This window comes from Cupressus sempervirens, chromosome 8 (genome assembly GCF_028749045.1).
Source record: "Cupressus sempervirens isolate cs-2001-9-10 chromosome 8, ASM2874904v1, whole genome shotgun sequence".
NCBI classification, from domain to species: domain Eukaryota; kingdom Viridiplantae; phylum Streptophyta; class Pinopsida; order Cupressales; family Cupressaceae; genus Cupressus; species Cupressus sempervirens.
This window is the reverse complement of record NC_143125.1, coordinates 442,676,677-442,748,765: the sequence shown is the minus strand read 5'-3', so window position 1 is coordinate 442,748,765 and position 72,089 is coordinate 442,676,677. Positions and strand designations below refer to the sequence as shown.

General features: G+C 34.5%; 1 protein-coding gene across 1 annotated transcript; it reads right to left on the bottom strand.

Moving 5' to 3' along the window:
- Positions 1 to 14,296: 14,296 nt before the first annotated feature.
- Positions 14,297 to 45,310, bottom strand: LOC149543116 (NADH dehydrogenase ubiquinone 1 beta subcomplex subunit). Its single transcript, XM_089798022.1, has 5 exons — positions 45,226 to 45,310; positions 44,929 to 45,137; positions 43,366 to 43,411; positions 43,180 to 43,257; positions 14,297 to 14,667 (listed from the first exon to the last, which is right to left on the bottom strand). The coding sequence occupies exons 2-5, from the start codon at positions 45,030 to 45,032 to the stop codon at positions 14,656 to 14,658; spliced, it is 240 nt and encodes a 79-aa protein (XP_089654148.1). The 5' UTR covers positions 45,033 to 45,137; positions 45,226 to 45,310; the 3' UTR covers positions 14,297 to 14,655.
- Between the last annotated feature and the right edge of the window lie 26,779 nt (positions 45,311 to 72,089).

The following is a 72,089-nucleotide window of genomic DNA, read 5'->3' as shown; positions in this document are numbered from 1 at the left end:
AAGAGGATCAAATCACATAGTTATTTCTTTGCTACATAAGAACTCTTATTAATTATAATATCTTGAATTTTTATTTGGAATAATAGATGTGGACAAGACTTGTTTTCAAAGCATCTTCATAGATGCATGGGTTTTTATTGTTAATCAGCTGATTTTATAACATATTCTTCCTATATTCTCCTCTAGAAAGGATAAAATTACTAGCTTGTAATGTTCTCTTCCTCCCCTTTCTTACATATAAAAACGAATTAGCTTAAAGATCATATAATTTATAAATAGATCGTTACATGATGATTGGAAATGAAACCTACTTTTGGTACGATTTTTATCCTTCTCAAAATGCCTTCAATTATGATTTTAAAACGTAACGAATGGACTAGACATTTTAAGGAAAATAAAAGCAAGTCTAAGATGAGTTAGAAAAAATAAATTTTCAAATAAAATTGGGTATGACTAAGCACCATTAATCCCTCACATTATGGAGTTTAATGGACAAATCTAGGGGGTTGGGGTGGCGGTGGTAGATTTTGGAAACAAAAATTGGGGATCAATTAATTGTCAAGAAAGAAAAGGAATACCTCTTACTTTTCATTATTGTCAAAGAAAAGAAAAATGAATGCCTTTCTTTTCTCCCATTTATATTCAAGGAATCTCTTTCCTCCCCATCAAAATATTGTTGAGATTTGATCCATGAGCATAAACTCAATATCATTTTTCTTCAACAAATGAAACTCGTTCTAGAAGATATGACAACCTTACCTTATAAGATCTGGAAATGTTACCAATGCAATACAGTAACTATTGGTTATGTGACATGATTATCGAATTCACTTAGACTTTACTCCATCCCTTTTAATTGGCTTGCAATAAACAATATATTTATTTTCTTGGCTCTTGTTATGAAACTAGTAGGTTCATCCTCCTTACTAAGGTAAATATATCCTTTAGTCTCACTTAAGATTTGTCTACTTTATTCTTGACCCATATGAAGAGTCAAGAGGATCTGATCACATAATTCTTTATCTTTGCTACATAAGAAATATTATTCATCCCAATATCTAGACTTTTTATTTGGAATAATAGATGTGGACAAGAGTTGTTTTCAAAGCATCTTCATAGATGCATGGGTTTTTATTGTTAATTTGCTGATTTTAATGTGTGTTCTTCCTATATTCTCCTCTAGCAAGGATAAAATTATTAGCCTATCATGTTCTATTCCTCCACTTTCTTCCATGTAAAAATGAATTAGCTCAAAGATCAAATAATTTATAAATAGATTGTTACATGTTGATTGGAAATGAAACCTACTTAAGTAATAAAGTGGCCCAACATTTCCCTTTTTTCCTTGAGTGACCCTTTCATTGTTGAAGAAGATAAGGCTATTACGAGTTCATTCCTCTAATTTTTGTAGATATTAGTGACAATCTTATGCAAACCATTATTCTTGTTAAAAAATAATATTTCCTTGGATGTATTAAATAAAGAGATATTCCAAGGATCCCTAAACTAGTTTGTCCTCTTGTGAGGACATGTCATAATTTTGTCCACTTGTACATGTGTGAGGACATATTTTTCTGGTAATTCCTTTAATAGGGAAATTAGTTTATCCTTCTTAAGAGGATGTTGAATAGTGGCATTCATAGAATTGGGAGTTACACATGTAACTCCTCTCATCATCTCTATTTAAGATGTGCATCTCTCTCATTCTTTCTCAATGCAAAATCTTGTTATTACAAAAGAGCGCTCTCTCTCTCTCTCTCTCTCTCTCTCTCTCATTTATTGTCCTTTGCTTAATTCAACTCTTAAGTAACTTAAATGTGATGTGCCAAAAAGAAGAAAGATGAAGCTCCCAACCCAAATAGCTTCCCAATCAAAATAAAAATGGGATATTGTTAAAATGGATTGGGCATTAATTCTTTTACTCAATATTGCCCTATTTTTCATTGCAATTTTATCTACAAGATTATTCTATGCTTGCTATTGATCGCTTTAAGGAGAATGAATTTGAAAGGACACTATATAATAGATGGTATAGTTATAGCCTCAAAGGTTCTCCATTCTATATCTATCAAGTTGAAATACTTATTGTCTTTAGCATTTGTCAAGGATGGATTAGAGAAGTGATGAATTATGTGTAATCTTCCTCCTCTACCATGATAATAGTATTCCTTCCCCCAATCTTACTTCCAAATGGCTACAACATGATGATTTCATTAGTCCTTACCTCTAAAAGTCTAGGAATAGTTTTTTAAAAACAAAAATATTGCATCCATCCATAGATGACTACTTGTTCAAAGTATGAATTCTCAAACTCAAGTTTAATTTCATTGTTTAGACACTTATATGGTTGTCTTTGGGCAATATATTGATGAGAACAAGTCTATCTTATTTTTGATACCCTAAAATCATAAATTACAGAAAAAATGTGCTAATTGAGTTAGAATGAAGGCTAGTCATCAGAACTCTTGTTGGCTACTTGACTTTGCTTAAGTTTGTGTTGCATGCTTTGGTCAGGCATACATGTATCTTCTTGGATCTTGATTCTTATAGGGAGGTAAATTGGACTCCTACAACTAATCTTATCAGCTTGAATTGTGTGTTGGCTACACAAATTGTGTCTTACAGCCTTCAATGTTCTTCTTTTACCACCCAAGCTTTAATTGACAAGCTTTTACTAAAGCTGATTTAAATTTTTGGAATGTCTACAATCTAGAACATTACACTTCATATACTTGGTGAATTACTTATAGGATTCCTAAAATGACCTTGATTGCTTAAGGCTCAATAATATGGAATACAATATAGGTTGTTGTTTCACATATTAAGAATGGTGTGTTTGGATCTGCAAAATGGATAATAGAGCTCTCCTTTCAAAGAATGCCTAATATTTCCATCCTTATATCTTAGCTTCTATTCCTTATTGTCCAACCTTGTAACGCCCCACCAAGGGATTCAAAAGAAATAACCTAAAGTTTTACTAAGTTTGCCAACTTTTTTTTTAACAAAAAAGAATAACATACACATCAAACACATAGTAGCAGAAGCAATAACATACAATCAAATATAAGCATACATAACAAGTTACATTCCTTAAGGATCCCAAGACGTTGAGTCACATTTAATTTAATTAATACTAAATCTAATAAATACCACATATGAAAGAATAATTAAAAAGTCCAATGTCCTTTCAAATAATATACATTTGTTTTGAATGCCTCTTAGCAAATGAAATTCAGAATGCTCAATCATCCACTGTATATGTCACAGGGTATGAAAGGCTAAAAGAATATACATATATAGAAATAGCAATACATCATCATCCTCGGATCCATGATACAAGGTACAATAAATAAATGAAACCATCCACTATACATGATATATCCATCCATCATAAAATATAACCATCCATCGTAATGATACATAGATAGAATGAAAGGAAATGCAGACAAAGAATGCTCCAGCCATGGTGACTACAGACGAATCTCAATGGTAAGAGTAAAAAAGCACTGCCACCTAACTGTGTCAAACCTAAATGGCCCACTCCCACCGCGCTAAGGAGATAGTCTCAAGTCCCAAATAGGATATCAAACCAAATATCGAAAACACTCTCTAAGTCTAGGAAATCCTAAAAGTATTCTAACTCAAAATGTTCCAAGATAGGTCGACATCTATACCTAGAGGCACACATGCCATGTAGGAAGCCTACTATGTAAGCGGGCAAGTGTCATCACACAAATCACTCTAGAGTTACCCTAGGAATCTCTCAGGACCCCGACCCCCTAGTGATTCCTATGCGGACACTAGTATCCTCTCGTACTGACAAGGCATACTATGGATGCAAGGTTGCAACCAAGCGTTCTCTCTACTCCCATCCTAGTCTATATTAACACTCAAGGCATGGGCGAGAACATACCAAGACTCTTATTAGGTTCATTTTACTCTCATTTAGTGTAATGTTTTTCCTTATTAAACAACTTACAATAGTTTACCTTGGGAACCACTTAGGGCCTCGGCCCCCATCGCAAGCCACTTCCCGACATTACATATAGATAACCTACCCTAAGCTCATGAAATCACAAATCAAAGAATCATAATAAAACACCGCAATCCTATACAAGTGACTGGAAAGCATCAAAGATAGATCACAATACCCATCAGTTCTCAACGAGCAACCAGAAAGTATCCCAATAATATTGATCAACGACTCAAAAATGGTTAAGTCAGATATCTCATAGCATAAATCTCGCCATCCCACAAAGGCACTAAAAACAATAATCAACAATATAAACACACTCAACATAGAGCATAGCAACACATTACTATGGTTCAGTAAACATAATCAAGATTGAGTCAGCATATTTTCACACTCACAAAACTCCCAAGCCTCTGGTAGATGTCCTAGAACTGGTCAACAATCTACTCAACCCCAAACCCCATACATAGACATCACACAGAAAAAAAGGTGTAAGTTTTATGTCTTGGTTTGTTTTTAAAACACATAGTTGAGTTAAATGTAGGGTTTCAGTTTTCATTTCAATATATGTTTAAAGTAAAAAGATTCTTTGTTTACCCTATAGTTTAACTCGTTCATTTGTTTGAATAAAATTAAGGTTTTACCCCCATAATACTTGAAATCAATTTTCTAAAATTTACTAAGGGTAAATATTATATTTGTTTGAGTTTGCTAAGGTAAGATTCTCATAGATTTTCGATAAAATAATAGTAATTCTACTAGAGTCAAAATTTAAATAATATTCTTCAACAAATTTAAAAGATCTCCTATCTTACTAACTAATGCCCATAATAAATTTTATTTTATTTTATTTTAAATAAACTAAATCTATTAAATAACCTTTAATTAATTATCTTAAGTTTTGTGGATCTCTGATAGATAAAAACAATTACAAATAAATATTTGGAGAGAGTATCTTACTTGACAATGCAGAATATATTTTCTTTTTCTATGGCAGTGATCTTAGTAATATGTATTTGTTTACCTTCCTCCTTTAACAGCAGCTGCAATACTGAAATGATATATAACAAATGAATTACTGATGATAACAAAAAGTAGTGTTTATAATCTTGTCGTTGACTGCAAGTACTTGAATGCCATTAGATTGATCGTTTCCCTGTGGCAGCAAACTCCCATATATATAATGGTAACAGACATGACTCTTCAGAGTCATGTCTCTACGTGGCCCAAAGGCCACATAGAGACATGCCTCTTCAGAGGCATGTTTAATTAATCAATAAATAATCAAACTTTATATGAGTGCTGATAACAACAAGGAGGCACGATAAAGGATTTGTTACTCGATAACAAGGCATGATAAACGTAAGTGCCCAATCATAATGCAGTCTGCCGATAAACATGATCTCAGTGATGCTGATAAGACATTTGGTGTTTCATGGACGTATGCATATATATTTGTACGTGTGTATATATGGTATTAGCAATATTTTTAGTATATCAAGTAATTCATGTTTTGCTTCTCCTGACGCTAAACATGAACACTCCCTCTTTAGCTAAGGAGATAGGGAGAAGAAAAACATCAATAAGTTAGAATCATCATATAATCAACACAATATGAATAGTACATGGTATATCCAATGATCTCTACTTGTACTTAAGCAATGTCTAGAGATGTCCATGATACACATAATCTGAAGAGTATTAATCTCCAGAATATCAACATATGATATTCATTAATTACTCAAACTAGGGTAAGATATCATATTTGATATCAAGAGTCTTGATCTCCCAAAATATCAACATTCGATATTTATCAAGTAGCCAAAAAACAAGGTTTGATATCACATTTGATATCAAGAGTATTGGCCTCCCAAAATATCGACATCCAATATTCACCAAGTACTCCAAAATCATTTAGATATCACATTTGATATCAAGAGTATTGGCCTCCCAGAATATTAATGATATTCACCACTTACTCAAAATGTTTTAGATATCAAATTTGACATCAAGAGTATTGGCCTCACAAAATATCAATGATATTCACCACTTACTCAAAACGTTTTAGACATTTGACATCAAGAGTATTGGCCTCTCAAAATATCAATGATATTCACCAAGTACTCTAAGAGTAATGGCCTCCCAGAATGCTAAGATACGAGACATTCACCACTTACTCAATTTATTAGATCTCATAATACAAGTTGATTGTAAGATCGTCACCTTACAACAACTTCTCCCAAATACAAGTGATAATCATTTGGAAGTCGTCACCTCCTCATGATACACAGAGGGGATAGGCCCAAACATAGTCACATGGTTAGAGTCCTCTTGACTGTGACAACTTATTAATCATTAGAGAAGCCATCTCAACATGGTCTACTCCCTCTTAATCAATAAGATCAGGTTTACTAAGGTTAACAAAATATCATCCTCATTCTCCCTTTGAATGATAAATAGGACTCCTCGTTTAATTCCCTCTTCTTGTAGTACATTTCAAAACAAAAAGATTAAAGCACATAGCTTATATGAGAAGCAAATATTACATATAAAATTATGGTAATTTATTTCATATTCTAAGACTCTATCTTAGAATTATAACAACTAAATTTACTTTTGAGAAGTATTTAACACTTATTTGCATTACATGAAAATAATAAAGAACTCCCTCTTAATATTTTACTCATGTTAAGGATACTTAGAAATTCCTTTTAGAATGGTTGTTTCTTTGACTTTATATCATAATCACTGACTTTGGCGAAAGTTGCTTGGTGTTTCAATCTATCAGGACATTTAAAGGCAAAGTGTCCATATTTGTCACATCTAAAACATTGCATCTTAGAGTAATCCACATGCCTTCTTTTCCTTTTGAAATTCAGTTTCTTCTTTTTATCAACATGAGTTGAAAGAGCATGAAGATCACTTCCAATCGAAGTATCATCTTGTAATAACATGCTTTCCTCTTGAATACAATCATCCTTTAGTCGACCAAGTTTGGGAAGTTTGGATCGAGCACATACTCCTTGACAGAAGGTTTTCCATGATGGTGGCAATCCTCTTAGAGCTATCATGGTTAATTCTTTTTCATCATAAACGTGAACATTTTTAGAGAGCTGGTTCCTTAGTTCATTTATCCTCATGAAATAGGATGTAACAATTTCTCCTTTGTTCATCTTAATGTTGGAGAGACTGTCTTTCAAATTTAAGATTCTTGTTGTATTGTTTATCTTAAACATTTCTTCAAGTGTTTGGAGCATTTCATGTGCAATGTCTAGTTCAAAAATAATTGGGAGTAGATGATCCTTAACTCTATCAACAATCAATTTCATAGCTCTAGCATTGTCTTTTTCCCACTTATTCAATTCATCATTTCCTTTTGGTGGTTGGTCAAATTTTTCAATGAATTGTTTGAGATTGTTATCTTTTAAGGTTACCTTCATTCATAATTTCCATGCTATATAATTGGAGTCACCTTCGAGTCTATCTTCAACTTTGATACCATTGACCATTTTGATTGGTAAAGATTTTAGTCCACAAAATAAATGAATATAAATCTAATCACGATCTACCTTCAAGTTGTTTAGACTTTATAGAAGGGACTTGACGCTGATACCATGTTAAGTTTTGTGGGTCTCTAATAGATAAAAACAATTACAAATAAATATTTGTAGAGAGTATCTTACTTGACAATGCAGAATATCTTTTCTTTTTCTATGGCAGTGATCTCAGTAATATGTATTTGTTTATCTTCCTCATTTAACAACAACTGCAATACTGAAATGATATATAACAAATGAAATACTGATGATAATAGAAAGTAGTGTTTATAATCTTGTCACTGACTATAGGTACTTGAATGTCATTAGATTGATCCTTTCCCTGCAGCAGCAAACTCCCATATATATAATGGTAACAGACATGACTCTGAAGAATCATGTCTCTACATGGCCCAAAGGCCACATAGAGACATGCCTCTTCAGAGGCATGTTTAATTAATCAATAAACAATCAAACTTTATATGAGTGTTGATAACAACAACAAGGCACGATAAACATAAGTGCTCGATCATAATGAAATCTACCAATAAACATGATCTCAGTGATGTTGATAATACATTTGGTGTCTCATGGGCGCGCACGCGCACGTGTGTGTGTGTGTGTGTGTGTGTGTGTGTGTGTGTGTGTGTGTGTGTGTGTGTGTGTGTGTGTGTGTGTGTTTAATACACACACACATATGCATATATCTCTGTGATATATGGTATCAACAGTATTTTTAGTATATCAAGTAATTCATGTTTTGCTTCTCCTGATGCTAAACATTAACAAATTATTATAAATTTATTTTAAATAAATTGATAACTATTTAAATAACATTAATTAATTATTATAAATTAAACTTTTGATAAATTTTATTAATAAAATAATATTAAACAATTTATAATAAATAATATTTAAAATCTTTAAATAAATTAATTTTAATAAAATTTAAAACTTTAAAAAATATATATATTAAATTACGTTTTAAGCCCGTCAGCTTACATAAAGGTCGCGGCCTACACGCAATACTCTGTTGTCGCAAGGCTTATGGCCATAGCGATACAGAGTACCACAATCGTAGTAGTACCTATGACGGCAGGTACTCTGCGGCAGGTAATTGTAGGGGGGTACGAGGTAATTCCCTCCCCTCTTTTTTTATAACAATTTTTTTTTATAAAACGTATTTGATTTAAACATTTTCTCCTTTTAATAAGTGTTAATTTATTTTATTATAATTTTGTAAATAACAAAATTTAATAAAAACAAATTTATTTAAACGTATTTTTTTTAATCAAAACCCAAAATTAATCTGATGGAGAAATACAATACCCACCATTTTTTTAAGAAGATTTTCCATTTAAATTCAAACCCTTCCCGATTTAATTTCCATTCTAAAATCTATTGAAAGTATATCGATCAATTAAAAACGTTCCATATACTGAAGAATTAACAAATGTCCAAAAACTCATAATATGATACATTATTCACAAGAATTATCTAGACAACCATTTAACAGACATGATGAAAACAGGAAAGAAAAGTGTGTATTTAAAATATGCGAAAAATCACAAGCGTCTACTTGGACACTAATGCTAATTCGCTATGCCATAAAAACTGTAGAGAAAAATTTCTCCTCTCAGAATCTTCTCCTTTCCGAAATTTCCTTCTCCAAATTTGTGGTGATTCGAAAATGAACCCCCAAGTTGTAAAATGGAGTTCTCTCCCAAAAATCGAGGCACTAATTGTGCATTCACCCGAGAGAACTCCTTGCTCACCAGGCTTCAACTCTAAATTAACTTTTCTTTATCTTTTCCTTTTCTTTTCCCATGCACGTTTATTGAATTATTAAATAGCTTTATTTAATTTTCAGTTGACTTCTTTTTAAATCAATTCATTAAATTTAATCTCATGCACGCAACATATAATCATGAAACTTTTAATAAATTAATTTCTTTTCCACTTTTTAATTTATTCTCGAATGTTTAATCAATAAGATATATTTATTAATTTAAATAATAATATTATTTAACATTTATTTAAAAATGAACTCTAAATATATTATTATTAAATCAAATAAATATTATCACGTTCTATGTTTATTCTTATAACTTTTACTTTCAAATTTAGTTCCTTTTATTTAATCAATTTTCAAATTAAATATAATTAAATATTAAAATATCATAATAATTTTCCATTAAATTAAATCATTGATTTAATCTTTTAATTAGACTTAATTAATAGAAAATTCACCAAAGACTCATAAAACAAAATACGAAAACCCATCATAGAAAAACACATACAAGATCAAACTAAAGGGTTATAATCATGAATTAATATCATCCAACGCATTTGGAAGGTAGACAGTTCAGATACTTGTTCTAATTTTCTAAGACAAATGGCTTAAAGGTTTAGAATTTGGACTTTAAAATTTTATCTCCCCTCTCTTACCATTGAGATAATGCGATAGGGTACGCTCATCCTGGCAATTCAGGGAAGTCAATACCCAGTACTTACAACCTGCATAAAATCCACACATGTACAAACACAATATTCTAAGCTAAATAGGCAATGGCAAGAATGGTGCATCGTGTAGATCTCAACTAGCAGGGGACTACGACTCCCTTAACCACATTAGAAACACCATACATAAAGAAAACATACACGCACACCATACACATGCAGTATGCAGTAAGTATCCATAAGAAGGCACATAATAATCCATCTGACTAATCATTGTCAATAACTGAAATCATTGAATAATCATCATGCATACATGAAGCATAGAGTACCAAGTAATCTCATCATATAATCAACCGAATGTGAAACAATATCTGATAATCTCAAAACAATACTACTAATGATCAAGTATAAAACTAGCCTAAAAGAGTTCATCAATGATAACAGAAATATAAACTAAGGGTGAGTACTACATCTAGCCCCCCTTGACTCAAGCTTACTCCTGAAAACCTACAAGAATGGTAACACTAAAGAACTCACTGTGTGGGTCCCACTGGACCCTTTCCTCTTGTAGGAGGATATGAATCCACTGAGAACACTATCTGGAATCTACCCATGTCTCCAACCATTGGTTCTAATGTTGAAGGTCTCTGGTCTAAGAATTGTGATTTCCATTGAGGGCAATGGGACGACTTGTGTCCGCATTGTCCGCATGAGAAACACTTTCCATCGAAACTCCACTACACTCCACGTGCACTAGACTACTGAACACTACCCCCACTAGCATAAGAAGGAATATTCTAAGATGGCTGGTCAAACTGGTTGCGCTTATTACATTGTGCATTGTGATACTTGCGATAGCTCCCAAACCTAGGTCTATGCTCAAGTCCTATCCAATGTGCTCTACCCTAATCATGAACCGGAGGTAGGCAATCAATGATGGTTTTCATCATTTGCCTCAAGTTAACTTCCTCAGAGTCGACCTACTACTCTCTAAGGTTTTCTTCTTGATGCTCACTGACATGCTCTTCCACAGGGCCTTCGTGGACAAACCCATGTACACTAATGGTTCTACCTCGTCCACAGCCTCTACCACGGCCAAGGCTACAGCCTCTAACTGAAGATCTCATCCTAGATACCATCCTACAATAATATCCAAGATACAAGATGCTATAATAATCATAAAACATACTACTGTACGCATATATATAAAAGGCACATGGTTTTGAAAATAGAATAAGTTTCAATTTTCAGTTTGCCTATATTTAGGTTTAAGTATAATTTTCAGTTTCAAAGTCTAAGTGTAGAAGTATGAAAAATATACAACTAAAAGTTTAAGTTTTGTTTCAGTTCAACTAGTTCAAGTTTCAATTTGATACAGGTACATATAACAGTTTAAAGTTTTTGTTTCTATTCAACTAACACTAGTGGCGTTCCAATATACCCAAAGCTCCCAATGTAGAAACTCGGGCTCTGATAAACCTCTGATCATAGCTTTACTACTTCAAGGTGGACTATAGTTGTAGACTTCTGGAGTGGGGAGTTCCATGTCCTATAAATGGAAGGATTCTAGTTACTAGCCTAAAGTGAGTTCTTAGCAATCTTTGGACATCCATTCCAAGCCATGTTGTTCTCTATAGGATAATAATGACCTTGCATGGTGTCATGATCCTTAAATAACCTATGAACCTTGGTTAAAGGTTTCTTATATAGGTCTGGGTTGATTACTTGGGAAGTCCTAGAATGATCTTGATTGATTAGGCTCAGCAATGTGGAATACAATTAAGTTGGTGGCTTCAAGTTGTAAGAATAGTTTATAGACAGCTCTCCTTTGGAGTGATGTGTAAGATTTTCATCCTTCGATCTTAGCTTCTTTTACCTAACGTCTAGCCTCTAGGTCCTAGCTTTACTACTACAAGGTGGACTATAGTTGTTGAATTGAAAAGGTCTCTCGTAGTGGGGAGTTCCATGTTCTATAAATGGAAAGATTCTAATAGCTAGCTTAAAATGAGTTCTTTGGAGACTTTGGACATCCATTCCTAGCCATGTTCTCTACAAGATAATTTGGTGGAATAAGATTGGAATGAATTAAATTGGCTTGACTGTCACTTCTTCATCTAGAGATTCTATCGAAACAAATGTCTTGCTTTGGATAACATAAATAAAAAAGAGACTGATTTTTAGGGCTCTTCGAAATGTGTTCAAAATGGATATGCAAAAGGATCAACTGTTCACTTCTTTCTTTTTCCAATGCCCTTCTGCAATGGGCATTTAGATTAATGGTGGCAACTCTAGAACCACCCTACCACATATGCCACCTCCATACCAGTGTTTTGGGCTAGCATGGATCAACCTCCTATGGCTAACTTCCTTAATGTTGCTTAGATGTTTGGCAATATTTTTATCGTTTAGTGCATGCGCCTAGAACAAAACCATTGGATCTTCCAAAGTTGTCAAAGCCTACTCTCAAATCAAACAAAAGTTAAGCTTTGTCAAAGAGATCATCTTGGCTTAGTGTACTTTCGCTGTTGGAAGCTTTAAAAAAATTCTGCGAAGATTTCTCATCGTACTTCTCAATTTGAAGCTATATACTTTGTTCATGTCCTATAAGAATCAAACTTGGTTACAGACAATTATGTCAAGTGGGCAATTGAAACGAATCAAAAATAGAATGTTTCCAAGAGGAGACTTCTAACCTCCAAGAAAACCTCTCAATGTATTCATTTGTCCATCATGATCAACCCAATTGATCCCTCACCTTGGGCAACTTCAATGTGAGGATCCCTCTAAAGAACCCCTTTGACTAGCAACTCCATTTTTAAGAGAACTCTATTTTTAATGAACCTTGGATATATTTTGGGATAAGCTGGTACCCAAAGCTTTATCTTGGAACACATGAGGATGTTCTCTTAGAATCATTTTCCCATCTGCCCAAAAACGAGCATATAATCTTGATAACAACATTAAATGTAATGGTAAAATGTCCGCTCCTGCTCCTGCTAGTATGCCAACAGCTCCTGCCCTGGTATTTTTGCATCTGCACTACTTGGGAGGCTCTGCATTTTCTAAGGATGCATTATGTGCCACTCTATCGAGTTCCTCTGTCCAAGTGGGTGGTTGTGGGGATGTCGGGGAATACATTATAATGTGTATGGACAAACCGTGATCCACCAATATATTACCAACCAAACCAAAATTGTTAAGAGTTTGAATTGCTTGTAATTTAAAAAGGCACAAACATGATGTGTATTGTAAAATATCAATATCAAAAAATAATAAACCTCTAGAGTGAAGAATCTTATTGCTGGTCAGGATGGTGCTTGGAAACAAGATCAAATATAATAATAATAAAATCCCACAGTAAATATTGTTTAAAATGGTGTTGTGTAAATGCCAACAATAGTCTATTTAATGTGTTTTCTTCTTAATGTCCTCAAATGAAATAGATGGCCAATTTTTGTTCTATGATTCTCTAGGAAACGCCTAATACTTCAAAAAACATCCATGTGTCACATTTTGATTTGGTACAAAGGAATATTTGTTGTAAAGCATATCAGGCCTTCTGGCATAGAAACCCAAGTTGCTTTCAAGATCAGCAGTTTGTTCTCTAAATTGTTCTTATTATTTTTGAAAGTGGTATCTTCCTGGGTTTGCACCAAGTACAAACCCACAGGAGAGGGCAGGTAGGTGAACCCACAGCCCATACCTGTACTAGGATCCCTACCCAGTTCGAAACAGCCTGGCAATAGACTGTTTTTGACAGAACCCAGTATTACAGATGCAAATATAAGGAGCTTCAAGGTTATGTGCAAAAGAGATGATGAACAGCTTAATATCTGTGTTGTTTCAGTGATGGAGATAGCGAAAGGGGTGCAACAGGAGATGCACTAGGGGACGGTACACTCTCTCTCTCTCTATATATATATATAAGAATTTTTTATAATATATTATATATTTTTAAAAAAATATTTATGTAACCTTTAATGACAGCTATGGTGAAATCAGAAAATGTCTTGTCTGAGACAAAGAAGCCTGCAACTCCAACACTTCGATGCATGCATAGAACACAGATTTAACCTAGTGCCAGCTTAGAACCATTAGTTAATTTCAAAGACCACCTGGATTTGTAACTTTGCTGTCTTAAAAAAAATTGACTTGTGTTGGTTTTCAAAATGTTCCTGCCACAATTCAGGGACCAGATGGGAATGGCAGGGAACACATTTATGGGACATTTCCTAGAGGGCCAAGAATATGGGGTGCATCCCCATGTAATATAATCATGAGATCCACTGTTGGAACATGAAATCAACAAAAAATCAACATAATGATGTAACCAACCAAAATGAAACTGATTCTAGAAATTCAACTTTTCAGAGCAGGAAAATTGCTCATGTTCTATATCCACTGTAACAAGTCACCAAACAATCACTTACAATGTCATAAGATTTAGATTCAAAACAGTAAAATCATTAATCCACAAAAGATTGACATCAACTAAAAGCCCAGGAAGCAGGCTAACACAAATTAATGTATGCAGTTCCTTTTCCTGCAGGGCCCAGCCAAGAATAGAAAAGTCCTCTTGATAGAGGACTGACTATTGAAGATTCAACATAAAAACACAGTGTGCTGAAGAGTTTTAGCAATAAATATCAAGTATCAAACTTTGTTCATTGGGAACACTTTGAGATCTTAATGAGAATCCTGCAAAATCAACTACAAATGGTAAGTGTCATGTTGGTTCAGCCTCAAGGTGGGATATTTTAAGAATTCAACATTTACCAGAAAGAGAACAAATAATCCCAGTCATTAATTTCAGAATTGCATACTTCAAGAAATTTGAAGTCAGAATTAGTCAAGATAGCATGCATTCAAAGTTTTGGGGCAACAACAAAAATTATCCAAATGGGTAGAAGTTAAATATTAAAACTAGAGCAAATCTTATAGTAGGGTCCTGGAATGCACTGAGAGGCATAAAAGGCTTGAGGTGCAAATCCTTACATTGTTATTACTAATACTGTGGTGGAATTATCACCTTGAACATTTTAAATACTTCTAAGAGCCCATAACAGATCCATGTTAAAAAGAATCACCACAAATATATAACAAATAATTATTAGAACTTATTATAAACACAAATGTAGCCCACATTATAAACCTTTTCATAGATTTTTTAATATGCTATCTTCTTGGAAAAGTATGATTGATGGCATTAGCTGCATATTTTATATCTGTCAATTTTACAAATATTTAGGATTACATATCCATAAAGAAATTGGCTGCCAATATTCCCACACATTCATCAACTCACCACAACGAAGTCCACATTGATGTGAAGTTTAAAATGTGCCTCTTCACGTCAACTAATGCCTAGTGTGGTAGTTGTGAATTGAAAGAGACATTCATTATGCATTATGCATGATAAACAAAACATTTGACATTCCTATTCTATATTTTGCAAACAACAATGTATGCACAATCCTTTTTCCAACACACAACTGTTGTGCATGCACGTGTCTGTGTTAGATTATATTGTCTTAAAAACCATCTACAAGCTTCTATTCACCTCATCCTGCAGCCTTATGTTTACCCGGAACTTGACATTTAGATCTCACGGTCAATCTCTTCACCACCAATATTTATGGAATGGTTTCCTCTGATAGAAATAATGTGATTCAACAGAGCAGCATATAAAATAGTCTTAGAAAAACTTACACTTTCACTAAATGGACACAGAAAAAGGAGTCTTCCTATCAAAATATGAGTGGTTCATTTATTTAGGTTTACACCCAAGCATTTATCAATACACTACTTCACATTCAAGTTGGTTGTTCCTCTCGACACTTCTTTTTCTCATTCATGATTATTTCCTAGTGTTTGCTTTACACTTGAGCATGATACAAGGTGCAAAAGATTCAGTGGATTTGAGAAGGTGAAAATTTGCCAAAAACCAGAAATTGACAAAGGTTTCAATCCTTGCATTAACCAGTCAATAGGTGTGTTTGTTATTTCTATTGGATCATTACGACTGACAACGTATTAAAATAATATCAAGTTGATCTTCCCAATTTAATAGAGTGGTCTGACAACATAGAAGTTGCATAGACGGTCCATTTGTAGTGTCTGTCAGCCAGTTAGAACTGAATTGTTTCCACAATAATTCAGAAATGGCTTTGACATTTGACAGCTTAGGAACTACGATCAATTGGGAAGAACTGCTCACTTTAAGTATTGAAATTGAGGAAAGAATGCTCAGTTATGCACTGAGACTACCTGGGATTGGGATATGCAAGTATTGAATGGTTATCAGAGGCATTGAGGAAAATACAAAACAAATGGTCAAAAAGCCTACTTTTCCATGCCCAGTCTGCCTGAATTTGCCCAGGTTTGTCCCACAGTTGGAACTTGACCAGTGCCTGGGACCGGCAAACCTGGTAACCTAGATTTAGAAAAAGGGATCCAATCTGATGATCAAATGGATCAAAGCACTACATGCATATAATTTCTTCTTTCTCAGCTCAATTGCACTTCAGGGTCAATATTCACAACAACCTAAGGACTGAGGAAGCATGATGCATTATTGCCATACCTATGTTTCATCATTGGAGAAAAACCCAGTTCCCTCCTATTGAAAACTATAGCAGCTGCCAGCAGTACTTTATACTATGATTTTAAGGAGGATATGGAAAATACCAAAAACTCGGTTTTTTTCAATAACCTTCACTACAGAGAATTAATTACATCAAATAATTATACTTCCACAAAGGAAATGAAGGTTATAAAATGTTGTGGGTTTCAAGATAGCACAAATGCCTGCCAGATATTTTTGTCTCCCTGCAGAATTCAGAGCTATGTAGAAAAGTTCAGTGGACTGACCTTCAGAGCCACAGCCAAATAGTAATTGGACAATCAAATTGTTGAGAAGATCCTTGTCAACTAACCAAATCAGGAAATTGTGATTAAGTTCAAATTAGTGACTTTTACTTTTTAATTGATAATATTTTGAATGTAAAATCAGGATTAAAATATTTATTTGATAATTTAAATTATATCAACATAATTTTACTAGAAAAGATATTAGTAGTTTAGAGATAATTTTAAAATCCCCAATTAATTGGGTAATCGAGAAAAATAACATCTTAGAATTAAATGGTAAAAATTTAAAATCCCCAATTAATGGGGTTACCAAGGTAAATAAGAATCATCCTAAAGTCAAATGGCAACCTCCTCAAACTAGGTTCATTAAACTCAAATTTAATAGAGAGACAAAAGGCAACCAAGGTCCAGCTGATGTGTGGGTGGTTTTAAGGTCTTCATCAAGCTCTTTCATTAAAGAATGTTCATTCTTTTTGGCTCTAAGATAAACAATGATGAGGAAGCATTAATTCTTCTTGAAGGACTGAAACTAGCCAAACCTCTAAAGTCAAATCATTAGTGATGGTTGCCTCGAGGATTATTTGAAGAATGGAAATCATAAGTATTATTGATGAAGTTCAGCTGATTGGTGACAGCTTTGAAGTTGTGAAGTTCAGAACGTGTTACATAATGTGCCACAGTATAGCATTTTGAGTAGCTAATATCAGTGTCCCCCAACATCTTTTGTCAACAAATTTTAGTGTTAACCCAGATGTGTGGTAGATTGGTAACAATCTTCATGTAAAGGTTTAGCATCTTTTTCTGCCAACCTCTCCTTATTTTTGGACTTCTGTAATGATTTTCAATAATTCCTTGGTCTAATGGTATTTATGTTTGCCTGCCAAAAGTGATGCAGCGCAAGGCAGGAGAGTCCCCAAAGGAGATGTCTTAGCCTCCAGCAAACAACCACACAGCGGAATATAAACAATAACACAGAGATTTAGATCCACACAATGCCAATTCTCATTATAAGATTTTCATCCAACATGCCCGGCTGTAAGGCCTTCCGGGTTACAGCCAAATACATCAACAATTACAATAACAGTTCAGCAAGATCTCACAAGATCCAACCCACTAAACTCGTGCTCACAAGCCACCAAGCAACCTTCTTGTTTCCCAAGCCACACTTAGCTACTAGCTCTGCTCAAAGTTCGCTCCTCTGCTACATATCTTCTCCTTGTTGGACGATATCTCCCAAAATCCAAATGCCTACAACACTACCCAAGCCCTCCTTAAATACTTGCACGGCCATAAGTCGGCCTGTTGCAATTACATTAATTAAATACACCTTCATTAAATATTAACCCTCAAGCCACCAATCAGCTTGCAACAAACATTAAGTGCATGACATAAAATTAAATACTCAGGATAGGCCTTAAGTTTACAAAGCATAATGCATAAGACCACTTAAGAATACGCGCACTTATACATAGGTCCACGTGCCATCCCACTATCCCAATCCAAGAGCACATACACCAACTCCCTTGGATCAAAGTTCGCGAATACAAACTCCAAGGTCTGCTAGTAAATAGGAACACATTACCAACAACCACTAAAATGACACTAACTCCAAGACGATGACTTCAAACATCACGCACACTTAAGGAAAGGTTCCGCAATATACCTCGAACAGATTCCGAACTGTGCGAATCATAACTCCACGAACTCAAGCACAAAGCCCCTATATATAGGGTTGCTGACTTCCCTAGGATGCTCGTGTATCAAAAAGGTACCAAACATTCAGCTTTGTAGATATGTTTATGCTACATCAAGAACATTCACCTCAATTTTACATGAATTTCTGCAGAGTTGTATGGCAGATGATTTTTCATTTGCAATTTGTAGTGCGGTTTTGTGCATGACTTTTATGAATTTTTTCTCTTGTAGACTTGAGTTGAGATTTTGTAATAGTCAACAATATGCCTAGAGGCAAGTGATGACTACATTGTGGTGTTGCTTTGACTTCTCAATTAAAAATGTCTTATACATCAAAGACTCTACATCAATAGATTTCGTCAAAGCAATCGTTTTAGAGGAAAGTGGATGATACTAGAGTTTTGCAAGATAAACCTTTTTCGTGGACCAGCTCGTACTCGAATCTAGGAACACCCATTTGTTGTTGGGGAGCAGTACCACTAAGCTTGTAGCCCAATTGTGACTAGTCAACCCACAGACTATAAGGGTGGCTCATTCACAAACATCACCCTTAAGCCACACAATGGGTGATTGAGGATCCTAGCAACCTAACTCTAATTACATGTTAAGCCTTTTCCATGGCCCAGCTAGGATGTGAACCAAGGACCATCCATTTGTTGTTGTAGTGAGTTGTACCTGAGCTATCAGCCAACTTGTGACAAGTCCATCTATGGTCCAAATGTGGACCATGTTAGTGATATGTAGCTTCAAGAGATATTTTTGCATACTGTTGTGAAGTTTTCACACCATCGCCCCAAAATCTTTGGGGACCCCCTTTTTTCTAATCGCCTTGGCAAATTTTTGGATTGTCCAACAATTTTGAGTTTTGAAAATTTTGAGCCTTGGACACTTTCAGGGCCAATGGGGAGAAGGTTAGATTTATTTTCACCCGGTTTCAACTTGATTTTCTAGAGCCACCAATTTCATCCTTGAGCCGAACAAATTTTAAAGAGCAACACTTGGTAGGATAAAATTGTAAATTTTGTAATTAGACATTTTTCTTTTAAAAATTTGGATATAATTGCGTAAATTTGGATAATTTTCAAAAATGAAAATTTTGTTAAATTTGGTCTTTTAGAAAATCTTGATTATTTTTGGTGAAAAAGACTAATTTTTGTGATGGTGAAATAAAATTGCAAAAATCGATTTTTGGCTTTAGAAGAAATTTTATTTTATTTTTGTCCAAAAAAAAAAAAATTTAAATAAATAAATAAATTTATTGGCATAGCAAAATCGATTTGGGTAAGAAATTGCAAAAAATTGATTTTAATAGATTAAAATTGTCTTGAAAACTTTTTGCCTTTAATGAAATTGGTAATCTAATATTGAAAAATGGCTTTTGGTTAGCCAAAATCTTATTTTAATGACGTATTAATTACTAAATCCTCATTAAATGAAAATATTTAACATCTCCAAGGCACCATTTAATTTCTTTTTGCAATTTAAAACTAATTGGCAATTTTAAAAGTTAATTTTCATCATGGCAAAATTAATTTTGGTTAAGTATTTAATTGTGGGCCATAATTTTGCATTAATTATTTGTTTTTCTTTCTCCCAGGGTCCAAGAAGAAAGTTGGGTATAAGAGGAGGCCTCTCTCCCATTTCTTCCTCACTTCACTTCTCCTTCTCAAGGCGTTGGTGATTTTGCAAGAGCAGATCTGCACTTTTCTTGCTTGGCAAATTTTGTGGAGGGCGAAATTTGTGGGAGCCAAAATTTGTGGGAGATAAAATTCTGATTTTTGCAAGTGGCTGCAATTTTTGCCCTAAGTTGGAAAATTTTATTTGGAGGTGAATTGCATGATAAATTTCTAATTTGCAAAGGGATTTGAACTTCTTGAAAGTCATATCCTAAGTTCTGAAAAGTCGCTGTAAGTTTACTGGTTAAGGTGAATTTTCATCATCTAGAGTTGCAAGGAGTGCTTAAGCTGACATCCATCTTTCGTTCTTGTCTAAGGATTACTCCGCTTGGTTCTTCTTGCCTTTTGGTCCACCACTCTACCATCCCATAATAGGGCGACGAGCATGAAGGATGATAGTGCAAGTAAGAATCCCAAGCGAGCGAACACTAAGAAAGACAAAGAGGATATGACGTCCAAAACTTCCTTCTTCTCGAAAATGAAGTGAATAACCGACACCAATATCTGTACAGTGGACATGATACGGATGAGGGACAGACTGAAGGAAGGACAATCCCCCTTGGCAAAGAAGATGTCAACGAGACAAATTTTAGATCGAAGTTGGATGAGTTGGGAAAGGTTGCTATCAAGAAAAAGCATTTGGGCACCCTTTCCTCTCTCAATGCTTTTATTGGATTTGAGAAAGAATATGAGAAGGATCACGAAAGGATACTACAAGCAGCAAGTGGCGTGGCGAAGTCAGCGGAACTCAGGGCAAAGCACACACCCTGTCCTCCTATGGGAGAAGTTAACGAAAGGCTAGCTAAGTTCATTTCCTTAGCTAAGAAGATGAAAGAAAAAGAAAGAGTTATATTAGAAGATCATTTGATGTAAGCCCAAGAGGCGAATTTCCCTTTCTTCCAGAATACGACACGTGTCTATTTCTGATTGGCCACCATTTTGGTGCCTTCTCATTGGTTGCCACTTTTTGCACTTTTTTCATTGGTCCATTGATGAGGTGGCGTCTTCTCATTGGCCGATGGGGTGGCAACCCTAATTAGGGTTTTGAGGGTCCAATCTGGATCGTTGATCTTGTTTTGATCTCCACCATTCGTTGTATTTTTGGCCCCTATAAAAGGCCATTTGCTCTCATTTGTAAAGTGTCGGAGAAATTGTTGCCCAAAATTGCTCTCTTTTTCATTGTTGCGATTTGCATGTTGATTAAAAACATTGGGTATTATTGCATGTTTTCTACTTCCACTTAGATTTTTTTTCAAGTTGTTAAAGTTGGTTTCATTTCAAGTTGCTAAGTAGGAGTGAAGTAGATGGATAGTTGTACGGTAGCATTGGTAAATGTTTGATAGGGATCAATACTAGGCCACTAGCATCCTAGCGGCTAGTTGGGAAGCTTTGTGTGGTAAACTAGTTTATTTTTCCTTTGAATCATTGCACTTGTGGAAGTGAGGCCACTGGTCAGCTCTCATTAGGTTCGATCCCCGTCCATTTGCTAACCTTCCATTCATTGGAGTAGGAGTAGAATAGTGAATAGTTGGGTAGTTGAAGTTTAGAGAGAAGAAAGTTAGAGTAGATCAAGTGATAGAACTCATCCATTCACCTTCCACAACCATTGCTTTCCCATCAACATTATCATCGGCAAACACACCCTCCATCATCGCGACCATCAACATTATCTGCCTCCGCACATTTCACAAACCGAGTCGTCATCTCCATCATTCCACCAAAGTCCAAGTCATCCTCAAATGAATAGCGTAAGGCCGCCTACGTGATTAACAGCAAATCACATCGATAAAACTAAGCGAGTATCCAACGGTGTAAGGAACATTGGAGTTATACTCATGTCTCATGAGCATTAACTTTTCAAGAGAGGAATTGTATGTTTGATATTCCGTGTCAAATGTTCAATTGCTAATATGTTATGTAAGTGATACAAAACTCGCATCAACACATACCTGCAAAAATCTTCTGTCTAAGCCTGCCATTGCATATTGTAATTTGCTGGGCTTCTATATCCTACGTGGTATGTATATTCACAACGAAGACATCTGAATGTTTCTTATCTCTTCTAGGGGAGGAAATGATCGAATATATCGATTGATATTAAAGAGCCAATTATTTTGTGTAATAGTGATTGGGTGACTTGTCACAGCAGTTATAGATTATCTCTTATGGTGGAGGCATTATGGAATATCATAATATGAAGCGGTTTGAATATTTGATGAACATGTAGTAGTTTGGATGTCTAGAGAACGTGTAACAATTCCTGTTCTAACAACACTTGGCTTGGATTGTCGTCATTTAATTTAGCTTCACTAAGTTGGAGCTGTATCGAGAGAAATGGTAGACAATGAAGAGTTTACCCATTCATATTAGAAAGCTTGATTCTGTTCCATTTTTATCTGTTATTCACAAGTTTTGGTTTGGTCTTTTCCCACAACATTCTGTATATTCTGCCAAAAAAAACATCTTTCTGTGTTCAGTTCATCGGATGTTATGGAGATTCTTTCGTGTAGAATCGGAGATTAGCTATATTGCGGTGTTGTATTGTTTCAGACTTTTTTTATTTTGTCTGGCATATAATGTATTATTATTCTGCTGTTTCTGGAGATTCAGTCTATTGATGATTGTAAAAATCAAACTCTCATTACTATTCAATAAAGGTGATTTTATAGTGTGGCAAGGTTTTCCCCCTCGAGTTGGAGGGATTTCCCAGGGTAACATTTATATTTTGTGTCTTCTGTGATCTATTTTGTTTACTGTGTTATTTCTGCTATATAAATCAGCAGCTCAAAGCTAAGAGGGTTTTTTTCCTGAACCTTCAGCGAATCCAAAAGGTTTTTGCCATCAGGAAAAGAAGATGAAAACCCATTCTTTTCAAATAAAAATGAGATCGATTCAAAAAACAAAAAGCCCTTTCGGGAAAACAATCCTGCAATTTATAACTATTCTTTAAGGAAAAATGATATCGTTTCCAATTTGTTTTGAGATTTAGCCCTTTGCAGGCCTCTCTAGTTTATGGTAATACCACAAGCTTACATTGTTTAAATTCTAACTGTGCAGTAGTACTAAAAAATGTAAGATATGATTGCCAATTGTATGTTATTTTGGATGCCAAAACCGTTATTGATCCTCAAAGTTAGTTGGAGATTTCTTCTTTTTAGGACATACATATCTTGCAAAGTCCATATCATACCGAGAACAAATGATAATGTGATTTTTAGGTGACTCCTTGTGTTTATTGGTTGCACAACTTCCTTTCTCCAATTGCAGTTCTCAAAAGCACCTTTTTGTGTGATTGTGTTATGGAAAACAAGGTCCACACTGATCTGTAGGGAGCAGCAATAGTGTTTTGTCTAAAAAATATGGTCTATTGTCTGACCATACCTTTGCAGCCAGCTGTACCTCCTATAGGGAATGTCAGTCTATATTTGTTTTTCATTAGGGGAAAAACAGGTTTTGAAGGGGACCCAACCCTTTATTTGAGAGGGATCTGGAACCCATCAACAACAAACAGCTGTGCATTAGGACTATCATTTCAAAGCAGCAGCTAACCATCAGCAGAAGAACGGCAACCTAGAAAAATATTTACATACATCACCAGCTGAAATAACAACAGTCCATAATCTTACAACTCCAAGAACAGGGTTTTCAAAGGCTCCCCTAACCTTAAACAACACATGGGTTTCACCAAGCACACATAACCTAAAAGTACATGATTTTTAACAAAGCTCCCATAACCTTTACTTTCACCAACCACCAGTTAAAACAATAAACAGTTCACACTCACTGGAAGAAACACGAACCAAGGGTAAGCTGCTTTAACCTGTGCATTGGGTTTTAACAAGTCCCCCAAAACCTTAAGATTGGGTTTTGAAATGGCTCCAACAACCATACTCTAGCCAACAATTGAGGCACCCTACCGGATAGTTTGCCACTTTCCAATGAAGCTCCTCCTCCCTACCTCAATAGGAGAGGAGGACACCTCCAAAGGAACAGCCTAGAAGGATAGAACAAGAAGGAAACTGTTAGAAAGGTCAGGGTTGCCATTGCACCAAAAGATCGACTTGTCAATGCCCAATACAACCAATAGTCTTATAAAACCACAAGAGGCAGTTAAGCCATCTCACAAATCCTGCGAGGCACATTGGCCCACTGCCAACAATCCCCCTCCTAGCGTCACTCGCCATGGCTTGCAAGATTTGAACCTATGACCAAGCTCTAATACCAATTGTTACAAAGGTTAGGGTTGCCACTGCACTAAAAGATCGACTTGTCAATGCCCAATACAACCAATAGTCTTATAGAACCACAGGAGGCAATTAAGCCAAGTCGCAAATCTTGTAAGGGATGCCAGCCCACTGCCAACAAAACCCCCACTCCGTAAACATTCACAAAGGGACAATAGGGTTTTGAAAGGCTAAAACCTTCAACATGGGTTTTACAAAGGCTCCCAAAACCAAACAACATCTGATAACAAAGGCAATCCACCAATCAGTCTACCACACTTAAGCAAAACTCCTCTCCACCTCAATAGGAGAGGATCCCACCTCAAAAGGATCAGCAAAGCAGTAGTCAACCTGAGAAAAAAACCAGAGCCCAAATCATTCCTATCCTCAAGCAGCCACAACCAGGATTAGACTAGATGAAAACACCATTTAGCTTTCTTCAGAAGCAAAAATCCACCTCCATAGGATACATCGCCACCTCACTAGACCACAAGAAAAAGGAAAAAAATAGCCAAAAGAGCCTACATCATGACTGCAAGAAGAAGCCCCACCTCAATAGGTATGGTCTCCACCTCAATAGAAGCCTCTCGGAGGAGAGACCAGCCAAGAACAAACAACCCTAAAAAGACAAGGGAGCAAGAACCACTGGCCACAAGGGGAAGCAAAAAAAGCCCCCACAAACCAAACCCAAAGAGCCCTTGAATGTTGAAAACTAGCAACAACCTCCTGCCAACAACAAAAAGCAAAACCAAAGAAGGCACCCAACACAAACAGAAAAAAGCATCCAAGAAGAGGCAAAAAATCCAACAAAGCAAACGGGAACAGCCCTAAGGCAAGGCAAAAGAAAAACCCACACCAAAATAATATAAACACCAACCAAAGGAAAGCCACAACACGAGCACACACAGCACAAAAGGATCATGTACCAAAAGAACCCAGAACATCATACCATAGAACCCAGGGAAAAAAGGGAACCAACACCAAATCAAGGGCCATAGGCAAAGAATGCAACCTCGCAACCATGCAAAGAAAGAAGAGAGAACAAAGCACAAAAACAAACCAAGCAATCAGAGAGGAAAACCTCAATTACCGGATTAGTGCCCTCCAAGCCGAATCTGGATTTGGGTCTGATCCGAATTCGTGCAGATCCGAGTAGGCTCCTTGTTTTACACAGTGAATTCGTCTAGATTCGTGGCCCACGAATCCACTGTGTAAAACAAGGATCCTACCCGGATCTACATGAATCCAGGCACGAATCCTCAAGGATCCAATGCGATTCCTCAAGGATCGACGGGTTTAAGTGGGTCTAAGTTATTTAATATGACTTTTTTTATAAAAAAAAAATCTTTCTAGTCCTAAAATGACCCTTTTATGCACTATATATACTAAAAACTGAGAGAAATATACATTATATATATATATATTCACAAATCCTCCACGAATCCTATTTAAGAAAAAAAAATTGTGAATCCACGGATCCAATTCACGTGCCCGAATCGGATTCATATGCCGACACAAACCAAGAAGCCAGCAAAACACACAAACCACCCAAACAAAAGCTGGCAAGAACACAAAATGGTAGGAGAAGCCAAACCAAAAACAGCAACAAACACCCAACACAAAAAGACAGAAAGAAAAGGAAGGTCTGCAGAGAAAAATGCCCACCAAACAGCACCGCCACTGCCAAAAGGCCACCACAATGCACAGCTCGCACAAGGAAAAGGCCACACGGCAGAAAAAGACCTAGGAGCTTTCAACACAGAGGAACCCTACAAAACAAGAGACAAAAACCACAAAAAAAGAGTGCCTCCCCAACAAAATGCACAACCAACCCTAATTCACCAGTCTTCAAATTAAATATGGTTATCTCCATCTTCATCTCAGTCACCTTTCTCATCTGAATCACTAGAAACCCTAGTGGATGCACAATTCCCACTCTTCTTGCTCTTCCTGCTCATTCTCATTCTATTTCTAGAATATGCCTTTAATTTAGATTAATTTGTTTTTTATTGAAGGAAAATTTGTTTTGAAGGGACTAGAAACCCTTAACAAAACAAAACCAACTAGCTAGAAAGATCGAACACTAACCACCAGCTAAACAACAGCAAAACAAAACAGCAAAAAATGGGGGAACAATGCCCAAAAGTCCTTACAGATTTTTTACCAAACTGCCAACCTCTATTTGTTGTTTTTTATTGTGATATTTTGTGATGATCATACTAGAATTTTCAGGTCGTACCATCTTCTAGATATATGCACATTATTCCTAGTCTCATTACAAAATTTGTTTGATGTTTGTGGGGCCAATAGAGGTCATACCAATATGGGTTGAACATGCATATTGGAGGCTAATCAGTAAAAATAATGGCAACCTTCCCATATTACCTTACTTTTTGGCAATTTGGATTTCATCTACAGCCCTTCTATGTATTTAAAATGGTTAGTCTAGTCTAGTCAGGATTCGACATCTCATATAAGGTAATTCATCTACGAGATCCTCTTTATTTTTCAAAATATTACCTACCATGTTTGGCATGTATTAAAATCAAATGAACTAATATACAATTTAGGTGTTGAAACATTTCCAATTGCATATAATTTAATTTGGTGGATCGATCTATCACTTTTCTTATACTGTACTTCAATTGAATAGCTACCAATATCTTTCAATGTGATTCCATTGTCTTCAGCCTAGTCTCCATATGTTCTCACCTTGGCACACTAAAAACTTGGTAAGCGAAAAAAACAAGGGTTTAAGTGATAACAAATGTTTTTAATTCTTATGTGGATTTGAGCTAATACCTTGCCCCCCCCCCCCCAAACTTGAGCTCTATTGTTATAATATAACTAGGTTGTGGGAGTACAGTTCTGGTCGCATGAAGATTATTCCCAGGATCATGGAGGGAGTTTACAGCAAGGTTGAAGGCAAATAGGGGGTTTGCCAATGTATTTTTGACTAGAAAGGAAACGAGTTATTTTACTGGTGTAAAATGGAGTGACAGTAGAAAATATTTGTCCTTTGTGGGAAGGCAAGCATGACAAGAGAGCTGCAGTATATTTGGTGTGAGCATTGACAAGAAATAAATAAAATTTACACATACTCAAACATAAGGCAGTTAATGTGTTACCTTCACATTATCTGATCATCATCATATTGAAGTTGTACTTGAATTAGCCTTTGATGCTTTGTCAATTTGTGTGTAATTTTTAAGATCTTACTCAATTGTATGTCTCACTAAATCAATAAGCATGTTGAGAGGATCTACAATCTTAATCAGTGTGAATAAACTTAGGTCAAGACTTAAGTTTAAAATTAATTTATGAAAGCTAATCAAGAGATAGTGAGAACTTATATTAGAATCAAGGCAACAATTACAAAAATAGCTTTGTAGAAACTGCAAGAGAAATTTGTTAATGTTGCAGAGAAACTACAGGACTGTTCTTCCAGTTTGCAGGAAGAATTGTTGCTATAAAGCATCTGTTTTGGGCTTGTCACTTTTATTTGGCTCAGGTATCAGGGTTTTGGTGTAAGATGACATTAATTAAAAAGGTAGATAAAGGTACTGAATTTTTTCTTTAAATTTTAAATAATAAATTCTTAAGCATGTTAGAGAGACGGTAGTCAATTCTTGTTGGTCTAGTAAAAAAATTAATCCCTCTGCTCTTCTTCTTCTAATTGTTGGTGTGAATAAGGTCTTGTACCTTGCTAGTTCCTAGCAGCGTACTTCTTGACATGACTCAAATATTATGGTAAAAATAATGAGTCTGTTATTAAACAAAGATCATGAATGATCTATATATACGAGATACAAGAGAATGTGTCTATAACGAACAAGAGAGAGGAAATAGAAACATTCTTGTAGAGTGAAAGAAAGTTTCCATAACGAACAGGAGTTTATGAAAACATTACAAAAAGAGTGACCATTAGAAAAAGACCGAAATGAGAGAAAATAGAAACTATCTAATATTGTAATACCCTCTCTTAATGGTCAATCTATCATCAAAAAACAGAAATTTGCATGTCCTCAAAAAGCGTAAAAGGCAGCCTCGGGTTGATTAGAGAGGTCTGCATGTTCTACAATGTTGGCATGCTGCATGTTCTACAATGTTGGTATGTGGTAGCATTGACTGTGGTAAGACAAGTCTCAGTACCCAGAACAAGCGCCTCAAAGCGACAATACTCGAAGATCATCATCATTCTCTACTTCCAGATGTTGTAGTTCTTTCCATTAAATCATTGACTACCTTTCAGCATGAGATTAGTGAGAGATACCATTGCACATTTATCAATGAAAAAAGTGAAAATTTTGAGATGGCACAAACTTCAAGATAGATTGATGGAAGAGCCAGAAAATTTGAAGAGACACCTAGGTAAGAGCTCAAAAAACCCACAAAGAATCTGAAATTAGATTTTGATTCCACTGGCTTGAAAATTGAGGCACAAAAAGTGATGCACCCAGGAAAAACAAAGACCGGCCTATTGAAGTTGATGAAAGATCAACCTCACAACTCCCAAGAATCACCTGCATGCAACACCTATCACAGAAAGAGAGAAGCAAAAGCTATGGAAGCTGGAATTCCCAAATCCACAGACAAGACATTCTTGATGAGCAAAAAAGTTCTACAATGTTGGTATGTGGTAGCATTGACTGTGGTAAGACGAGTCTCAGTACCCAGAACAAGCACCTCAAAGCGACAATACTCGAAGATCATCATCATTCTCTGCTTCCAGGTGCTATAGTTCTTTCCATTAAATCGTTGACTACCTTCCAGCATGAGACTACTGAGAGATGCCATTGCACATTTATCAATGAAAAAATGTGAAAATTTTGAGATGGCACAAACTTCAAGACAGATTGATGGAAGAGCCAAAAAATTTGAAGAGCCACTTGGGTAAGAGCTCAAAAAACTCACAAAGAATCTAAAATTAGATTTTGATTCCACTGACTTGAAAATTGAGGCATAGAAAATGATGCACCCAAGAAAAACAAAGACCGGCCTATTGAAGTTGATGAAAGATCAACCTCACAACTCCCAAGAATCACCTACATGCAACACTTGTCACAGCAAAAGAGAAGCAAAAGCTATGAAGGCTAGAATTCCCAGATCCACAAATGAGACATTCTTGATGAGCAAAAAAGATATTGTTATCATCAAAAGTGAATCAATGTTTACAATGAGAGATCGTCCTTATAAAGGAGATTGAAACCCTAAAAAGATCTAACCTAGGTTGCATGATAATAAATAATAAAAGAATTAATTATTATATGCCTAAAGTTTAGCTTAAATAAAATAAAGATAATTAGAATATATCTAATTACTCTAACAACCCAGTTGAGACCTGCAAAAATCGACCAAGAATCTTAAAAAGTTTTTTAAACCAGCACAGAAAAAGAGAGTTTCGAAAGAAACCCTAGCCATTTTTAAAAAACCAAAAAAAGGCAGATTTGACTGTTAAAAAGTGGTGGAAAATGAAACTGCTAGACGAAAATCAGAAACAGAGGGTTTAAAACACCCTAGACTTTGCCCTTCGCAAAAGATGTGCAAAAAAAGTCAGCTCGAAAATGCCCAAAAAGAAGGCCATGAAATTGTAGAAAAGAATTGGACGCTAATGTTACAAATGTAAATGGCGGAAAATTTGAATAAATTAATCAGAGATCAAACTGATCTATATATACAAAGAGGAGAGTCGAATAGAATAGAAACATTCTATTCTAGACTATACTAAATATTAGAAACATTCTAATATTTACAGAGATATAATAAGATACAATAGTGAGCATTAAAAGGAAACATGAAGGTTATTTTAATACCCCCCCTTAATGCTCAATCTATTTACTACACCAATAGATCCCCTGAATTTAACAAACTTGTCAGGACCAAGGGGTTTAGTGAAAATATCTACTGATTGCTCTAAGGTAGGAACATAGCGTAACTGAATAGATCCATCTTCTACTAATTGTCGGATGTAATGGCAATGAAGCTCGATGTGCTTGGTTCGTTCATGAAACACTGGGTTCTTGGCAAGTTTGAGTACGCCCTAATTGTCTAAAAACAAAGAAGTCGGACCTACTTGAGGAATATGCATATCTGCAAGCATCTGCCGGAGCCAAACTGCTTCACAAGCTGCCTTGACAGCTCCTCTATATTCTGCTTCTGTAGAGGAGAGTGCATGTGCCTGTTGCTTCTTACTGGTCCAAGTAACTGCTGCAGATCCGATACTAAACACATAGCTAGAAGTAGATTTCCTATCATCAACTGAGCCGGCCCAATCGGAATCAGTGAATCCACTGAGCTGAGGAGTAGTACTCCTTGTGTAAAGAAGACCATAATCTGAAGTACCATGTACATAGCGTAACACACGTTTCGCTGCAATCCAATGATCAGTCTTGGGGTTTGTCATGAACCGTGAGATGTAGCTAACTGCAAAACTGAGATCAGGTCTAGTAGTAGTAAGGTAGATGAGACTACCTACTAGCTGCCTGAAGAGTGTTTCATCTACAGGAGGAGAAACAGATTGTGCGGACAATTTCAGACCAGTCTCCATAGGAGTGGAGGCAGATTTGCAATCCTGCATTCGAAACCTATCAAGCAAACTTCTGGCATACTTGGACTGAGACAAAAAAATGTTGTTGTCAGTCTGCCAAACCTCAATACCTAAACAATAATGAAGCAATCCGAGATTTGTCATATCAAAAGTTCTGCATAGATCCTGTTTGATTTCTGAAGTCAAATGTTCTGAATTTCCAGTAATGATCAAATCATCCACATAGACAACAAGAAAAAGAATATCATTACCAAAGTGTTTAATATACAGATTACTGTCTGACGGACTACGCTGAAATCCTTGAGTAACCAAGTAATGATCAATCTTTATGTACCAAGCCCTAGGGGCCTGTTTAAGATCATAGAGGGCCTTCTGGAGTCTACATACTTTGTGTTTTGAACCAGCAACCTTAAAACCTGGGGGCTGCGTCATGTAGACTTCTTCCTGTAATTCACCATTGAGAAAGGCGCTCTTCACATCCATCTGATGAACTTTCCAACCATATTGAGCTGCAATTGCAAGAAGAATGTGAATAGTGCTCATTTTGGCTGTCGGTGCAAATGTCTCCTCATAATCAATGCCTTCGCGCTGGGTGAATCCTCGAGCAACAAGTCTAGCTTTGTATTTGTCCAAGGTACCATCTGCATGGTACTTGACCTTATAGACCCATTTACAGCTAATGGGTTTCTTCCCAGGAGGAAGATCTGAAAGAACCCAAGTGTGGTTCTTTTGAAGACTCTGAAGCTCAGAATCCATTGCTTGTTCCCATTCTGGAATTCCTTTGGCCTCTGCATATATCTGGGGCTCAGGGATACTGTGGATGTTGGCCATAAGAGCTATATTAACTATGTTGTGCTGAAGGCTCTTATTTCTGGAGGTTCTACCCTCAATGAGTTCATCAGGACGAAGATCACTAAGCATTTGAGCCCACCATTTTGGCCGAAGAGTCGAGGAGCTAATATCAGATGCTGTCGGAATAGCTGGAGGAGAAGCAGGAACAGGAGTTGTATTATCTGGAAGTGACTGAGGTGGTGTATCAGTAGCATCAGATGACTCATATAAAATAGAAGAACCTAAGTCAGAGATTGTTGAAGACTGAATCTCGGAATGTGGTGGGGAGTCAGAGAGCGAAAATGGTCCAAATTCCTCATCAAACACAACATCACGACTGAAGATTAAACGATCAGTATTTACATCAATCAGTCTGTAGGCCTTATGTGTGTGACTGTATCCTATAAACATAAGTTTTTGGCTTTTGGAATCCAACTTAGTGCGTTTGGCATCAGGAATCCATACATATGCCAGAGAGCCAAAAACTTTCAAATGGTTGATCCTAGGTTTGCGACCAGACCAGGCTTCCTCAAGAGTCTTATGATTAACTGCAAGGGTGGGTGACCGGTTAAGAAGGTAGACAGCTGTGGATACTGCTTCTGCCCAATATTTTTTGGGAACATTTCTATGTTCTAGCATAGCCCTAGCCATTTCTGTGATGGTACGGTTTCGACGCTCTACAACACCATTTTGCTAAGGGGTGTGAGGTGTGGTGAACTGACGTCTAATGCCATGAGTAGTACAGAAGGCAGAGAAAGCAGAAGAACAGAATTCCCCCCCATTATCAGTCCTAAGAGTACGGATGGAGGAACCAGACTCTTTTTCTACTAGAGCTTTAAACTGCTGAAATACAAGAAAGGCATCTGATTTTTGCTTAAGAAAATATACCCACATTTTGCGACTGAAATCATCCACAAAGAGTAAAAAATACCTGTTCCCAGTAATAGAAGGAGTATTCATAGGACCACATACATCAGCATGGACTAGCTAGAGTACTCTGTATGCCCGCCATGTTTCACCATTCTTAAATGGTGTCCTATGTTGCTTCCTTGCTTGGCAAGCTCCGCAAACGCGATAGTTCTGGGTCTGAATATTAGGTAGGCCATGGACTAAATTATCTCGAGCAAGTTGTGCTAGATATTGAATGTTCAGATGACCGTATCGCTGATGCCAGAGACTGCTGAGAGCGGATGATTCGGCGATGAAGGCATGCTTAAGGGAATCGCCTGAATCTACAAGCCTATAAATACCATGATCCTCAAGACCGGAAGCAAGGGTAGTGCGAGAAGCACAATCAATAATCGAACACTTATTTCCACTGAAAACGACATCCAACTGAAGGGAGTGCTTTATAATCTGACTAACAGACAGAAGATTATGTTTCATGCCAGGAACATAACATACATTGAGAAACATGAGTTTTCTTCCTCCAGTCTGAATCTGAACATTGCCCTTGCCAACAATATTGTATTCTTCACCGCCTCCAAAGATTACTGAGTCAGAATAGGGAGTGAATTCAACAAACCAATCACGCCTATGAGTGAAATGTCGGGAGGCACCAGAATCGATGTACCAGGCAGAAGATTTCACATGATTTGCAGGTATGCTGGCCATAAAGGCATGGTAGATAGATTCTTTCTGCTCTGAGTGTTGGGTAGCATTGGCGTACTGTTTAATTGAGTCCGACTTCTGATGCTGCTGATACAGATGCTTATAATATGTGAATATTTCAAATGGCACAAACTTCGAGGTGAGAAAATGAAAGACCCAAAAAAGAGCTCGAAAAACTCAGAAATAAATTGTTGTCGGAATTCGGATCTGCTGGCTCGAAAATCGAGGCACAAAAAAACGAGGCACCCACAAAAATTTGATGAAGACCCATTTGAGATTTCAAAAAACCCACCAAGAATATGTGATCAAAAAAAATTTGGAGGTCAAAAAACTAGGGTTTCGAGCAAAAACCTAGTTGGCAGCTTCGAAGGTCAGATTTGCAGGAAAAATGGCAGATATAGGCAGATTTTAGAACAAGCGGATTTGAGATAGACGGATCCAGGCAGATAAGGGCGGATTGAACACATTTTCACTCACACAAAATGCCGAGTTGCAAAAAAACGGCGAGTTGCAGAAAAACGACAGTAGAAACCCACGATTTGTAGAAGATCAGACGTGAGCCAAAAAAACCTGCGATTTAAAAAACGTGAACTCGGGATTTGCAGAATGAATTTCAGATTTCTCAAAACAGAAACCCTAGATGGGTTGTAGAGAAAATGGCAGAAATAATTTCGAAATTTAGAGCAGATAATTTCGAAAGAAATTATAAACTATTCAAAACCATTTGAAACAATAGCTCTGATACCATGTTACAAATGTAAATGGCGGAAAATTTGAATAAATTAATTAGAGATCAAACTGATCTATATATACAAAGAGGAGAGTCGACTAGAATAGAAACATTCTATTCTAGACTATACTAAATATTAGAAACATTCTAATATTTACAGAGATATAATAAGATACAATAGTGAGCATTAAAAGGAAACATGAAAGTTATTTTAATAGCTAAATCCCTAGTCGAGTTTGGTGAACAAAAAGTATGCAAATTTTGAAAACACTCGGGCAAATATTTTGAAAATTTTCAACTAATAATTTCAAAGAGGCCAGGAATTTGCTCTGATACTATATTATGAAGTAGTTGGTAAATATTTGCTTGATATTAATAGAGACCGAGAGGTCAATATATACAAAAGAATAAAATGATGTTTCCTTAGGTAACGATCATAACGAATAGAAACATTCTATTCTAGCTAAAAGAAAGCTAAAGAACGCTAACAAATAACTACAGATTAACTAATATTAGAGACATTCTAATATTTACAATAGATTACAAATAGATAACCATTAAGGGAGGGTACTACGATAATAGATAAGCTTATAAATATTAGAATGTTTTTACTATTAGATAGTCGGCAATTATCTGTTAGCATTCTTTTAGCTAGAATAGAATGTTTTTATTCTTTACGATCATTTCCTAAGAAAACATCATTTTATTTTTTTGTATATATTGACCTCTCGGTCTCTATTAATATCAAAAAAATATTTACCAATTAAAGCATGTCCCCATGCGGCTGCTTAGCTTATTTTTGCTAGCAGCAGCTGCTCATTGTTTTGTGGCACAATTTGTGGAGCTTGTGGCCCCATGGATCAAAATATTAGTTGCATAATTTTAAGCAGTGTTCTCAAAATTATTTTGAAATCAATTTTTAATCATTTCTCTTGCAAATAATTCTGAAAACTAAAATATTGGCAAATAAATAGGGGATGAAAAATGCAATGAAGACGTGTTGCTTTTTTCAATAAGCAGTCACTACTTATTTCCAGCCCCCCTCTTTTCCCACAACTTATTTTCATTTGCTAAAGAATAGCCGCTCCACAAAAGTAGGAAAAGATTCTAAATTTTCCTTTTCCTAAAATTTTTATTTTGCATGGGAACACATTACTGCTTAAAATTAAGCTCAAAATTGATTTAAGTGGCAGCATGTGGACATGGTGTTACTTTGTAATATCAAATTTACTTAGGTACTAGGTGTCCTAGAAGTTTTCATTGTCCAGATAAGAACTTATTATATCTTATCTTTATTAATTTTATTTAATTCTAGTTACTTAGATCATTTAGTATTTGACTGAGATAGTTGTTTCATCACATATGAATAAATGAATGAATGATTTTAATGACGTCCATGGGACCAGCAAAATGCGCTAAGCAGATTTCATATTTCTTTCCATTTCCAATCTTTTGATATGGATCTTAACCAAGAAATCCATCGTTTGTTTGATCTTGTCAACTTCAAATAAACTATGCATGTTGTCTGCCTTTTGGATGAAATCATAGTAAGTTATGAAGTTGTCATAAGTTGTGCACTCAGAGAGAAAATGTCATTCTATTTCAATAGCTCCCGTCTGACAAAACATGCATATCCTCTCCTCCCAAGCCTCTCTAGGCCTCTTCCATCTGCCCGTCTCACACCAGAGGTGATGGGATCTAGCCCTCAATTGAACCAATGACAACCTTGCCTTACCTTTAATAGTAGCCCCAAGGTACACTTTCTCGCCATGATCCCTAGTTGGGTTGAATTCTTTAATGTAATAAACCTTTTTTCTGCCAATGTTATTATTCCACATGGCCCTTTGAAACTTCCCTCTAACAAACTTTTTTATGCCCGCCTTATTGTTCGGACAATCTTGCACCTTAATGTTCCATTTATCCATCCATTTAATGTTTTGCTTCATCCAAGTTTTCTTCCTACAGTTAAGAGCTTCTTCTTTCACAATTTTCGGCCACTGCTGGTCATGCATATTTTTGTCCTTTTTAAGTAGCTAAGTAACCCAATTATCACTGAAGCCTCTAATGGAAAAGCGTCAGCTTCTGACAAATAATTTCATAGGGAACGGAAGATTTGTCTTCGAGATTGCTTGTGATTAAGTGTTTTTGAATTCTCTCTATTTCATAATCTTCGTCTAATCCTTGTCTAAGATTAAGACGAATGCCATAATCCTTGTCTAATCCTATCCCTCAACCTTCTCTTTATAGGTAAGGCATCTCATTGTATGATACATATCCAATCAATCAATCAATCTTGCATTGTTGAAGAAACCTATTCTTGAATTTTGCTTCTTGCGGAAGTTGGTTTAGCGGCTGATCTTGCGGGTGTTGAGTCATCATAAATTCCTCCACTATTAGGGGTTCTTTTTGTCTTATCAGTCCATTCCACATGTTGAGACTGCTAGATAACTTCGTATTAGAACTGTCACAAAAAAGATTTTTGTGGATGTGGTTGTTCTCTAGAGTAAATTATATATAGATGAAATATCTCATGTTATCAAACTCTCTCACAAAAGAAAAGTAGTTTGAACATTTTACAGACTACTATAAGTATAAATCCTCCTAGGAATGGATTGTTCCGTCTCCGTTATACATCTATGAATATTTTAGAGCTAGTTCTTTTGGTTGCAGTCAATAAAAGGAAGAGCATTAAGCTTATCCCTGAAAAAGAAAGACAATTATCTAGTCATAAATTTGAATTCTATCACTCCCTTGTATGTGTAAGGGATATAATTCTTGCTCAAGTGCTGACCAATGAAGTGAATAAACTTCTTCCTAAATTGATCTCTGGGACTCGGACTATGTTTTTTGAAGGTAGATATATTCTAGGTAACTTGTTAACCAGTTCAGAAGAAATGCATTGAACAAGAAGCTCTAGCGAACACTGTGTATGGCCTTGTGTGAATTCCTACAATACAATTGAATTGGACTTATAGCAACTATGCATAGGACTTTAGGGCTCGTTGAGAAATTTACTGGAATGGCCATGTTCTTGTTCGAAAATGACTCTTCAAATCAGGCCAGCCATTCACAGAAAAATTCCCCTTGCATAATATTTTCTCTCCATAATTGCTCTAGAAGCTCTTCCTTGTCTACCAGACTGTGCTCATGGTCTTCCCATCAGAAAGAATGTTCTACAAAATAATGGCTCAAGTTTGGAAGTCTTCTTTGTAATGATACATCAATTTTTCCTTAACTCCAACGAAATATTGAGGAACTGAATAAAATGAATAGAAATTTTTAATCAGGCCTCACAGTTTAGACAGCAGTTCAGATGTCTTCTCTGATCAGATGGTGATTGGATGTCAATAGCTTCCTCAAATTATGGATCAATCAACAAAATACAACTGGTTAGAGACAGATAAAATTGTTACAGGTCTACATATTCCCTTTACTTTCTCTCCCTCTGAAAGATATGTAGCAATGGGTAATTGAGAAAATCAACAAACAAGATATTAAGTGAGCGGCAAGGGCATCTAATCCAATTTATCGCTCTTCTGGTTGGCCATTCAGAAATTGTCAGATTGAAAACATTCATAAGACCATTAAGAGACTTTATGTGGTCTGATTGGACACGTGATAAGAAAAATGGTGGCATAAGTTTAATGTAACCATAACTTATAGGATCTTAACTCCACTACAGCTAATGCAAGCACAAAGGAAACAAGACCATAAGTGTAGCATTAGATTAGAAAGCACGCATTGAACAAGGAAAAAAGGTGCACTGGATTTCATTCATTACAAACATCTACAAAACAACATGAATATTTTATACTCTTTAACTTCTCTTCTCTATTTGAAATAACAATACACCATTCCAGACTTACATTTATCTTGTTTAGAACGAAATTTTGATTGTCTAATTCAAACTTTGCACTCTTCACTTCTGTGAGATTTAAGATTGTTCTAGGGGAAAGAATCGTGCATAATGCATTTCCTTCAAAGAGCAGTCAATCAACACCATTGCGCGCATTTTCTTCTCTTCTGTCTTGTCGTTTGCACTGCTACTAATATATCTATTGGACTGCAGCACATCCTCATCCAAAAAGGTCAAAGCTTAGACTTGAGACTAGAAGAACAACGTATCATCAAATATCTGTCAGGTGTTTGTTCTATAGCAGCCTAAACACCTAATATTTACAAGTTTTGTGTTCCTAAATAAATCTTTACTTGATAAACTAATTGTTTATATTAGCTTGTGTAACCCAGATTTGTTTGATTAACTTGCAAATGACTTATCTAATTATTCTAGTAAACATTGCATCTGGTGGTTTTCAAACAGTGTACTTCAGTATGAGACTGCAAATACCCTGGATACAAGGTGCAGATTGCCTGAAGCAATGCTTCCAATGATCCAGAAGCTAGTATAGGAGTCCAATGAGCTGCTACAGGTGTTATTTTAGCTATTACAGATGCTGCAGGTGTTCTCTAAGGCTGCAGGCTTGACTGTAGCAGTACTCCAGTGTTCTTATTTGGTCATAAACACTTTGGAATTCCTCTTCTATCTTTGGCATGTATGGGCAGCAGTCTCTCTCCTCCAAACATGATGGCGAGATTTTTATGTTAGATTAGCAGTTTCTTCATTTACCTGTGCAAGCTGAATGGGTTTTCATTGTTGGCAAACAGTTTGTGAGCAGTTACATCGACAGGCATTGCCTTTTTGGCAGCCATACATATTCCTGGGGGGCACCTTGAAGAGGTTGCTGTTGTCATTTCGAAGATAACCACTAATCTTCCTTGGTTTATCAACGCAGAGGTTTACGGATTAATCAGCCTTTACTTCACCTGCAAATGCTGGTCTACTAGTCCAACATTGTGATCGGCATTAACTTCATCTAAAAAGAGACTCCTCAATTAATGTACCAGGTTGAATTCTCAATTAATGGACACAAAAAGGAATTAAGAATTAATCAAATATAGCAACAACACAAGCTTGATGTATCTGAGCATCCTGGTAAAAGAAGACCATGTGTCGCTTTTTAAGGTATACATACAGCCACAATATTGGTGTTATCTTTCCTTTTGGAACAATTTTATTAGCTGTGTAACACCTTCATATTAGAATTATATGGGAAATCTGTCTATTTTGGATGGGAAACGTGATTGTGCAATTTGCTGAGATAAAAAGTCATATATTTTTTAAGGATGGTGGGTAGTTATTGAAAGTGAGGTGTTACCATGCATTTTAATTAAAGTTCTGCATTAATATATTTAGATTGGGCAGTTAAAAATGTTAAAAAACAAAGGCATCAATATATATTTTCTCTATTTTGCTGGGTGTGTCATTGGAGCCATTCTTCCGCTCATGATTCTTATAGCCACATGAAGATTTAAGTGAATAAGACAATTAAAATCATTTTAAATGGTTGTCAGTTGGCGTTGCATAAATGGAGAAAAGAAAAGACTAAGAGCTGTTGTTAACTGTTTTAAAGCTTGCAACATATTAAGAAGATATATTTAGGATGCCATGCATTTGGAAGAACATTTCCTTATGGTGTTTCTATCAGAGGAGTCAATGCCTGATTTTGACACATACTGCATTGAAAAACTTAAGGCTGGGCATGCAAAAAAAATAAGACACGCATATTTCTAGAGCTGTACATTCTTACTTCCTCTTGCTGGGCATTTATCTTGGCAATGCAGCAGCATGTGCAGTGGTATTTGACTATTCAGCTTGATTGTGAAAAAGACAAAAGAGCGAGGACTAAAGATATATGGTGAGTGCACAGAACAAATATTATGAGTAGCTTTCATGTTTATAATGATTGCTAGGCAGAACCATAAAAGAGGTCTGAGATATTCTTTTGAGATAGGAGTCTGTTTTTGAAGCGGTTTTGTATGTAGTTTCAAGTGGGATACGATTATGAAGTTACACACAATATTGGGGAGCTAGCTGATAAAAGTGAAGCGTTGTGTGATGATGCAAAAGAACTCATGGCTGCATGAAAGAAGATATATCTAGACAATGACACAGGTATCCAAAATGATCGTGTAAGTGGATACTATTGAGTGTGTGGAACGGAATAATAGACAGGCAGCTGCATAAAAGATAGAAGTGCAAGTCAACTATATTTTTTGATACATACATATTCTTGAGATGTGTATGTTGTTGATTCAGCAATATGTTGAAGGCTAAGTTGGCGATTGGGGTGCGGGTGCAGGTCAGCGAGTTTTTAGGGGGAAGTTTTGGATGTGTTTGAATGCACGCACGAGCGCGCGCGTGCACACACACACATATATATACATAGATATACACTCAAAGAAATACAAGAAATATATACTAAATTAAATCGTTTGATAGAACGATGCTTCATCATTGATCAAGGTATCTGAGAGTTCACAAATATTCATATTGAAATAACTAATAACTTAATAAATCATATCATGTACAACTACGTTCACAATTCAAATGCAAATCAGAAAATCATTACAATTACAGAATTAAAATTTAGTTCATGATTAAATGTTCATCAATCAAGAGTCAAGATTCACTAATCCAAATCAGAATTAAAAAAGTTACTTGGCACATGTTTTAATGTGCTTTAAGTTGTTTTTTCATCCAAAAAAGTGTCAGTTTTTAATGCCATCCCCATGAAGGCGTTTGGAAGCTCACGGATGCCCTGTGCATGCTCACAGGAAGCACATCCTGGGCATCGGGATGTGCATCCCAATGCCCAAGATGTGCTTCCTGTGAGTGTCCACAAGGCATCCGTGAATGCATCTGCATCCGCTTCCAAAACCAGGCTAGGGTACTACGAATCAGCAACTAAGGTTGAAGGGGTTAAAGTGAAGTGCTGAGTATGTCATGAAAGGTGTTATGTGTTTCAGTGTCATTGAGTTGGTGCTATCAAACTGGGCTTGGTGCCTCAACAGAGTGGAATTGGTGCTTCAATGTTATGAGTTGGTGCTTCGAAGAGGGTTGGTGCCTCAGCTGACTAGAGTTGGTGCTACAATGTTCAGAGTTGGTGCTTCAAAGATGGTGCTCTCTGGAAGTTGGTGCTCACTTTTGTAATTTGGGCTGGTGCCATTTCTACTAATAAAAGCTATTGCGTGGCATGGCTTTATGCCCGAAAGGACTTCCACAAGAAATCTGGTGTATGTGTCTTTATGGTTGCTCTCATTGTGTTTACGTGATCTTATGCAATAAAAAGTTTAGAAGTCAATATAGTTAATGAAAACAGGAGATCTGCAAAGCTTAGCATTGAGCAAGCTTTTTCCCTCAAGGAAAAAAAACAGCAATCGAAAAATCAACATGTTAGAAATGAATAATTTAATTAAAATGTGTGTGGAGACCAGCAGGGCAACTAGAGGACCATGAAGAAACCATTCCAAACAAATATCAACCAAAAGAGAAGATCCTTGAGTTAGTGGCACAGAAAAAAGATTCCAAATTGCATTAAAGCGAGAACAAGATTGAGAAATAAAGAGTCACACCCTAAACCCGTGTAATCCAAATCCTTCAAGTGGACCCCCTAACTCCATAGACCCAAAAAGCAAGAAACTGATTCAGATTTTGATGACACCCCTACATTCCTTACGTTTTAGTACCTGTGATGTCCCCTCTTTGACATTAAACCAAGACTAGACCCTCCAAATTGATTTGGCAATTCCCTTTCAGGTTTACAATTGAGCCTCATCAAATTAAATTTGCACATTAAATATTACAAAGTAAATAAATACTTATGGTACAAAATGTAAAGTTCAATCAGTGATTTAGTATTGAGGAATAAAAATGAGTATTGATTGTAGCATTCAAGGAAGTCACCATCACATCGGACCAAGTACAACTTTTGATTGAAATTGCAACTTCATGAAACAGAAGGAATCGGTGGAATTAGAAGACCAATTCAAGGGGTGAAAAAAATCACTGTAGTTAAAGCCAGACACTTCCAAAAGGGGTTAAATAATTTTATGGAATGAAGATATAATGAAGTTTATTAATCAAGAGGATTTTGAAGAGTGATGATTCTTGAAGATTTCAATCTATTTGAGAGAGACCAAGTGAGAACAAGAGAAAAATTTAAAACTAATTTATTATCTTATTTCTACTCCTTGTTGGAGCATGGAACTTCAGTTAATTTAACTTGAGGATGAAAACCCTCTATGTCTAGAATTTGAGGACATAAACTAACAAATCCATGGAGTGATTTCACACAGAAATCATCCTTGTGCTAACTTGGCCATTGTACTGACTTGACTGATTTTCAAGTAGAAATTGATTAAGATTTCGAGTTAATAACATTTATTGTTCATCAACAAATCTGATCACTATTTCTGAAGACGGTTTATGCTGAGCATGGCCATGGCATTCTAAGGAACAGTTAATTTAGATCACATGCATTTGGCTAATCCTTCCAACGTCCTTATGAAGACTTGCGGCTCTCTATTAAAGAGATAACAATTTATGTTTAACATTCAATGAAGCTGTTTAACATCCATTGACATCTGAATTTTGTGAACAGCTTGAAAATGACAGAATATTAAAATATTTCCCTTGGGATACTACAGTGCCTTGAAGCACAAATCCATATAGATTATCCACAAGCCAGCTTCTTCAAATGTGCATATGTGTATAAAAGATATGTCACTTCAATCAGCATGTTAAATGTTGACTGAATGGCTTTATCGATAAACTCTATCTACAATATGAACAAATGAAACACTGGACTTGATAAGGATGCATCACTTGTCAGCAATAATGCTATATATTAGCTTTGTTAATTATTTAGTCTAGATATAATATTTTCTTTAAATAAACACACACATATACACATCCATACCCTTATACTACGAGAAAATAGTGTGACAGTTTCTGCACTCATACGCAAGCATTTGTATCCTGTTAATAATTAGTCATAGTTAAGTAGTAGGTTACCAGTTACCACTTAGGTTTATGTGACCCTTTCTGTCTAGTTCAATAAATTCTTTCTAGTTTGGTTACTTTCTGGCTACGTATTAAACATTACAGGATAGATGAGTGAAAATTACTCGGTGTTCTTCCTTATGTTCATGAGCATGCCCATGACCGTGATCATGTCCATGAGACTCCCATGGATGTCGCATTCCCTACAGTGAATCAATTTCAAACTTCAACAATAAAAATCAAATTTTGAAAATCAAGGAGGCAATCAAGAATGCTTAAAGCTGATGTAAATAGTCTGCCATAATGCATACCAAGAGGACCGGACCATCCTCCTTTGCTCTGTATAAAACCCAAAACCTACAAAACAAAGATATAAAACAAGAAAACAGGATTACAAACTCTCTAGTTGGCACACATATGACAAATATACATATCTTTACTAATTTCCTTTTAAATTTGTAAAATGATAGATCAGTTCTAGCATGTGTAACACTGTGACACACACACAAGTTTAAAGATAAGGCCGTGTAGAGAGAGCCTTTTTTGTATATTCATGTCAAAAATTAACCAAGAAGCCAACAGGGTTTCATATTCATCATTATTTGAGGCAAATCCTGCTGGTGCCAATAAAAAATTATGGATACAAGCTCTGGCATCAAACCATTTTCATTCACAAGGACCTGAAGCATAATCCCACTAAAAAATTCACCCCTCTCTCCTTTGGCTAAGAAATACAATGCAGGGAAAAGCTCTGGCATCAAACCATTCTCATTCAAAAGGTCCTGAAGCATGATTCCACTAAAAAATTCACCCCACTCCACTTTAGCTAAGAGATACAACGCAGGGAATACCCAGCACCGCGACGGTAAATTGTGAGCCTTTCAACTGGGAGGTCTTGGGTTTGAGTCTACTCAAGCCCCATGTTGATATCGGCTTCTGCCTATTACTAGTTAAAAAAAGATACAACGTGAATATGGTTTCTGCCTTCTTCCATGATAAAGTTTAATTAACCTCTGACCCTGCCATTTGGTTGTATGCTAGGCCCGATTTATTCTTAAGTTAGGGATGTCCAAACCCAAGGGGTACAAAATTCAAATAATATACATACTGTGTAAAGAGTTAAAAAATTCGCTCTATTCCCACAATATATGTCTGATACACCAGATTTATCACGCCACCTTTGCGATGACTTTTCCCAACCCTCCTTTTCGACTCCGAGAAAACCTAAACATCTTCTCCTATCAGTAGAGACCGACATTGGAATATAATAAGGCTCAGCTGGATCTATTCCTGAAACTCACATTCGTTTTTGCCGTTCACAATTGGAACTTAGGCGAACCTCGTTAAGAATAATGGCGCTAACCAATTTCCAGATATAAATTCAATCGAACTAAAACAATGAAAAAATTAATGTAATTGCAACACGGCAAATAACCTATTCCATTCTATAAGATAAGATTCCACTCTATAAGATAAGAACTATCCTAATGACGAATGCAGAAAGAAAGTGGTGTGATTTAAGATTTTAATCCTACTTTTAAAGATCTTGGAAAACACGGGATAGCATGAATCATTTGAGAAAGATATATCTTGGATCCTAAGATTGGACGTTTCATTTCAACACTATATGCAGCAGAAGCGTCAAAGATCAGGAAGAGAGAGAATTATGAGAAATGTATCATCAATTTCGCGTCCTTTAACAGGTTTTGATGATATTCCTGATTTAAAGATTCAACATTTGAACAATCGTTCAGATATTCAGACAGCCGCAAATTCATTTGTCAATTTCGGGATTATCTGTTCCAAAGAAAAGGGCAAGCAAAAGAGAAAAGAATGGGGAAAACGCAAGGAAACGAGAGAATGAGCAAGGTTACCACATGACCGCGCACATGAACTTGCCAGTCCTCGCATGCCATTTCTTGGGAGGGTGCATTGTGAACCCATTGTGGGTGATTCCATGACCTTCGTGCCCTGCCATTCTCTGTCTGCTCCTCTTCAAGCGTCCTCCAATAGGCCAGGCCAATCGCTCGCGATGTCTATAATTCTATTTCTTTTTCGCCGTCATTACATCATTGAAAATTCCCTACGATTTATCATTGAAAAGAAAATCAAGTTACCCATCTATGTTACATAAATATATGGTAAATAAATGGTTTAGGATTCAATATTACTATAGAATTCAGCAAGTTAGGAAAGACAAGCGTCTAAGTTCGTGTGGATGGCATATGTGAATTTGAGCTTTGCTTATCATCCTCGTGGTAGATATTATTTTAGTAGGAAGTACATATGTGAATGGTAAATATTCGTGTTGAGGCATGATATGTTTTGTTAATTTTAGGATTTAGGTTTTTAATTGAATTGGAGGTTATTGTATTTGTCGCAGGCTATATTATTGCAATCAGTGGTTCTTAACTAGTTATTAAACTTTTTTATGTCTAACCTAGAAGTAAGTATTTTTCATTTTAATTTTAACTTTTAATTTTTTAATGTTTATTTATGAAATTTTTTATTTTTAAAATTTAAAAATTTATTTTACTTGAATTTCATTGGCTTATAAATTTACGTCTTATAGGAGCAATTTTGAGACCCGATATTTTAGAATGTAAAAATATTTTGTTATGTAAAACTATTAAACCAATAAAATGTTACTATATCGTACAGTTGTTTTAATAACATATTTATCTTTTATAATAACTTGTGATTATATTTTATGAATAATATTTTATATAATATTTTTTTAGTTTAAATAAAATATTAATACTTTACGATACAACTTAATTGGTTATAATAGTACAATGACATTTATATTTATTTATAAATTATTTTTAATTATACATTTTTTATTAAAAATATTATTTTTCTAAATTAAAAATTATATTTTTAAATGTAAAAGTATAATTTTAAAAAAAATTAAAATTAATCAAATTTTATAATATTAATTAAATATTAGAAGAATTTAGTGATATCTAAAAGAATATGGCAACCAGAGCGAAAAGTAGAAAAACGAAAAATGAGAAGATGTATCACTCAAAAGTAGTTAGTCAATGCATGCCCTAAAAAATGGGGGTTTTCGAAATTAAGCCTAGAGCCTCCACCAGCAAATAGATCAAATCATCATACATGTAGAAGCACATGGGCACAGGAATCTTCGGGCGAATTACTTCAAGCGAGCTCATCTTATGCTATAAAGACCTCTAGCCATTTCTCCACATTAACTAGTTTATAGGACAGTGAGGCAAATGATGTTCTGGTTCAATGCCCTAATCGAAGAGCCATTTCTCATCCTTATATGATCCTAGGCAAAGATTTTTCATTGATACATTCAACATTCAGCCTAGATAAGCAGATCTATGTCTTTAATTTAACAAAATATGCAAGTTGCAACCTTAATCCTATTTATACGCAGCAGATCGGTTTCGTCATTAAACCATCTATAGATCAGTCAATCCAAATTCAAGAATCTATAGCTCCGAACTCCTCGAGTATCTACATTCCTCCCTAGCGTAGGTTGCCTCTCTCTTATCCCAATCTTCACCCAACTTCTTTAACCCCTCAGCCCCTCAGTGACGTTCCAACAGAACAAGAAGACAAGGTCCTTATTATTAGCAATCAAGATAGTGAAGATTGTTGGCAGAAATGTTAGGAGGTCGGTCTATTCACTTTTTTCAATGGCCTTAAAGCAAAGCTACATAATCTAATCGACTGGTTGAAGGACTATTGCGGCTACCAGGAAAGTATTTCTCATTATACTGATAGATTGGCCTTCATACACTATAGTGAGGAGGATGTGAAAAAAGATTTTCTTTTTTATTTTGATTATTTTTATAGGGGTCATGCGGTTAAATTTTTTGATTGGACACCAAATTGTAATGAAAATAATTTTATTTTTTTAATTCCAACATGGTTTTCCATAAACCCTATTCCTCTGGAGTTAAACCAAATAGGTATTATTAAAAGGATAGGACGATCAATGGGAGAATTGATCAAATTAGATGCTTCCTCTGAGTGATGTAACAACATAAAACTTGTAATCAAATGTAGAGCAAACAAGATGAAGCTTAAACCAATCAAAATCATTACTAATAGATCTACATACAAATTGAACTTTCAGAGATATGAGGGCAAAATCACAAAGATAATCAGACTTGATGATGAGTAGAAGTTCTCCTTCAGAACATTGCAAACGACATCAAATCTCAATATATCCCATTCCATGATCAAAATAAGGCACCTAAGTATGATGCAAAAGGAATATGAAGTTAAGGGAGTTGTCTTAAAGAGCATAAAAGATATACCAGGCAAAACAAGAGAAGAAAAGCCAAATAAGGCTAAAGCATAAAATGATAATACTCCTACATTCCAAAATAATGAAAATCAGTAGGAAAGAACTATAACAATATAGGAGAATAATAGAGGGAGTCCTCAATCAGAAATGGCTAAAAAAACATACAAGAGCAAAGAAAAGTTGCATTCTCTAGAACTGATGGAGTAGGATAATCACATCTTCAGCTTGAAAAAGTCTCCCAAATTAGATAAGAGGGCAAAAGTATAGATTATAATTGTTTATAGTAAAAAAACATAAAAGGAAAGAAAAGAAAGTCAAAGGAAGGAAAGATGCAACAAAGTTAGATAGTGATCAGAAGAATTCTTCATAAACAAATCTAGTGGGTAATAAGAGTTCAACTTTTCCACATAGAAATATTGATACATGGAACAATCATTCCTATTTGAAGAAGTTTTAGCAAATGAAAAGAGTAAATACATTGAACACCATACAAAGGTACAAAGGTAGCAGTTAGAAGAACCCTCTCTAGTGAACTCGACATTAGAAAAGAAGACTCTAAAGTGACTAACCAAATTTTGGCAAACTCCCTCCCCAAAGAGAAAGTACTCTGAAGACAAGATCAAAACCAGTATATCAAAAGAAAACAAGTCTGAAGATATCCTAGTGCAAGACTTCCAGGATTTTTTAAATAAGGAATTGGAGGAAAATGAAGACTTTAGAAGTTTTAAAAGAGGAGGAAAAGGAAAACATAGAAAGGCTCTCAGAGGAACTGATCCGAGTATTTGACTTCGAAAATGAAGATAATTGTAGTACATCACAAAAAGAAGAACTTTTGTGGCAAGTACTACAGCTAGGAGGAGATAATTATATATTTGAAGATCTCAGAAGGGACCTATTATCTTTTGAAGAAGAAAATAAGTCAAGCAAAAACACTATGACAGCTAGAAGGTCATATGAGGTTGAGGATAGAATCACCTTGGAACACTAATGCATAACATAACAGATACTACAAGAGTTGGGTGATGTAGAAAAGGAGGTCAAGGGGTATAATCAATCTGACACAATTAAAATTTGTAGTACATCACAAAAAGAAGAACTTTTGTGGCAAGTACTACAACTGGGAGGAGATAATTATACGTTTGAAGATCTCAGAAGGGACCTATTATCTTTTGAAGAAGAAAATAAGTCAAGCAAAAACACTATGATAGCCAAAAGGTCATATCAAGTTGAGGATAGAATCACCTTGGAACACCAATGCATAACATAATAGATACTGCAAGAGTTGGGTGATGAAGAAAAGGAGGTCAAGGGGTATAATCAGTCTGACACAGTTAAAAGTGTACAAGAGAATCTGGAACAGTTGGGCATAATAAAGAATCGAGAAGGGGTTAAATCCCCTAATTATGGTAAGATGAAATCCAAAAGAGGAAGAAAATCACTCAAGGAACTCAGAGAAGCAGATGGTAAGGCCCGAGAGCAGCAAATAATCAACTAGCTTTTTAACATAGGGAAGTGGAAGATCCTTCCCAAGGATTCATGAGGATCACAACATGGAATGCTAGGGGTTTAAACGCCCCTAGCAAAAAAAGAACACTAAAACTAAATATAAAACCATTTGAATATGAAATTATTTTATTATAGGAAACTAATCTAAATAAGACAGAAGAAATTAAATTAGGAAAAAAGTTAAGTAATTGGAGTATTACTATGCAAGAATTTGTAGGTGCATCTGAGGGATTAGGTCTCATTTGGAATCATAGGAAAGTAACCTATCAAACAATAACTGGATTAGTGCTATAGTCAAAAGCTTGAAATCAAATCTCAAGTTTATTCTAATTAACATTTATGGCCCAACCAGTAATATAGAGAACAAATCCGTATGGGAAGAAATCAACCAATTCATGAAAGATTATCAGAACAGTCTAATATTACTAGGAGGAGATTTCAATACCATTTTGAACTTGAATGAAAAAATAGGGGGATCTCAATAGATCCCTCAATCTACTACAGACTTCAAAAAATGGTGTGAAACTCATAATTTGATTGATATCCCACTTAATAATGGAAATTTCACGTGGAATAACAGACGGAAGGATTTTGTGTATATTGCTAAAATATTAGATAGGTTTTTTATCAAAGGAAATTTAGATGTAAACAATCTAAATATCCAATCCTCGATTCTATCGATTGTTGGATCTAATCATTTCCTAGTCAGAATTGAACTTTATGAGCCTCACAAACCTACTAGAAATTTGTTTAAATGCGAAAAAATATGGTTTTTAGACTCTAGCTTTCTAGGTAATATCAAAGAATGGTGGTCAAAGGTAATTTTGAAGGATCTAGAATGTTTATTTTTGTGTCCAAAATGAAGATGCTCAAAGAAAAGACTCTTAGATGGAACAAAGAACACTTCAATAACATTTTTAAAGAAAAACTAGACATCAAAGATAGATTAAAGGAATTAAATCTAGAAATTATTAAGAATGCTATGAATAATGATAGCTATATTTTAGAAAAATAACTACTTGCTAAACAAGGAGATATATTGTCCAAAGAAGAAATTTTTTGGAGACAAAAGTCATGAAAAAGGTGGCTAGAGGAGGGAGATTGGAACAAAAAAAATTTCATAACTCGACCATCTATGACAGAGCTAAAAGAAAAATAGTGAGTATTAGAAATCATATGGATATCTTAACTGATAAATCAAATGAAATAGCAAAGATTTTTATGGATCATTTTCAGAAAACATTAAATAATTATGAAGGATCAAATAGAGTAGCTCAAGCTAATTTGCTCGAAGTAATCCTTAAACTGGTCACTTTTGAGGATAATAAAGCATTAAATAAACTGATATCATTAGAAGTAAGAACAGTGGTGTTCAACATGAATCTAGATAAATCACCAAGTCCAGACGGATTTCAGGGATTTTTCTATCAGAAATGTTGGGATATTATTGGTATAGATCTTTGGGAGGCGATTGAAGCATCAAGGAAGGGTGGATCCTTGTTATCCAAAATTAATTACTCCTTTCTCACTCTAATTCCCAAAAAGCCAGAGTCTAAGAGTCCATGAGATTTTAGGCCCATTGCGTTATGTAACACCATTTATAAAATATTTTCAAAGATATTAGCAAATAGAGTAAAATTAATCCTTCTAAAGATTATTTCTAAGGAACAAACAGGTTTTGTATCGGGCAAATCTATTCTAGATGCCATTCTAACCATTCAAGAAATGATTCACTCAGCCCAAAAGAATAAAGAGGCATGTATGTTTATGAACTTGACATCCAAAAAGCCTATGATATGGTTGACTGGTGGTTCCTCTATAAAACCTGAAAAGCTTTTGGTTTCTCCCACCAGTGGTTTAATCTTATTCTCAAATGCATCTCCTCTACCAAAATTTCTATCCTCATTAATGGGTCGCCTCAGAGCTTTTTTGAGATTTCAAGGGGCATAAGGCAAGGAGATCCTTTATCCCCATTCTTATACATAATTATGGTTGAAGCCTTTGGGAGAGCTCTAACCGAGGCTTGTAACAAAAAGGAAATTAAAGGTATCATTGTCACCAGCAATATCCCCAACATAACTCATTAACAATATGCAGACGACACAATTTTGCTGGGTGAAAGCTCAAAGAAAGAGGCAATTAAATTAAAATCTATCATAAAGTGATACATGAAAGCCTCTAGAAAGAAAGTGAATGAATCAAAATTAGAGATATACTTCATTAACACAGATTCTAAGGTGGAAGACCACATCTGTCATATTATGGGATACAACAAAGGTTCATTCCCTTCCAAGTATCTTGGCATTGAGCTAAAGAAGGGTGTGAAATCATGCAAGGTTTAGAATAATATATTGGAGAAGTTGGAAGCAAGGATTGGATGTTGGAAAGATAAATGGCTCACAAAAGAGGGAAAGAGTATAAATATAAGCTCAGTTTTATCGGCCATTCCAATATACCTGCTTTCCTGCCTTCTACTTCCCAAGTATCTCCATCATAAGTTGGAGTCTAAACTTAGAAATTTCCTTTGGAATGATTGTGAGTAGTCTAAAGCCCAAGGAATGTGGAGCGTTAGGTATTAAGAACCTTCAATGGCAAAATATAGCATTAGGGGCTAAATTAATATGGCGTCTATACACGGAAAGAGAGCATAAATGGGCCAAGATAATGTATAATAAGTATCTGGATGCAAAAGACTCTATTTCAATTTTTAGAATGAAGACTCTTCCTAAAGGATTAGAAAGCTAGAATTTCATGGTTAAGTGTCGCCACCTCGTTAGCAAATATCTGACTTGGGATGTTGGATGTTGGTGAGGGCGATGATGCCCTTTTTGGGAAAGGCTCTTGAGATGGGCATCCATCGATAGACAACAACCTAGTCTTAGGAAATCTTAAAGAAAAACTAATTAGTTAGTGGGGTAGGAAAGTAAGTGATTATAAAACAAAGATTACTACGAGAGATCATTCTAGATGGATCTAGAAACCTCTGGAAGATGTAGAGATGGATTTTTCCAATATCAAGACATATGAAAAAATCATACAAGATAGGAAAGTCAAGCAACTTGATAGGAATGATAATCTCATGTGGGAAGCATCAAATGATGGCAAGTATAATGTGAAAAATGGTTACAAAGCACTAATAGACTCTAAGAGATGGGGGGATGTGGAAATCCCACTTAAACTTTGTTGGGATCTAGCTTGTTTGTTGAAGGCAGGTTTTTCTTATGGCTTGCATTTCAAAATAAGATTTTGATGGCAGATAGACTCAATAAACTAGGTATTCAAGGCCCTTCAAGGTGTGTTCTTTGCAAGCAAGACAATGAGGATGTAGACATCTACTTTATAGCTACCCATACTCTCAAGTCTATTGGGAATGGCTTAGTCAAAAGTCAGGTTGGCATTCTCCATTTCTGAAATTATTTATTGATTTTCTCAAGGGGTGGCCTTCAAACCTATGTAAGGGCATCTATAGTAAACTTTGGAACATCTATCCCTCCATCCTCATGTGGGAAGTCTGGAAAGAAAGGAACGAAAGGATTTTTAGTGATTCTGAGTTGAAATCAGAAGAGCTAGTTCTAAAAATAGAAGTTAGCATAGTTGAAATAATTAATTCTCATCTTAGGAAATCCAGAATGGAAGAAGGTTCCTTTTCTTTCTGGGATGGTCAAATTAAAAAAGTTTGGCCTAATTTTATAAATCCACCTCTCATTTATTTTAAGAAAAGCAAGGAGGCAAGGGAAAGCTACAAATAGATCCCCCCTTTGAAGGGATGGGCAAAGCTTAACTTTGATGGAGCAACCAAAGGTAATCCAAGGTCAACATGAATTGGTTGCATCATCAATGATGACATAGGTCATTGGATTGCTAAAAAAGCAATGTCCATTAGCCTAATTCTAATAACCCAACAGAGCTCAGAGCATTAGAAAAAGGACTAAAGCTATGTCATCATTTAGGATTATCAAAAATCTTCATTGAAGGTGATTCTCAAATCATTTTAAATGTAATAAGGAATAGAGCTACTCCAAATTGGGTCCTCAACTCCAAGTTAGAAGTTATTTATTTAATAGATAGGTTTGAGGATATCAAGATTTGTCACATATATTGTGAAGGTAATCAAAAGGCAGACCTTTTGTCTAATAAAGGTGTTGATGGTGTCAACCTATTGGAAATTAGAGACGGGCAATGATTTAATTTTTCTATCATTGTTAGTTATAAGCTTTTTTTGATAAAATAGACACATCCAGTATTATGATATAGATTATCCTAGGATAGTTAGATCAGGCTATCTATATATATGGATAGGCTATTTGGGGTATCAACATTTCATGGCATATCTTGCTTTATAGACACTAGGTGGAGCACATAGCAATTAGGTGATTAAAAGTTGGTATTTTAAAGGCATCGAGGCAAGTAAGGGTATCTTCAGGGCGCCTTCTTTAGGTCTTCAGCTAGGCAATAATAGTTTTTACCAAGATTGAAATAGACATTTAGGTTTATGTCATTCCATAATGATATATGTAATGTCACATGGCAATAGCGTGTTTGTGTAATCATTCTAAGGTGACGTCAAGACCCACCGATAATTTAGGACAATCGAAGAGATTCTAGAGGCTTCACCTTTTGATCTATTTATTTTAACAAAGTACCTAGTCTTAGTCATTAGGTTAGCCATTATTAAAGATGGACATGAATATCTACATTTTCCATTCCATTGAGGCCCGCACTATGGCCTTTCAAGGCAATATCAAACCTGAAAGATGGAACCGAATCCTTAGGGCAGTCGATGGGATGACCCGCATTGCGGTTAGCAAAGCTATTGGTGAAGGAGTTTTCAAGTATGAGCACACTTGTAGGATGAATAGTGAAATTATAAGCACTTTCATTGGCTATATGGCCAAACCCAGGATCAACAAATGGGCTATGGTAAGACTTTGTCTAAATATTTTTTACTCCACTTGGTACCAAGGTATAATAGAAGCTATCATGAGTTTGGATAAAGATTTGAGAGTGCCCCTCCCTAAGATGTATATGGATCATCCTCTGGGGAGTCTTGTTGTGACAAATATTCTCAGGAGACCAGCCCTAATAGTAAGAGATAGGGTTGCTTTCAATATGGCTTGGCCCAAGATGGAATCTTGTTTTCATTTCCTCCTTGGTTGGAGAAAGATCATGGTGAATGTTGACCAGGGATGGCTCAGCAATTATCTTGGCCTTTTTAAGGCTTACATCTATCCAGGAGTAGGATTTGGCAATCTAGATAGGTTGGATTTCTGCACCCCCAATATTGAAAAGATTAGTATAGAAAGGTCCTCTTTCGAATTTTCTCCAAACTTTCAGATAGAAAACCCGAATGATGTTGTGGAAGTAATCCTAGTGTTCTGGAAGAAGTAAGGTGTGTTAAGGAGCTGCCGGTATAGGTTTTTTGTTTGAACTATTTGAGTAAGATGGTCGGTCCATGTAGCATAGTCTTCTTCAGACATGGGGAATATGTGTAAAAGGTCCATTTTGTTTACAAATTGCTTTCAGTCTTTAAGAATATGTTTCGTTAAACATCAATCTAGATTAGCTTCTATTAATATTAGGGTTTCGGTTTTGTAGTAAAATTATAGTAGGTTGATAACGGTTTGTAATCAAGTTATGGGTAGTTTAAATGCCCTCAAATGTAAACATGTTGGTGCACTATGGTAGTTTTATGTACTTAGCATGAACACATAACATATGAATAATATGTTTTAATTTTTACTATGGAGGGGATTCTCTTTTTGTGATATCCTTATTAAGATTTGCATTTATTTATTTGAGCAGTGTAGCATAATATATTTATTGAGAATTGTTCTAAAATTCTAGATTGGGCAATATGGCTTATGATGATTAGCTTTTTGAATTTCATAGTAAAACTAATATCTTTAAGGTTATTTGCATTCACATCAAGAAGGGTACTCTGTTTTCAAATCCCCTTCTGGTAGGGTACTATGGATTAAGATTCAGAGTCTTTGTTAGCTCAATTGCCAGATGTTTGAGATTGGTATACAGGTTTGAGGTGATGAGTCCAGAGGTATTGATTGGTATTAAGTAGAAATTTATTCAGTTAATAATGTTTAAGTTTTGATGTTCTTTTCGAGACTAGTTAAAGGTGTTGGCTGTATTATCATGATAGATTTAGAATAATTCAGTTGGCTCTCTAGAGGAAATTAAGGTTTAATTATGGCCTTAGAATATTATAAGAATTTTAATGAGCTTACTGAACTAATATAACTTAGTACAGTAGAAAAGAGTTAAGGACCATTATTTCAAATACGGTGCTAAAGGTATTGTATGGAAGGCATCTAATATTAATAATTTAGATATTTTAAGGATTTTGTTAATAAAGGGATGAAAAATAATTAATTTGATGTATGCCTTATTTTAAGTACTGTAGGAGATAGTACAAATTAATTAAAAGAAAGGAAATAGTGATCTACTCCAAGGCATGCATAAATTTAAAAAGATTAATGCAGTCCTATCACTAACAATTCTAATGGTTAAGTCAAGAAGGAAGGGATAAGTGTGTTGCTCAGCAATGGAAGGATATAAAAGTGTAGTGGTTGGAATGGTTCAACTACAATTGGTCTTAGCTGCATTCAAGAATTATTGACTATTGTATTAATTTGTATTACAATCTTCTCTTTTATAATAATAATTTATTAGGTAATTTGACTGGGGTATGCCCCTTTTATGGTGTAATAATAAAGGACATTGGTCCCGGGCTAGGCTGGAGGTTTGCTTCTCTGTTCTTTCCTAGCAGTGCCTGTTTGAACGAGGAAACTTTGTTGTAAATTATCAATTTTTATATATTAATAAAATTATATCAAATTTTTAACTTTACTACTCTATCTAATTAAGCTTATCTAATTAAGCTAGTATAAATTACGACATATACATGTCACTATATGGCACTTGTTTTGAATTTTTTATTGTCATAAATACATTTTAATTGTAATAATTCTATTTCGAAGCTACATTTGTAGATCCAAATTGAAATACCAAATATTCAAAGTACATATCTTCCATCTAATTTAAGGATTTAGCTTTTTGAATTGAATTGGAGGTTTTTTTATCATAATTTGTAGATTTATTTTACAATAATTTATGCTCAATTTTTAAGTTGTCATAAATACATTTTAATTGTGATAATTTTGTTTCTCTTCCATCTAAATTAAAATACACATCTTTCATGTAATTGGAACAGGTTATTTGTTAGTTTTATGTACAATTGGTTAGTGGATTGGTACATGCATTATATGATTTCACAATTGACGTAATTCAATAAACATGTCTAATGTAAATATCTTTTTCTTGTAACTAATTTCAAATTGGTTGCTCTCTCCAAAACTCAATACATATGCTTAAATTACAGTTTATCTTATTTGTATGCACTTCATGCCACACATTGTTTAGATACAATGCATTTTTCCAAATGTAATTTATCTAGAACTATGATACATTTTGACTATCAACGCAAACATTTCTGAAGATAAGATAAAAAATGCTATAGTAGATAATGTTCTGGTATGATAACATTGACATTATTTTTGCTTCATAATATACCCATGACTAGTGATAATGTACTAATGTTTGGTTTTATTTTTAATTTACATAATTTGAGTTGAAGCATTTCTACATATTTGAACTACCATAGTAGAAATCATATGTATGTAAGCTTCTAATTATTTAGCATTCTATTATTTCAATATAAATATCATTGTCCAACAAAGCTTGTTGGAGTGAGGTCAGGTGGAGCATAATTATTCTTCTTTTGCCTGCAATAGTAGGAAACAAAATGCATTAGATATGTACATGTGACATATTCAATATTTTTGAACAAATTTGTCTTTCAGTTTCTTGCTCGAGTAAATTGTGGGGCGTACCTTTTGTCCTTGTTGATTGGTGGGCATGTGATTAACATGAATTATTGCATTGGCCTGAGTGAGTGTAAAAATTCCTTCAATGCAAAATTGCCTTAGTCATGTGAATACCATTTTTTATTTGTCTTGCATATATTCCTCATACTTGGTCTTATGAAGTGCTAGAATTAATTGGTCAATCAATGAATCATTGATAGAGCATTGGATTGGTTGTTTATTTTTAGAAGTTGGCGCTATCTTTAGATGGAGCTTGAGCATGTAGTTGACATCCTCATTACATCTGGAACAATGGGAAAATTCTTCATCTAGTACTCTGTAACCTTCAAAATTGTGTTGGCATTTTGGACAAGAAGCATTGAATGGACTAGAGAATGGATTTTCTATTTTCAATACTCCATGAAGCTATTGCAAAGTTTAGTTTGTAAGTTATATTTACGCTACAGTGCAAAGATGTTTATATGTTAAAAATTACTCAATATTACCTAAGTGGTCTTTTGTAGCATATTATATAACATCTACAAGGTTATTTCATTAGTTAAGTTGCAGATGAATGTGGATATTCCAATTCAGAGTCTTCTTCTATCATTCTTTGTAACAATATTCTTGAAAAGTAGTGTTGGTGTCTCATTCTTGGCTAGGTGTTCTTCTGCTGAAATATAGTGATGGTTGAAATTGGGATGTATTTCTAGTTACAACAAGCATGCCAAAAAAAGCTTTTAAATGTAACGTAAGAAATACGCATTTCAATGTACATGTGTGGTTGCAATAGTTATAAAAGTAGTTGTAAGATGGAGATTGTTTTACCAGGGCTCTGTCCTCCTCAGACATACCATCCTTTATTTCAAGAATGTTGACATTGCCTTCTTTTTGTGTCCCAATGACTAATGCACCTATTGTTCCAATGGGGAAATTGCTTGTGCTATTTAGGAGGCTTTTGATTGTAGTGCTTGGAATGAAATTGTATTCGTTGCATATGCAATTGATTCTTTCTACTATGCTTGCCTCTGTCAAAAAAAGAATACAATTGCAATCACCTCTGTCAAATTTTGATCTTGGTGCAATGTCAAAACCTATTATGGAGAGACCTATCCCTAGTATTATTTTGTTTTCATGTTGTTGTACAAGGTTGCTATTAACAAACACAGGTACTATCATTTCTACCTTGTGTTCTGTTAGATTTGCCCTTAACACTTCACGTGTTTTGTTGACCTTGTCAAGATTGACTTTGTAAACTACTAAAACATCACCTTCAAATGTGGTCTCTGTCTTTCTTGTATTTAGTTGTTTAATTATGATGGGGCTAGTAGTTTTGACTTTTGTCCTATGGTTGCATTTATGTTAGGGCCCATTTTATGTAAAAATGAGCATTGAAAGAATACATGATTTAAGTGTATATAGATTACCTTTTTGTTGATTATTCTTGCTTGACTTATGAAGCCTTTCCTGCTCTTTTTGTCATGTCCATTGTTTCTTCTGGTTAGTTAGTTGCAATGGTACATTGGATAATGTCAGCGTATATTGTTTAAACATATGAATAGTTTTTGGATTTATATAAATAAATTATTGTATTTTTCAATTTCCAAGTAGATTGTTAAAATTGCTGAATTTTTTTTGTTGAAATCATTTATACTGTAGAATGAGTAAATGCTTGCTTTCAAGATATTCACATAATTAGTAAAATGTTTTAGCAATGTAATGTTTTGTAGGTACATTAAATTAGAAATACTATCTATTTGTTTTGTAATTAGTCAAAGTAAGTGTGAGTATATGAAACAACTAGTTCATATTGGTAAATGTAATCGTAAGAATGTTGTAAAATGGTTTGTCCAATATGTTATTGCTTTCTATTGAACTTAAAATAAATACAACTTATATTTGAGATTAAGTTGACAATTTTGTTATTTGTTTAATTTAACATTTATTTTAACAATACCTAAATTTTTTTACTATAGTTTAATTATGCAATGGCAAGAACTAGACACTATGCATTCTTGTTATTATTAGTTTCTCCTATAGGCAGGATACTATAGCATTCATGAATGTCAATTTATTTTTTCCTTCAACCAATCAAATCATAGAATTTTTACAAGTCTTTGTACTTTCATAATGCTTCTAATTTCTATGTCTTTCATAAAATTTATTAAAAATCTTTTATTTTATTTCTTATTGGTTAGTACACTGAATAGTCATGTGTCCAATAGTTTCTAATAATTATTTTGAAATAAAAGTCAAATATTTCTCCTCAACTTTTGTCTTTTGCCATTAAGCTTTGGAAAATATCCACCAATGGTAGGTGGTTGCAATTAAATGCATAATTCTTGAAACATCTAATTATTTTGTTAAAAATATGTCCTCATCTATTTAGAGATAAATTCAATACAAATTTTTCATTACTGTTTTCAAAGGTTATGCCTTGAAACATTCATTATTCTTATTTCATTTTTAATTAATAATAGTCATTTTGAGAGGACATTTGTTGTTATTTAGAAATTAATAAACCATATTAATATTTTTTTCTTATTATATTTTAAAAGATAGAATTACTAATGTGCATAAGATCAAATGTATTGTGGATTGTGGGCATGTAGCTTGACTATCAAGTTTCCATTGTGCATCCGATTGTAAGTGTTCCATTTCTGTATTTATTTTTCGCTTTACTCTGAAATATTTTTGCTACAAAGGTTTTACCAAAAATAGATTTTTTATTATTTTTATACGTGATAATGATGTTTATGTTATTCCATATTGTGTTATAGTTGTTGGATCAAATGCTAATGTCTCCATTGTTAGTCCTTGTGATTTGTGAATTATGTGTGCGCATGCTAGTTGTATAGGAAATTGTTTTCTAAAAGTTATCTTCTTACTCGTTGAATTTTTTTGTATTGGTTTTACAATTTGTAGAATAGGAACCCAATCTTTTGCAATAGATTGGTCATAGTAAGATGCATATTTTTTTTTGTTGGTATCCAATATTAGGATCATTAAATTTCATCCACACAATATCCAACATGTCATATTTTGTGTAATGTTTGAAGATTCCATCAAAACCATTGACTAAACCATCAATAGTATTGTAGTTTCCTAAATATAACTCTATAAGCACATTTGGTTTCACTTTTATTTCAATTGGTAGAATCGTTGTGTGGGGATAGAGTCGTATTCCATCTATGTTGTCCTCGTATTCATCTATGGCCTTTAGAACAATAACTTCTCCATACATAATTGCTAGCATTTTGTTGTTGTGAGCATCTATATCGCTTCTCCTATAGAACAAAAAAGGGAGTATTGGATTATTTGGAATTGGTCGTAGGTAGTTTTGATTGAGGTAATTTATATCCTCTATTGTTTGAATTGCCTTAAGGACTTTGTTTAGAATTTGAACAAAGGTTTCATCTTTTTGACACATTGTATTTCTAAAGTGTAACATTTGACATTGTCTTTCCAAACGTTGTAGGGCATTAAATCTTTATCTGTAGACCTATCTTCAAACACATTAGCATCCAAAACTAGTTGGGTCTGACATAGGTCGCCACAAAAGATTGTGTCTAGGTTTCTAAAATAAGCAGTTGGCGTATGCATAATTTCTCGTAGACATTTATCTATATAGCGCAATAAAGTTAAATGTACTAAAGATATCTCGTTAATCAAAATAGCTTTAAGTTGATTGTAATGCTTTGACATTTTGTCTAGTGTGTCACTATTCAGTGATAGGAATTATGATTTGTTAAAAGGAATATGGAATGTTAAATGTATAGTCACACCACCAATATTGTATGTCACTTTCCCTATGTATGTTGTAAGTATTCCTTTTGGTTTGTCAGGATCATTATCTATAGTGTCGTTGTATATGTGTAATAGTGCTTGATATATGGCCTTTGCTATAAAGGTCTTACTAGTACCTGTACCTCCAGTTAGTAATAGGTTGATTGGAGTTTTTTTGTTTTTTGTTTTCTTCATAACAATGTCTTTTACTATTGTTTGTTGTTCCTTGTTTAACATTTGTCTAATTTTGAAGTATCCCACATTGTCAAGTATTTCTAGGTGCTTTGCTATTACAAATCCTGAATATGATGTGTTTAGTGCTTTGTCATATGTTGTTCCTACAATGTCATTCTAAATGTCATATTGGTCATTTGTCTTGTATGTCTTCATTGTTTTATTATTGTTATTGTTATCTAATATTCACATGTTGATCTCATTGGCCTCTTTATCAATGTCACCCACATATTATTGGTCTTGTAGAAGAATTTGGAATGGTTCTTTTTATTGTTGCTTCGTGATATGTAAAAGTTGATTCCCAAGATTTGAAATTTTGTTTAAGCTGAGATTCATTTCCTATAAATGGTACAAAAAGAAGTAGTTGCTCTCTACAATAGTTTTCCGCATCATTATGTTTATTGTAACTAATAAAGCATATTATACTTTCTTTTTGCTATTTCTTATTATGAATTCCCTTTTTGTTATATTCTAAAACAAATTCTGCTAAACAAATGTTAGTGATACTTTGTGGTTAGCTTTTGTATTACTCTATTATGGATTTCGCAATTACGTTTTCTAATTCATTTTGTTCTCGATTTAGTTGTGTAGGTGATTTCAGTATAAAGATGCATTCGTCATCTGGTCTTGTATCAATGAAAATACATCTCCATGAACTTTTGTTGAGGGGAAGTGATAGAGCTAAATGAGTAGCTTGTTGAGTTGACATTTGTTGCAAGTTTAACAAAGCATTACCTAGTTTATGTATCATCCTTATTGCATCTATATTTTCTCTTTGGTGATCATCTCTTATTCTTTTGAAAGCACATGTCATGGACTTGTCAACCTTTGCAATGTATGAGCTCTAATACATCGTCGCAACGTATGTATTCGACACAAACTGAGCATTTGTGTTGGCTCTCCATAGCTCAAGGATTTTTTTACAAAAAATATTGTTCCATATTTGTGAAGGTTTCCTTTTGAGGAAAAGAGTGGCTTTTTCCAATGTTGATCTTAGAGAGAGAATGTAGTCTCTTTTTGTTGTTTGCAGTTCATCTAGAAACATTTCAAAAGTGAAAGAGTTGTCATATTGTCTGTTTTCCAAAAATGCCATATTATTTGAAGCATTGGTCATTAGCATGGTTTCCTTATCAGAAAATGGGTCTAAAATCATAGTATATGGTAGCGGAGGAATGGGAAAATTAAATTTGCATTTTTTATCCTTGATTTCTTGTATTGTTTGGTATGGTGGTGCTTGTGCAAAAGAGCCAGATGTATTTGTAAGTGTTCAATATTTCATGTTATGTGGTTGTTAACAAAGTTTACAATCTCTTTGTTGCTTTCTCTCCCATGAATTGGTGCATTTTCAACCCAAATAAGCAAGTGGTCATGTTTGTTACCCCTACTTTGAAATTTTGTGACTGCAAAATAATCTCTAACTTTTCCAAAGAAAGAAGTTTCAATGAGTATTAGTTTTCGGGGGGGAGGGGGTGAATTAGTTATCCAAGGTCCATATATATAAATAAAACTTTTCACAACTTAGTGTACCCATAAAACATTCATACCCATGCATGCATCCATTAAGTGATTACAAAAACTTGTATGTTACTGTCAAATCAACTTGCAAAAATGTAAAGCATGAAACACAACAGATTTATCAACACACTTGACACAATGATTTACATGTAAACCCAATTTGGGAAAAACCATCAATAAAATGCTACTCCTTTTCACTCTTCTGAAGTGATGCCCTGTGAAAGGCCAACCCTGTTAAAGGTTACAATACACACTATTAAATGTGACCCAATTAAGGGTTTTCAATCACCCTATTAGAAGTGAGCCTTGTTAGAGGACTTTAGGCTATTCACTTGGAATGCCACCTGGCTAATGGATTTACAATGACTATTAAGTCAACCTTAATCCAAAGGATCTACCCTAGACTGATACAATTGTTAGAGAGTAACAGTAGAACTTTGATATGATACAACTTATAACTTGTCTTGCAGATTATAGATCTTTATTCAGTCCTCAATTTTGCTTGGCCTTCATATTTTGCAGCTCTGATAACTTGTTCACCCTTCAAACATTCATCTACTTAAGCCATCTTGCTTAACATGTCATTGCAGATTCTCCTCTTAGGTCACTTGATGAAGCAAAACCCTTAACTCCTTCTCCTCCCTAGGTTCTCACACATGACAACTTTGCTTCATTACCAAACATTCCTATAAATAGGAAATTATAGTATTTTCCCGCTCATTTTCCATCATCCAATTTAGGGTTTTGGATGGATTAGGTAGGATACAATGTATCTACCCCATATCTTGTCTTTTCTAGAAACGTCTCCTAGAATCCATTAGAATTTGCCTAAAAATGGTTTACATCAAATTCTATGCCACTAGCTCATCAACCTTATCTTCCTCCTAGTTCACAAGTTTTAAAAAAACAAACTTGTCGACTTAGATTTGGCAAATCCTTGATCTTTAACATAATGCAGCAACTCGACATTATCAATCTTCTAATGCTTGGCACATACTGCATTGCTTGGCATCAACTATAAAGTCACTTGGCATCAACTAAAGTTTACCAATGCTTGACATCAACTAAACTTTACTCAACATCAACTATCTTGCTTGGCATCCACTAGAATTTATTTTCACTTAGCTCCAACTAACTTTCTGCTTGGCTTGCACTGACTTTGCTTGGCACCTACTATCCATTCGGTAAAGCTTGGTAGACAAACTTCATGTAACTAGTTCTTCTAAACTTTCTAAGTGTAGCCAACATTTTGTAACCTTAAGTAGATTATTAATACATCATGTCATCATTGTCTTAACTGATCCTTGTACTTCATTACATAATCATAACTCAACCTTTCTTCTAGGTGCTATTATTACCTCTTATTGATCAAATCCTCTTCATCAATCAACTAAGTGATAGTACTTGAATCTTATAAGTAGTTGTCTTACCAGCAAACAGTAGGTTTGACATCAGTAACAAAACAATGATTGAAACACATAGTCTTCTTCAACAATCTCTCTTAACAATGATCTTTTCAATCAGATTTCAACAATCTTACACATGTAATTGGGTCTTTCCTAACTAATAGGTCATCATCAATGCCTATGCATTCACCTATCTCATTTTTTTGCAGTCTTTCTTGCTGCAATTTGTGTAAGTATCAAAGAGTTGCCATTAAAGGATCTCATTTTTATTCAACACTAGTGAAAGTGAGAAAAAATGTAGGCGATCCAAGTTGTTGTATCATTGCAAAGACATTTTTTTTTTTCAATTGGTTCATATAGTTTGGGGATATTCTTATTCTTTTGAAATTAATATATCCAATATCAAATTTTAATATTTTCTCCAAGTTTGGTTTTTGTTTAACATCCTTTGCAACCAACTTCCTGCCTTTTAATTGTCCTTTTCTAATTCAAACTTACAGTGTTGACAAAACTTGTTGTATTAGTATTTTTATTGTTTTGAAAAATAGATTTGTTGTATGGAGTGCAAAATCTCGATGATAATGTAATAGCTCCCATTGTGCAAATTTTTGATAACTAAATTTACGCATAATGTTAGAATTCCTTAGTTCACCAAAGAAAAGTGTTGGAAAATTCATCTCCTCTGCATATTTATCTTTGAAGATTCCAATTGGATAAGAGTCTTGGGTAGGAGCAATTTCAATAATTTTGTCTTGCATGTTATGGATACTCCTAGAATCTATGTACCCATGTAGTAGTGTGTCACTAGGATTGTTAATTTCAGTTTCGCTTTGAGATTTAAAATCATTAGGACTCATACTATCCATGTTGTTGTCATTTTTGTAGATGTCTAATGTTTTAGTCCAATTATCATTTATTTTTACTTTTTCCATTTTGTAGAGTGTTGTTTTACTCAAATCAAGTAATGCTTGCATTATAATATTTGGTTGTGCCATGCCCTTTTGAAAAGCATTCTTATATTGTAAACATCATTTTAGAGACACAACTACTATTGAAGTGTTTGATAGTGATAGTGGCAAAGCATTCCGAATAGTGTTAATATTAATAGGAACATTTATGATGGAACCTGTCAAACCGATTTGTGATTTTTTGTAGCCTAGTTCCTAGATCTACACAAATGCAATTCTTAATGACACCAAACGTTCCTCTAGTTGTATTAAAACATGACCCTGCTTTGGTCGTTATCTCTGATAATGATAGGGAAATTGGGCTTAACCTTTTGAACAACACTAAGAACAACATGATAGACAATTTTTGGTCTATCAAATGGTTATTCTATGAAATTGAAGACCTTAAGGGGAAAAGAAGCCAGAAAATTGGTAGCGACCAGGGGCATAATGAAGAGGAGAGAAGCCAGGATGGAAGCCAGTGACACTTCAATGTCCAGGAACACAATGTTGACCAAGAGGACAAAATCACCAAGGTTGAACAAAGAGTCCAAAAGATGGAGTTCTCCCATCAGAATCTGGCTAATCAGGAGATCGCTACTTTGAACGCCCATAATGAAAACAATAATAGTCTGGGTGAATCACTAAAGAGTGTTAGATTTGGTGGGGAAAAGATGGAGAAGGCCAACTTGGACATTGCATAGGCTGAGGATGATTCGAAAGAAACCAGGGACCCAACAAATGCTTAGAACAAGACTAGAAGGATGCAGACGACAGGAAAACCAATGAAGCTACAGAGACCCTGCAGGTTCTTGATTGAGAGAACTAATAGTTAGTACTACTTTGTTGTCCTATATTTTCCTTGTGTAGCTGGTTTTTTCTTTTTCTAGTGTTGCTAGTTTTTTGTTTCTTGGCTGCGGGCCTATTGTTTAGGTTTGACTTTTGATAAGTAGTTTCTCTGTAGCTGGACTTTTCTTTATATTTCTATTTTAAATATGTTGTAAAAGCTTTTGGGTTTCAGGATCCTTGTAAAACTTGTTTTACTTAATCAAAAACTTGCATATTGTTTATTGGATCATTTTTCCTAGTATTGATAGGGATGGAAAATTTTGGGATTTTTTTTTTCTTCAATGAAATTTTGCACATTTTACATATTTTGTCATTGGAAAATGCAAAGGTAGATTTTGTTAGATTGTACAGTTCATCATTGCGTATTTTCTTAACTTTTTTCATATTTTTCTTGAAGTTTAACTGTTGATAGATTGAATATGCATGTCTTCGCATATCTTCTATTTCAGCTATGTATTTGTCTATTGGTGTCAAATTTTTTCTTTTCAATATTCTTTTTGCGGTTTACATTTAATCTTATATACAATTTGTGGAGGTTCCATCTTGTCTTTGTTAACTAGACTTTGATTCATTTTTCTCCTTTACTCCTAATTAACCTTTTTGTTGCAAGCAAAGTTTTCTTGATTGGATTATCAATGTGCTCCACTGTTGAATTGTATGTTAGACTATTTGTCTTAGAAATTATTTTTTGTTGTTTTTAAGGTGGTACAATTTTTATCGTTGTTGTTCCTTATATATTTTTAAAATTGTGCAAGTTCATGCTTGGTTGAGTACATTTTTTAGAAATATTGTTTACCAATGGTTTGAAATGCCTGCACAAAGGATTTGCATCATGGAATAGGATATTGTATGGTGTAGAATCAAGTTGTTGATTGAAATCTAGATATCATTTCCCACTACTCATAGACCAAACATAGATACGAATCTTGAGCCACTTTGATAGCCAGTGTATGCAAAACATATCTCCCCATAAACCTTGTTCTTGTTTTTCATTCATTGCTTTTGTTGAAAGTTGCATTCTACATAAGTATGTGTTTGCATCTTGTACATTCTAGAGCTCTTTCAAAGTTTTAGGACGTAATTCATGGTTATAGGAATTTTTGGCTTCCTCATCATCATTTTCAAGGCAAGTCATGAAGAAATCTATGATTCTATTATAGATTTCAATTGACGTACGTTCAAATTTGAGTAAATATTCAAATTTATCAAATAAACAATCACCAACATTGTATTTAAAGTCATGGAACTTGTACAAGCCATGTTGTTTAAGAATTTACTCGATGTTACTTGTTTTTAAATGGGATTTGCATTCATATTTGTCCACTTTCATTGTTTTTAGAAACATAAATTTGCAGGTTCTTTATTTTGCATAGTGCAATGTGAATTGATTTGATTGTTTGGATTTTTGACTTTGAAGTATTGTAATTTTGACTAATTTGTTCCTTTGCAAATGATTGACCAAGTAGTAATAGTGAAAATTATTTAAGGATCTCAAATAGTGATGAACAATAAATAATGTTCACCAAGGAGCAAAATCACTTATCAACCTGCATTTACCGAAATTACATTTTATGTTAATAATCACTTTTTGTGTTTCAATTTGCTTTTAATTATGATATCTTATCTAATTAAATTTATTTTCATTCAATTATTTTATATTTATTTCAATTGAATATATAAAATAATATATCATACAATTTAACTATGTCGGCAAGCTTTTAACTCTACAACAAAAATATTAAGGAAAGAACATTTTATATTTAAAAGATTCTATTTTTAATACAAATTCTTGATTGAGATTAGCCTCCTTGCAAAAAAAAATGTTTTTAAGTATAATTTTTTTATAGTAATTAAAAATCTTATATTAAAAAATATACTCTTAGTTTTAAGTACAATATCTTATCCATTTAGATTGCATTTAGTTATAGTATATATATTTAACTTATATAGATCAAATGTGTTGCATAGATCACATATAAATTCAAAGCATAAGTTTGTGAAGGCTAGATAGATTAATTCCTTTATCATAATTATCACATATTGCAGGCCTTTAATTTTTTTCAAGTCACATATAGAAGCCAAGCTTTGTTATCTAACGCATTTAGAACTCATAAAAGTATTCAAATTGTTTATATTTAGATATGAGAATGCATTAGAAATTCTTCTATTTTTTTTTAAGACATTTTTCCTTCGAGCACATGGTAGGCTTTTATTATAGTTTGACATATTTGCACATAATGCTCATTATCGAGAAATAATGTGCAATACAATCACAATATTGAGGTTGATTGTAGATAAGAAAAATAGGTTACATATAAAATTATCTTTGTTTTTCGTATATTACATCATGCTTATAGAGAAGAATCTAGACCAACATTACATCAAGCTTATATAGAAGAATGTATACCATTATAATAAAAGTACTGAAGTCATATATATTTCGATAAGACAATGCATTAGAAATTATTTTCATTATTTTTTAGACTTTTTTTTCTTTAGGCACATGGTAGGCCTTTATTATAGTTCGACATAGTTGCACATAATGCTCATTATCAAGAAATATTGTACAATACAATTATAATATTGGGGTTGAAGTGTACTTAATGCATAGTTAACATTGTAGATAACAAAAATAGGTTACATATTAAATTAGATATGCTTTTTGTATTTCATCAAAGAAAGTGTCTAAGGATTCAAATGTTCCTCTACATTATGTACAATATTTCATAAAAGAGTATCAAATTGGCAGTGAGTCCTATAGCAAGACACAGAGAGAGTCGAGTATGCCAAGTATGTTGTTGAGAATTAGTAATAATGTCACAAGTGCTCTATGTCTATGCTATTTGAAACATCAATTGCATGGTGAACCTCAAGAACATTATTATCACTGTGACCATGACATTCATGGCTTGTATAGTTTGATGTTGTATAGAAATTGGAAAACTAAAGTGTGTTGTGGTTGAAACCATAAATGTCCATGTTCTGATGTTTGCTAGCAAGTTTGTTCATGAGTGGAGGAACATTTTCACTAGCACCATTATTGCCAAAGTTTTGGATTTTGAGTCTCTATTGAGATCTTTAGAAATCCATTTTTTGTTAGCAAGATGCACATTAGCAAGATTAGGTGACAATAGTTCGAATGAGCATGCATTTATCAAATTTGAGGAATCTATATTTAGACAACCCATTTTACAATTAGATAATCGAGATGCACTAGGATAGGTTGATTCAGAAATTGGGTAGTGGAATTGGGTCACTTTTTGAAGAACACATGTTATATATGTGAGTGGCATCTATGATATTGATATGTTGTTGCACTAGAAAAGCTTATACAAGAATTCTATGCCACGTTCCAAGGAAGTTATGTTTCATGTACATTATACGAAAGACTTGGTTTTTAGTGATTGGCACTATATCATCAGAATGATCATTACCATAGACCTTTGACAATGGAGCATTTGTTTTTGTTTCCACTAGAAATCATTCAACTCGACCAGTCAATCCAAGTTCATCTACCACTAAGCCAAAGATACTTTTTGTTTGACTTGTCTCCGAATGCAAAGGCAAAATATTTGTAACTACTTTGTAACCTTTGAGGGAAATAATAGCCATATCATAGGCAATAACAACTTCCTCTTAGGACTGTAGTTTGTTTGGTTTGGGCTTCATTGAAAAATCTGGATTTGTAAAGGGTTTCAGGGTCCCTTCAAAGCTTGTTTATCTTATCAAAAACAACTTCCTCTTTGGTATTAAATGTTTCTAACCATTCTTATTTTTGTTCTATAGGATTCCACACTTGTACAACATAACACTCACTTGTACATTCCCTAATAGCTCGATATAACCTTTCTTTTGGACAGATTTTAGATCTATCAGAAGATGACACATATTCTTCACTTGCTTTAACTGTGTCACTATATTTTTTGGAGTTGTTTGATCTAGATACGGTTGAGATTGGAGTACTATGCAGACAACAAGGCTGACAATGAGGTGTATAATTGACACGGGAGAAGTTTGTGTATGCATTACTCCCTCTCATTGACATGTTGGCCATGTCATATGCAAAGGCTACCTATTCTGCCGTGTCAAATATTCCAAGCAATTTCTGTCTTCGTAGCTTGGGGAATTTTATCTCTACTGAAAATCGACCAGACACTTGCTTCTAAACACCCCTATATGTCTTCTTCATTTCTTTTGTTATGTTTCTATATCACAATTGACATTTTGTCAACACATATTGCAATAAAAACATATTAACACTACGTTGAAAATGAAAAATTCTCACAAACCATAGTTTTAATTCTATAAATATAGCAAATCATATTCAATTTTAGAAAATAACATCGTAGCAATAGTCACTATTATAGTCTTCATAATAATCAATTCTTAATAGTTACTGTCAACTTGCCTCCATCACCAACATTATTTGCATACTATGATTTCATTTGATTATATCAATTATTTAAATGCCAAATGCATACATTATGACTGTAGTGGTCACTATAATCAATGCTACAAAACACAGTATTCTCCATTGTAATGAACAATGTATAGTGTACCAATACTATCAAGATTGGTGCTATCCATCCCTTTGTTACAAGTTCATCATACATAGGCACATGCTCTATTTTGTTCTCAACCAACTTGGTCATAATGTTCATCTAGATAGGAAATTCAAACATTGGAAAAAACATTCTCAAATGTTGGGTGGTCTATGCATACAAATGTCTATAAGCGCGTTGACCTATTTTGTGAGGTTCTGATTTGTGGATTTCTTAAACTTATGAAGAAGATAATGCAATTAGTTAGTTTACATATGTTAGATCTATTAAATGATAATGTTTCTTTGATTTTTTTGTTATCAATCAATACTTTACAACATAAACTTAGATGCAATTGATTATGAGTTCACTAGTTATTATTGTAGAAATGGTAGACTAATATCTTTTTGTACCATAATTGACTATGTACACATTATATGCCAATGAAAAAAATTGGTACTAGTTAATAGTAGCATAAGACATTGTTAACTAAACAAAGATATGTCCACATTTGTGCGACACAGTTATTGATGGCATATTGTCAAGTGAGATGCAAATGAGAAGATACATATTGTACTAGATTTTCTCAACCCTACAAAAATGGCTACTTCACTAAGAAACATATGACATGGAAATTACTAAATACATACTATACTTTTTCAAATTGGAAAATATCATAGCTTGTACATAACAGTTGTTAGTTGTCATTTATAATAAGCCTAATCTTATACATCATAAGTATACTTGTGGCGATTGTCATGTTGTAATAGTTAAATCATCCATCAAGGATGTACCATCTTCCAATATTTGCTACAAGATGAATTCCAGGTGGCATGTGACTATTCTCAAATACAAACAAATAATCATATGAGTAATGGTGCTTTATGGTCTTGGTTGCCAAGGTTATAGTATCATCATCATACCATTGTTCAATAAGCTCTATGTTGTCATGTCTTATTATCCATTCAAGTGAAAGAGTTGGATATGATAGAACAAGGTTTATTATGCACATAAGTGTGTTGTCTTCAACAGTAGCCCTAAATTGTGATAGCTGACAAAATAATGTCTTGCATGTTGGATTGAACATAACAATTAATTCTTCTGCGGTGTGATTTCCAAGAGGGAGATGTCTTATAATATCTTGACAATGAAATATTATATGAGCCTCCTTGTATATATCTACACCAGATATTTTAGGTAAATCAATTCTACATTTGTCATAAATGGGGATAGAACATGAATATGATTGGTCTTTAGTATTGATTGAATGTTTCCATGAATGTTTCCCCATCTATCATATGGAAACATTGGAACATGGTGGTCATAAAAATATTTTTTCAATATTTTTCTTTGGCATTCAATTGGAAGTTGTAGAAGTTTTTCTAGGACACTAGATTCTGGACTTTTAGAGAGATGATCTCTTTGGTAATGTATTTGGCAAATGCATTCAGAGAATCCATACTTGTGCAATGTGGACAGAGAAAACCTACTGGCAATTGGCAACATTTTTTAGAATTTTCTAAGCAACAATGAATTCTCATATATAGCTTAACTTTAAATTTGTTTGATGGGAAAAGTAATAAAAATATGATTTCATACATACATGAGCAAAATATTTAACAAATGTGCAAGTAGTCACTGAGATGAAGCAACAGAAGGATGTGCATTTTTACAATTTTAAAAAGTTTACTACAAGGATTCATTTCCTTGGAGAATGTGATGGGTATATAAGGTGAAACTACAATAGGACACATGCATTGGGAAGAAAATCATTGTGTTGCAAACAACTCAAATTCCACAAACTATCAATGCATTTGAACTTCATCACACCACAATAAAACACAAAGACTACCCTAGTCTATATCAATCATAAAGGAATAAGAACAGTGTCTATACCATTATAATTACTAATTTAGGAGTATAATAATAAGTAGTACTTGTACATTAATTTTGGCTACTCATTCATCATAACAACATCAAAATGTACTCAAGTTCAATGTTCAAATATATACTTCATTGTATCCTATATTATTCACAACCCTGTACACTACATGTATTTCTTAATTATGTACATAATTACATAGAAGAG

Excerpts from the sequence above, each read along its gene's own strand:
- LOC149543116 (XM_089798022.1), bottom strand. The coding sequence starts at position 45,032 with ATGGCAGGGCACGAAGGTCATGGAATCACCCACAATGGGTTCACAATG. Across the intron at positions 43,412-44,928 it reads TTCATGTGCGCGGTCATGTG|GTTTTGGGTTTTATACAGAG; the intron begins GTAACCTTGCTC and ends TTTGTTTTGTAG. Across the intron at positions 43,258-43,365 it reads AGGATGGTCCGGTCCTCTTG|GGAATGCGACATCCATGGGA; the intron begins GTATGCATTATG and ends GATTCACTGTAG.